The sequence below is a fragment of the Pyxicephalus adspersus genome, chromosome 2 (genome assembly GCF_032062135.1).
Source record: "Pyxicephalus adspersus chromosome 2, UCB_Pads_2.0, whole genome shotgun sequence".
Classification (NCBI taxonomy): Eukaryota; Metazoa; Chordata; class Amphibia; order Anura; family Pyxicephalidae; genus Pyxicephalus; species Pyxicephalus adspersus.
The window spans coordinates 79,617,624-79,689,712 of NC_092859.1; the positions used below are offsets into that span (position 1 = coordinate 79,617,624).

A 72,089-nucleotide genomic window follows, 5' to 3' on the forward strand; every position below is an offset into this window, starting at 1 on the left:
CTGGAAACTATTTCATTTCATTATTTTTGCTTCCAATTTTGTTTTAATTGATTCTTATGTGTGGTAAAAATGTATGGAATTTTTGAAGATTGCCTAATTAATAGCTCCTAATTCAAAATTGTATTGAGGTCAAAGTCTGGGCATGTTATAAGTGGTATAATATATACCCAAATAGGAAAACTACATTTTTTGGTAAAGGTGGACTTGAGATATAAGGCATACAACCAGGTGTTCAGATGTTGATCATCCTTATAGCAAAGACAAATAGCCCTGAGAGCTTTTTCTTTCCATCTCTGGGGGACCGGCTCCCTTAAAGTTAGTTCTTGACTTATGGTCAGCTATGCCATAAAATTAGTCTGCCAATGAAACTTGGGAATCCATCAATCCATTATTGCCCATATAATTGTTCTACTTGCCTTTTTTAAAAGTGATAACAAATGTGTAAAAAGCACATTGTCCCCCTATTTATATATATTTATATACAGTATATAGTCGTTGTAGCAGCTAATATTCATGGATGGATCACATCCTATTCAGATGGTGAGTTGTACATGTGGGGAAAAAAGCATTTAGCTGGTTGTGGTAAGTTTTTCTGTCCTGTGACTTTATTTACTAAACAATTAGAAGCTGATCTCCTGCTCTCTGTACATCAAAGCAAACATTTTTACAGTGGGAGATGAGAGTGGCACACTTCCAGTCAGTTGCTGTTGATGATAGTAAAACTAAATCAGATAAATCATTTTTTAGGTAGTTATTTTTAAGCAGTATTTTCTTCCAAGATGTAATAATGATGTGACAAATCTATTAGAGCAAATCAGCTCTATTCTATTTGCTCATTTTTGCATGCAAACAAAGGAAAGAGTGTTGTAAATTGGTCCTTTAATGTCTGAACAAAAAGTTTAATGGAGAATTAGGCTAGGTACACACATGCAATAATTGTTAGAAAACAAACGAACGTCAGATTAACAATTATTCACAATTATTTTGAACGATCGTGCACGATTCTGTACATGCTCTAACGATACGATTGCTCAAATATGATCCACTAATGATGTACACACACTAGATAGCTCCTAGCAAGCGCTTAGAAGGATATCCAGGTGGGTCATACTACAAGGCTAGTGCAATAAACCAGAGGGAAATGCTACAGTTGGAGAAAGCGTTGCATATGACCGTCATTTCACAAAAAGCGATCCACTTGTCGTTAATGTCTAATAGAGAAACTTCCTGTGGTTATTGTATACTTGATAAATGGGAGTGCAGAAAAGCTGCTACCTTGCCAAGCTCTAGTGGAAATCATAGTGCTGTGCACCATGTGCAACTGAATGAGGGCCCAGCCACAAATGGGGGTATATCTCTGGGGCCCAGCAAAAATTTTACATTTATTGTATCCCATACTAGCCAGTTTTACCCTGTGGCTATTGTACACTTGTATTTTCTCCTGGCCTGCCCATAGTCTTATAACCCCATGGTGCAATCACAATGCTCCTACAGCATACTGATGGCCTACAGTGGTCATATAAGTTAAGCGTCACATGCACAGGCCTGCGTCCAGGCAACAATGTGTGGGCAAGGCCCTTTGTTATTTTTAGGTCCTTTGTTACAAAATAGTAAATGTCTTTGCCCATAAGTCATCACGCTGCAGTCACAGTATGGGGGACCGGGGTAATTGCAGGAAATGTGGGCAGTTTCTTCTGACTGGCTTTGAGTTGCCTTGCTAGCTATGGCTCCAAGCCTCCCAAAGTGTTCATCTTTGGGACCCAAGTGGGCTTTTCACTGAATAGTTTCTGCACACAGTTTACATGGCTGAGGGCGTTAGAGGATCCTCATATCATTCCCCATTCCACCCCCAATAGATGTACATACCCATGAACCCCAATACCTCGTCCTACCGCCACTACCATGTGCTTCATGGGTCCTGCATTGCCCTCGTTCCTCACACTACCTTCCTACCACCATCTATTGCCATGCCCGGTAATGACCGCCCCCTCGTCCTGCAGATGTACGTCCATCTCTGTGTCCGGGTAACACATTCCCCTACAGGTTGCCATAACAAGGGCCCCCCAGGAATATAAATGTATTGGTGTGTGTGACTATCAGAGCCTGGACTGGGTCTGAAGAACTAGCAATCTCTGAGGATTGGCAGAGGATACAGAGGGAGCGGGCCAATGGAAAAAGAACAATATATAGATAAAATGTGCATTTCCATGGCTATATCATATATATTCAGTATATGTAAGTGATATCCTATGAGTACAGGTCCAGCTGACCCCCTCAGGTTGTACTGAGCTTGGATATGACTAGAGCCGGCTGTAATGAGGAGTGCCGGTGTCATTCCCCAGCAGTAGCCCGTCTCCTCTCCCCGTGCCCCGCTGACTGACCCCTCCGCACTCTGCCTGGAATGTGAGGGCGGGAAGAGGAGGAGTCGGCGCCCCGCCCCCCGGGCTTTCCACACACAGCGCACACGGCAATGAAAAGGGCCCCTCACATGAGTGTGCATAGCCGGGGCATAAAGGAAGCCGGGGATGATGGCAGCGGGGAATTACCCTCCAGGAAGCAGACAGCGGACACCTCTCCTCAGCACCTCCCCACACCCCGGGCATTGCCACCTATAAGGCGGTGAATGGAGACAGCTGCAAGTGTCGGAGCATCGCTCTCCGCTCAGCACTGACATTGTGGAGGCGGACATCCATAGACGACATATCAGTATCCGGGGATGGACGGCCGTGCCGGCTGTGAGAGGTGACCGTCCTGTGTGAGCAGACATGGATGGTGCGGAGAGGCTGGAGGACAGCTGCCTCCATGGGGGGTCAGACAGGGGGGCTGCAGGCATGGTGCAGCAGATGAACCTTTCCTCCCCATCACAGCCCCTCTCTGAGGAAGAATCCGGGCCCAATAGCCCAGAACATGGCCTGAAGCAGCAGGGGGTAAAGAGGCATAACCACAAGCACAACCTGAAGCACAGGTATGAGCTGCTGGAGACCCTGGGCAAAGGCACCTATGGCAAAGTCAAGAGGGCCATCGAGAGGTTCTCGGGCCGAGTGGTAAGTTCTACGACCCCATCTCCTCATTATTGTACAGGGATAAAGGGGGCCACACACACCCACCCCAATATGATTGTTCAGTCCACCATCGTATCCAATATATACAGCACTGCTACCGCTAATCTTATGGCTGGGTACCGGTGGTACAAAATATGCCATGGCACTGTCACACTCCTTAGAATCACCTGTGTCACGGTGTGAATATGGCCCTGGGTGAATGTGACAGACCGCTGACAGTTCTGTGTGAATATTCTCTGATCATATAGAATATTGATTTACTGAGCTTTAATGAAAGTATTGATCATGGCAGAAGCTCATTCAATTAGAAAATGTGAGACCATCCCATATGCATTTCAAGGTGGAATGTTTGTGATCGCTTGCACCCATATTCACCACTATTTGCCCCGTTTATGGGCCACCTTGAGGTTCCATAGACAAAGGTACAATCCGAGCAGAACCAATAATGGGCAGGCTGTGATGTCTAATAAGGAATCTTGCAGAATGAACTGCTTGGTTGGAAAAGGGTTTACTTGGCCTATCATTCCATTTCAGGGCTGTTAATTCCATAGTCATAAAATTCCATAGTCATAAAATGGTCAGATCTTCCAATAACATTCTTATATGTATGGCTAGCTTTAGCCAAAAGTGTCCATGCAATCAAATCTCATATATATGCTGCACGTCTTACAGCTTGATTTTACAATGTTCTGTTGAGTAGTTCTTCTGTATATCTGCTAAGGGGAACAAAACAACCCAATACCTAATGGGGTATCCTTGCTTCATTGGCCACCCTGCATAATATAGGATCTCACTTGCTACCAATGGATCAACTCCATAGGCAGATGTAAATGATCTCTTACAAATCTTGTCCCAAGAGGTTTTCCTGCATGTTAATGTCTAACTCCTGTGATGTGGTCTGTGCTAACAGCTGTATGGTGTGTATGCCTTCCTGACTTGTCTAGGTAGGTCCTCTGATTACTGTGTTATCGGTAAGTCCACCATTATCAACTGTTATTTAAAGATGATAAGTCAAGAAGGAAAATCCAACGATTGCCAAGTACAAGTGTTGTATTTCTGATATGATCATAGCTACAGCGTGCAGAGGTTCTTCCCCGATGGTATTTGGTTCCCATATACCCCTTAGGTGTATGACCGCCAAATGATGAGGTTCAGGGTTTGGATCTTTGAAGAATTTTCTACAAAGGATTGGAACAATATGAATAAAACCAAAGTGGAGAATACAGATCATTGTGTCCAATGGCAAGTACCATTCTAACAGTAGATTGATTTCATGTTTCCATGCAAAATACATAACACTTTAGCTATTCATATGTAAAGTAAAACTAACCCACTGACCTCTTTATAAAAGTCATATTGGTACCTAAGCAGACTGGTAGAGTGATGGGGATGGAGTTCTGAGGACATTCTATTGGTGGTGTGTCATAGTATAAAAGAACCTTTTCTTTCCTGTGTAACCTTTTATTTAAGGTATAGAGGAATGTGCAAAGTGCAGCCACATAACAGACCCAAAGGGTAAACATATTTTGTTGTTCCCATTACTCTAAACCGATGAAAGGTAAACTGTGGTTACTACATTGCATTTTGCACACATTCATTGTGCAATTTCACCTTTGCCAATCATGCTTTTCTGATCTGTTGGCAATGTTGCATTTCTCTTTGCGAGGCCTTAAAGCATTTTATTTGACCTTTGGCTACCTAAAGCTTTTCAATCGGAGCCCTGTAAACCCTCTGTAGCTTGTATCCTGAGTGGATGCAAAACGGGGACAAGCCAGCCGGTGTCAGGTGTAAGCATCTCGTCCAAACAGGGTTATTTGCATTGACGTTCTGCAATCGGCTTCTCACATGCCTGAAGCAATGACTGAAGCCGAAGGGCATGTTGAGTGTATTTTGAGATAATCTTTATTCTTGGCCGTATCGCAAGAAAACAACGTGTCGTGAAAAGTTTTGACCTATTAAATCATTTTGATGTAACAAAAGTTCTATTCTTAGCAGTCATACTAGTTGTCTTGATTTGTGGTGTTACAATAAAGTGCAGTGACTTTGATGTACTGTATGCAGTTATGAGTTTCTGGGATTTCTTTCTGCCAGGAGCACTATGTGTCCAGATTCTATCGGTGATGTCACCAGTTCATACACCGATAGCTATAATTTGCTAGTAAAGGAATGACCCACAGCAGTCAGATTTTGGTGCTTACAGAGTCTGTGATCTTTGTATCACTACCACTTTTATGAGAAAGGAAAGTTCTCTCCATTGTATATTAGACTAGATACACACATTACTAAGGTAATTTTATAAAGCTTTGAGATATCAGTACAGCTATTGATAGGTGCACTAGTGTTGTAATAGCAATGAGTATACCAGGATACTACTTATATTGCATTGCAGTATGACTGCTACATTTATCTAGACATGGAAAATGCTACGGAATAGTTTATTAGCCTCCAGATATTCAAGTCAACTGGTAATGGATCAGTTTAAGTCTACAAAGATCAGGCATAGGCAGCCATATATCAAGAAATTACTCTGGGTAAAGCTACAATTTAAACAGCATTTAAAAGATCATATTGATTCATTCCAAAGTGCTAGCATACAAAAGACTACAGCTGACTGCTGACTGCGCCACCATGAATTACCTAAGCTAACTTTATGTCCATGATCGTATCGGAGGGGCTTACAATCCAATGTCCCTACCATAGTACTTTGCCATTATTACGATCTTAAGGCCAACTATTTAGCTGCATATGTTTGGGATGTGGAAGAAAACCCATGCAAACACTGGATATTCAGATGCAGATATTGTCCTGGCCAAGATTTGAAATGAACCTGGCACCAAAGTGCTGCAAAGGCAACAGTACTAGCCATTAAGACAGCCATGCTACTACTACCCTACTCCCTGCAGAAGCAAGGCTTTCAGGTTATTTTATTATAATAGGGACATCGCCTGTCTTTTTTGCAATGCAAAAAATCTACTTGTTCCCGCTGAAGGTTTAGTTCAGCTTTAGTTTTCCTGCAATGTTCTGTTTGCTTGTTAAAAACTTATGACATGAATGCTTGTTCTATGCATTTTAAACACTGCTCACTCTCTTCTTTATTCTTAGAATGATTGTCACCCAATCCGGGTGATACAAGTACCCTCTGATCTAATTTTTATGTATGTGAACACATTGTTACTACCACAAACACCTCATAGGTCACCATCATCAAAAAGTCATTCTGACTATATATTCTCTATTATTTTCTTAAGGATAAGGCTGAAACCATTTATGTCTTGATTGGTTCAATACTAATTAGTTTTGGCTAGAATGTTTTTTGGTGGCATGTAAAAAAGAAATTTTGATGGGATGATGTTGATGTAGCTATATAGAATATATATAATATTATAGTGCAATAAAATGCTTTTGAAATTGGAGCATGGCATTTAGTCCTAATGTTGCTTTGTGAACACTCATGAGTGAATTATATGTTGGGTCTATCCATGCTTTGGACATTCTGTGAAGGATGCCAGATACCTTTCTTTACATCTTAAATAGATAATAGATATTATTTAAACTTAAATAGATTTTCTGGATTCGGGTAAATGTAAATCCTTTCAGGGAGCTCTGCCCCTCTCCCTGTTTCACCACAGGAAGCCATTGCTGTCATCACTCTTGTAGGTAAATGAATCTTGGGACCCAATTATAAAGCAGCAGTAAGGCCTAAACACGACTATAAACCCGTTTTCTATTGAAAGCACATTCTGCACATTTATTAAGACGATGCTGTGTGATCCATAAATGTGGTTTGCTCTTACCTTGTTTCAAAGTCCCTAAACCAATTATGGAATTAATCATACGAAAAAGTGCCAGGGGAGGAACTCCATTCTTTCTTTTATATTTAAAAAAAACCATCTGCAGCAACATACTGTGGTGTACAAACTTGTGTGTGAACAGGCCAACCACAAGTCACAATAATCACACAAGAATAACTTGCATCCTTAACCAAATACTTATCCATGAGGATAAGAGAATGTGGCTGGTTTGCCACTGGGGTTTACAAGCAATGCATTGATTGAATTGGTGATGGTGCATTTTATGCAAATCTTTGCTTGCACCTAGAACATTTTCTGCATTTTTTACTGTGGTCATTTAATTGCAAAACTGGCCACAAAACTTTGTGGATGGCTGTAAGTTCAGACACCAGCTTACTTCTTACTGTTTCCACACTGTTCCCTAATCATACATGCTAAACTTGCCAGGTTTCTGTCTATGCAAGTTGGAGGGGGAAAGTGGCCAATACCTTTAGAAGCAGTATTCTTAGGGAAAACAATGTTGATGGACAGAAATTATGCAACTTGGCTAAGCCCTCTTAATATTGAGAAAGGCCAGCTGAGAGTATATGGTACACTCTGCTCTCCATAGACATGAGCATCGCTTGAAGATCTGGTTGAAAGCAGCTAAATAGTTAATGGACATCTAATGAATGGTTTATTGTCCCTCACAGAACTGAAATGTGGTCATTTATAGAGGAGAATTAAGAAATTAATACATAAATCACATTCCAACACTTCACCATTATTGTTACATTTTAATACCAAGGCTGCTTAGACATTTTTGCTGTCCTAGATTTTTATGAAAATATGTGGTTTCAGTTTTTTTCTAGGTGAAATGCTAGTGTTTAGTGTATAAACATTTCTGTAGCATTTATTACATTATGTGGTTCACTGACCATGTGTAACACTAAAACAAATTTTGTGTGATGAAAGTTTAGGGCCCACTTCCAGCACACTTGGTGGAACTGCAAGAATAAGTCAGTGTTATGAATTGTATAAGCAGAAACTCTATTCTTCTTTCTCTAGTGTTCAGAAAGTTGCCCCAGGCAAAAGGGACAGAGGCACACAATAAAAGTACCAGCATGGGTTTTTGTCTAGAAGTCCAGGAGTTATCCAACTGGCAATCTGCTCAGTAATGTTCTTTTTTTTCAGTTACTTGTTTTTCTTTTGGCACTGAAAATACGTTTCTTGGTATGCAAAGATAAAATATCCACAATAGATATCAATCTAAGAGAAGTCTGCACTTTCAGATTATCTTTTGTCACAGATGGCTTTTTTGTTGCCACCGCATAGACGCACTCCTGTCATAGCTCTTGAAACATGTTAGCTTGTCCAGGCTTTCTGTAAATGCTATAAAATGCCTGTCTATGAACCCTGATTGTTCCAAAAGGACTAATTGACATAGGGTTTGGTGGGAGGAACCATGGAGTGCTGTGGCAGACACAGGAGATTGGGGCTCTTGTAAGTGACGATAGCCGAGAAGACTTTAGGTGACCCCCTTTACCTTTTAGCGCTGTGTGGTGACATGGGCAGCCATTTTACTGTTGACAATCTTTTCTGTATAGGTTGGGAGCCACCCTAACTCAAAATTAGAATAAAAAAAAAATTTCATTACGTACTATATTTAGACTAATTTTCTCTTTTTTTTCTGTGCTTTTGTTTGCAAAAAAGGCCAATATTGGCTTTCAGAAGGGGCTGGCATGGGTGCTTTAGGTAGATTCCTCAAAAAAATCACCTCTCCCTTCCTTATGCAGATAGCCTAAGGAAAATATCATGTGTAATGCTTAGCTTCCATGATTGAAAGGAGAAAGATCCAATGAATAAAAGTTGTGAACCATAAGCAAGGCTGTGTGTGGGGATGGGGGAGTTAGAGGAGTCTGTACAACTGTTCAAGACTGAGGGGAAGATTGGAAATCAGTTTTACCCTTAAATGCAGGAGGCTGTCATATGTTGTATGTGTACGTCAAACTACATACCTGAATTATTTTATATTTTTTGCAGGGTTTTTGTTAATGTATATAATCCTTTTTAGTTTAAATTACGTTGACCTGGCTAAAAACAGCTCATTACATATGAAAGTAAAACAGAAGGGAGGTTTTAAATAATGTAATAGCACCCTGTGAATTATTTAGGTTTGCCCAGCAGAGCCACCAAAGACAAGCTGTCTCAGTAAATTGTGTGGTGTTTGTAACGCCATATCCTTCCCAGTTCAGCCTCTGAGCCTAGTTACATTCATGGCAGTATAGGACTTAAATGTTAATAGTCTAAACATGTTGCAAAAATGGCTGCGTTTTTGTTTTACTTTTACAGACCGATTTCTTTATTATTTTTTTGCTGATTATATTTGGAAAGTTTGGAATATTTAAAATTCAGCAAAGGGTATATGTGTCCCATACCTGGTCCCCTGTTGGCTGTTGTTTTTCCAGCCTGTCCTTCCACTACTACTGTGTATGATAATGGCATGGGGGTTGCAAATGGAACCAAAATAATACGCACACCCAAAGTTCTGACTTTGCTGTATTGTTCTTCTAGGTAGGTGGCCAAGCAATGACCAGGAGAACCAGCTCTCATTGTTGTGATGTGTGTATTTAAGACTACAAAATGCATTGCATGTACATTCTTATGTGTATCAGGCCTTGTTTACTATATAGCAAGGTGGTGCTTTCCTAAACGCAGATTCATTGCTGTTCGTGTGCAGTGTAATGCGGTCACAAACATAGTGCCTACTGCATGGCATTACAGTGCATTCCTAAGGTGCTTTTTTAGCCATTAATGAATGGAATCCCAGCACACCAACACTTCTGCTGTGTGTTACTTAAATGCATGAGAACTTGCCTCATTTTCCTCCCAGAATGATCTTTGCCCGTCTTGATTGGCCATTCCCTCATGATGCAATTCCCATGCAGCTGTGCGGGAGTTTGCTCATCCCTGGCACACACAGAAGACCAGCTTTACCAGGCAATAAAAGATTAAACTGGTGTATTCCGAGTGCCGCTTTTTCACATTTCCCTGGCTTGATCAGGCAGGTAAGACGGAATATTGCAAAAGGGGCATCACCTATTCTTTTCTGCAATAACCACCTGCCTGGTCCTTTTATAAATTTTATATGTATAATATGTATTTTCGCACATAATAACGTGTTATATTAGGCAGCCTATTCATTTAAATGGGTTTCTTACCTCCCCAGAACTCCCCAAAGCAGTGAACCCCTTATAAAAGTGCATGCCATCACTTGCTAGACGTTCCGTTCTAGTTGTTTTGCTTGCAATGTAAATGACCCCTTTTATTTCAGTTTCCATAAACCAGTTCCAGAATCTTGTATGGCGTTTTAAGGCTGGTTAGTATTTTCTAAGTTTGTGTAATATATTGGAGACTATCACACTGCACATACATTCAACCTTACCAAGTATGTAACTCAATAAACCTGATTGTGATTGTGTTACTGTAATCACTCTGAATATTTTAAGGCTAATCTTAGATAGCAAAGCTGAAAGTTTTTGGGGTTATTTCATTGTATCATTTTCTATTTGTGAAGGTGCTGGGTTATTCAGCTAATTTAAAGCTGAAATAAGTTTGTTGGAAGGGGGGTTGAGCTTTTGCTATTATGCAGAGTTGCATTCTTCTCTGGGTCTACCATAACTCTCTTAGGCCATTGTGATGATGTTACTCCTTTTACATGCACAAGAGTTGGGTTGTCTCCGGCATCTAGGTCTATTCTTTGCAATGATGAGAATAGAGCCAGGCACTACTGCAGTGTAAGTTCACTGTGCAGGGTAAACAGCACAAAAAGTCATCACGTGTCAGAGAGAAAAAAGCGATTTTGCAAGTCTCCTCTCCCCTGCCTCTCCTCTGAGTTTACTTCTGCTTCAAAATCAGTAGTAGAAAAAATGATTGTGCAATAATTCTTGTTTGTAACAAGATAAACTGGGTATTTGCTGTATGTTCCTTTTTCCTTACATACTCTTACCACACTGTCTTTATATTTTTCTAAAGGAATTAACTGAGATCTGACATGATTTTTATTGTACTTGGTTGTTACAGTATGGTTATAAGATTCCAAATTTGCAGCATATGCAGTACAGCAATAGCATATTCGTGCAGAACTGTGTAACAGAGTTATTATTAGAACAAGTTCCACTAGTGTCTGCTGTAGTTTCAGCATATATCATTGAAGATTACCTTCAGTGAGAGTACATTATACTGTAGTTTTGTTAAGAATTGCTGTTAGATTGCTTAGGAACCCTATCAAGACTCCCACATAGAATAAACATTTGTATATTTCTGACATTCAGGGCTGAGTTCTCAAACAAACCTACATGTCTGGGTAATAGTTTCATCAATGGTCCTATTTGCTGTCTGTTACTGTTAATTTTGTTATTTCTTCCTAGCCTTGAAGAGTTTGTCATTGATTACAAATGTCAAGAGGTATCTTTTATTGTGCTCAGGATGAAAAAACAAGTGGCTGACAATGTGATAGTCTGGAAGTCAAAAATAAACATATACTAAACAAATCACTATTACAGTTTGCTATACATTTAAGATCTGCACAGATGTTACGTTTTAATGTCAGGTCTTAAAAGACAGTAGAAGGGCTACTGGTCACCCCAGAATAATGTTGTTGGGAAATATATCAAATGTGGCACAAGCAATTTTTAAGATGGATTTTGGGAATACAAATGTCAAAGCATTCCTGAATGCTTTGAGGCTGAAATAACAGTGGTCTCTTGTCAGTCTCATGTAATATGTCTGCAATCCATGACTGGTGTCTCCTGAAGCATGTCCCTAGTCTTCAAATATTCTGACAGCATGTTTTTTATTACGACCATCTCTGATAGCATTTCTGTAGCCTTTGACCAACTCCTGAAGTATATCTGCAATCCCTGGAAGCTTTATGTAGCTTTTTAGTCCATGAAAATGTTTATGAAACACCTTGGTGACCTCAGAGGCTCTACATAAGGTTGACATATAAAGTTAAACATCAGTGCTTTTGAGAATATGTAGCCGGTATTTGAATAATTTCTTTTTAAATGCTTATATCATTCATATAGAATCCTTGTTTGGAAGAGTTGATCTTCATGGACACATGTTAGTACAGAGATCCATTCACGTATTTGCTTGAATGCAGATGTCCATAGCCATTGTCACTTGGTAAAATCAAGACTTCTCTGCTGAATACTATTGTAAGCATCCATCTGTTACATTGCAGTATAAGCAGTACTGGTCAGCCATGAGACTAAGGCATTTTTTTTTGGCAGACAAACCAACTGTGACATAATTCACACTCCTATCAACCGTTCTTCTGTCACTGCAAATTCAGTCATTCCAAGCCATTCAGCCATTCCTTGCTGACAGAGCTTCATATTGTCCTCGTCAATCTGCCTCAGGGAAAGGGCTGAACATTACATGGGTTACTTTCTAATCATGCTTGCTTGTCTTATTTGACTTGACTACATCCGACAGGAGATCATGCACATTATTGTGCCTGTTGGATTTTATAACCTGAAAATGTGCTTGTGTTTAGTGTTTAAACAATGGCACAGTCATGTGTTGTAAATATATAGAATATGTAAATCTTTTAGCTGTCTCTATGTACTTACCAGTATGTTAATTCTAAAAAAACAGGTGGCAGTCATTATACTGATCTAGCCTTTTTGCCCTAGATATGAGAACAGACCAATACATGCAAAAACAAATGTATGTTTAGTTAATAAAATTTTTAATGATGAAATCCTGCAGGTAAGTAATATACATATCAGTGTGTATAGAAGGACATGCTGATCGCTTCAGTATATTTGAACAAGCAAACCTCCTATCCTCAGGATTTAAAATACTACTCATAATAGGCCCTCAGAATTATTGCTGCAGATGGCTGTGTGCCTGGAATTTGAATTCTATGCCACTTGCAAATTATTTTCATTATAGTGGAATGATGAAATCATTTTGGATTTTTGTTTAAAACATTTGTCTAAGCCAGTTATATTCCAAGAGCAGACTGCTTGATGTTAAAAGAAGTCTCCAGTAGTCTCAAAATGTTATGAAGAATATTCAGGGAACTTTTTTCAGTTGGTGTGAGAAGTGTGTGCATATACAAACAGAAAGAAATGCATTAGTTGGGAGGTGTGGCACAAAAATGCGCCCCAAAAAGAGCATTGGTATTGATATTGCTTGGCAAATTTCCTTCCATCAAAGGCATATCCCATGATCAGGTGAGGTAGAGAAAAATCACAGAATCCAATTACCATGTAATGGTATCCAAGCTATGAAATGCCATGCATTGTTCATAATAAGAGAAAGTATGCAGACTACAATAGCAGTTTTGTTTCCAGTTAAATTCTTTTTGACAATTGGCAGTGTAATGTATGCATAGTTCTAGGGAGTATTTGCTAAACACACAAACAATGCCACTTAATATTTGTCTGGCACAAAGAAACCCTGTGCACATGACTAGCAATATTTGTTGTGCACATACAACCCTCTAATCTAGATGGAAAACGTAATTTCATTGGTTAGGTATTTGCAGCCCCAGCAGTAACCCCAGCTTGTTTTTATCAAGGTACTTGTAGTTGTCCATCCTAGTTTGATCCTACAGAAAGGAAAAATTAAAATAAAAATTGAATGACTGTCAAATTTTAAAGGGGTTTCTTTAAAAGATTTTCCTCTATGATACAAGTACATGTGCCAGGTACCTCAATGGCGACTTTTTGTGACCTTTGTGATATTGTGTTTAGCATGGTAAGGATCATTTTAACATCCTACAGAAATCAAAATGGTTGAGGATCAGTAGGAACAGATTTTTGATCGGTAACCCAGGCCTTGCATCCATGAGCCCCTATTGTGTGCATTACATGTTTGGAGAAGACATTTCTGCATGTATTACATCTTGCTGAAACCAAATAACGATACAATATCCTCTAGCAACAAAACTTGTTTTGAATTTTTTTAATGTGTTTGTCCCATTATTTTGGTTCCTTTAAAAGGAGCATGGTCTAATAATTAGGCACTCTGACCACTTTGAGGTGTACATAATAAATATCTGGCATTCTTTTTGGTACCTTACCTAAAAAGGTAATAAACGTGTCTCAGCTTTTGATTAAATGCAGACTAATTCTGGACAACAAAACCCCCAGTAACTTCCGGTACCATCATTTTTTGTCTTTTGTACATTTCTATCTGCAGGAAGGCAGACCATCATACTAAAAGGCCATTTCATGTGTTAGTGAGTTAGGAAGGAGCAGCTGCGCTTTGACAAAGTTGGGAAGCATTGGAGCTTTGTCCACCAAAACCGCTTGAGATTTGGCATTGATATTGGGATTTTGGGCAAAATATATCTGACAACAGTTTTATTTTTACCTTTATTAGCTTTGTAATAGTTGTTTTTTTCCCCCCTGTTATGGTGTGAGTAGCTGGGATTTGATGCCTCTTTATCACCCATCCCAATAGTTTTAGGCTGTCTTTGGGCAATTTTGCTTTATTTTCCAAAATCGGCACCACTCTTAGTAGGTTTTTGGTACAATAATGAGCGGTAGAAAGGACAGAGGTTTTCAGGGTTTCAGGGTCATACAGAATGGCCATCAGTAGACTTAAATACAGTCATGTAAATGTGTAAAACACTCCTTATTTGCAGTATGACTGAATGACTTTGCATCTGCTATGGTTCTTACAGTAGTGGAAACACTTCTGTGTCTTTCCGGAGCACCCAAGATAAGCAAATAAGAATTGTTCTGTTCCTTAAAATGTCATCCCACACAGATCTTACAGTTGGCTTGTCAACAGACCTGAACTGATTCATCTGCCTGGTAATGGTGCCAAGTGACAGGCCCTAGCACTCAGCAGGAACTAATTAAAGACATATTTAGTCTTCCTTTAATGCTCTTCTGAAATATAGCTCACATGTTAGTAACTTTGAAATAAAAACACAGACTTTTCAGCTTTCTCCAAACAATTGTTTTCCGTGTTTCTAGTTTGTATATTTAAATTTGGGTGGAAACATCATGATGTTACTAGCACAGAGCATCTTTAATTGGTTATTTCATTGTCTCTTGTTGAAACTATGTAGCCAAATAATGAAGTTGCGCAACATCTGTTTTCAGGAATAATCCACTCAGCATTTATATCAAGCAATTAAATCTTCATACACAGGAGACAAGAGAGGTGTGTCTTCCCATATATATTGATCCAGTATTATCCTGAATTCTTCCCACAAATAAATTAACAGATGGTATATGTGTATGGATGACGAGCGTTATGTTCTTAAACCTGTGTGCTAGTATGCATTCTATTTGTTTAAAGATAAATTATGTAATAATTGTATAACTTTGTGCAAAAATTAAAATGTGGACTTTGCTATTTACAATGTTAGTAATCTCTTTAGTTTCTGACAGATTTCAAATAATTGTACATTGACATTCATATTTTACTATGTTCAGTTAAAGAATACTGCTAGCACAGATAGATAGATATATCTGTTTGGCCTGGTAAGTGTAGCATGCTAGTATTAATGATACAAGATTATTGCAAGACAGAGCTGCTACCTCTGGAGTGACATTGCTATGATTTATAGCAAGGCAGTGCTGCGTACCCAGTTATTATTGACACTAGAATTTTCAAGCCAGATTCATCTTGATTTCATCTATTGAATAAATGAGTCTCTGTGCCTCCATGCTTACAGAGACAGACATGATATACATAGCACATATGCTATAGTTTGCTTTTATCCTTTGACAATACCAAGGTACAGGGTGGCAGTATTAATATTGTTTGCGTGCTACTAGGAGTCATATTTAGAAATGGCACTGCTCAATGTGATCATTCATTGTAAACTAAGTAAGTTATTCTGGGGCCTACATAATCTTGCTTTAACATTCTTAAGCTACGTACACACGTCCAACGGTTCTCGCCCGATAATCGGCTCAGGGCCTAAATCGGGCAAGAATCTGGTGTGTGTACAGCGCTAGTCGTCCATCGTCCCAACAACTGTCCTGGCGGCTCCATGGACGACTAACGATCCTATTGCAAGAGAAGGGGGAGAGCGCGCAGCAGGGTGCTGCTCCGTCATTCTCCCCCTCCTCTCTCCATAGAGCAGAACGGTGCTGTATGTACAGCACTCGTCCATGCATCGTGCAGTGCTAGTCATCAGTGCTAGCAGATGGGGCATATGTGTGGAAATTGCTAGTAACGACTATTATTGCATGTGTGTATGCGGCTTTAGCTTCTTGGTTTAACCAGTTGGCAGACAGGCACAGTAAAGGTAACCATGAACAATTTCCAATGAAGCTGTCCGCAGTGATAATTAAGTAATGTGTCTAGCACCGTGATTCCATGATCTTCATTTTGCCTCTTAAACTGTAATGGATAATGTTTTTGGATTTAAATACATTTTATCAGTCTTTATATGTGTAGACTGCATTTGTCTTTTATTTTTAAGAAAGTTTTTTTCCCTTCAAATTGATGATGTTGCCAATAACATCCTTCATCCAAATGGAACAAGGTAGGGTCATCAATATATTTTATTTATTTTATTCACCAATTATGTGAATTTCCCAGGGGGGACACATAAACATCCTTCAGAAGGGAATAATGGATAAGAGTAGTACCAGATTTTGGTTAATTCTACCAAAATAGAGGATCTTGCATAAAATTCATAAAGTTGTAGCTAGAATTAAGATTTAGAGTTTGTTTCATTTGACCTCATTTGCAGAACATGACCGGCTTGGCAAAAATAGCTTGTTATATTTTACAGTGTGACAGTTAAGTCTACATTTTTTAATATTGGACAAAAGAAGGTGTATTTGCCCAGTCTGAGGTTGTAGTCAGTTCAGCCTGACCTAGGACCATTTTAACATTTTCATTGGATATTATAAAAGTAATTTTGGATCTCATGATTTACATTGTATACTCCTCATTGAGTCATATTTCAATGTTTCATTGCCTGTTAGGGTATGCCATGAGATAGCTATTGATTGCCTGACATATATTTAATGGCTAAAGCAACTAGTTGTAAAATAATGGAAAAATACTACATTTGAGTTTTTTGTATTTTTCAAGATCTTGTTATCCTGTGAAAACTATGCTCCAAGCTAAGTCTCCAGGTAGTCAAACATGCTACCTCTTATTTACCCAACATTTCCATGCTCTGTTTAAAGTATTGTAGATGGTGTCTCCTGCTCACTGTGGATGGGGTAGCTTTGTGTTCCACTAAACAAAGACCATTAGTTTGATAAAGACTTTTTCTAAGTTGAGGGGACCCTTCAGAATTGGACAGTGGGCTGCTGTGCCTATGTACACTTTGATGGTTACTCAAATTCATCAAATCATTTGCCTTGTGTGAATTCTGTTGTAAACTTTTCCCTGCTATTTTATATATGTCATGAACATATAAAAAATGTACAACTGGTTCTGGGCGCAGAAGATCAGTAATTTAGTGATCCTATGTGTCTGTGGCTGCTGGTCTCCGTAAGTCTCCTTTTGTTAACTTCACCACTGACAATTTTCTTCTAAGTTCTGAGAGGACCCAGCCACTGGACAGTTAATGGAATGTGCCAACAAACACGTGGGTTCATGAATGCCTGAAGACGCACCCTTGCCACCTCTATATGGAAAAAGTGATCACATTTATCAGACCAAAATCATTAGGACTTTTAAACTGATAAAGATGTACTGTATATGCTATGCACACAACCATAGAAACTTATCAGATCTGGCCTGTCATCAGCTTATGAATGTTACAGTAATGAAAGATGTTAATAAACTGGTAGATGGTATTTAGCACGCCATTACAAGTAAGAAAAAAAATGCGCAAATTATTTATCACAACAATGAAGAACAATTCCATTACTACATGTGCTGACACAATGTTTTTTTCTCTCTTTTTCTGTGTGTTATCTTATTTCTTTCCAAATTCTTAGCTGGAACAAATAATAGCGTTAAGACTTTTTTTCCACATTACTAGCTTGATAGACAACAGGTAAGCATTTGCTTAACTGTTAGAATATTGTTATACAATAGAGAAGTCTATAGATAAGTAGCTTTCATGTCTCAGGGAACCCCTGCCAGTAAATTATTTTGGTGTCTATGAGATGAATGCCTCCTACATTGTTGGCCAGTGGAGAGATTACCAAATCGATAATAACTGACCTGAGAGGCACAAATTGCTCATTGCTCAAGGAACCCCAAGCAACCTTTCCATTTGGAGTTACTTGACCAAATAAAAGATGTACCGGGTAAATTCTCCATTAAGTACTAGGTTTATGCCAACTCTAGTCTTATTTGGATTGTCTTTGAACAGTTCAAATTGGATTTTCCAAGAATTATCGATATGTCAACTGTTACCTTGTCACCGAGACCTTGTTAGAGGAACTTTTCACCCCGTCTTACAGCATTGATAAGATGATATCTCTTTGTGAAGTTTAATTGCCCAAATTGTCGATCAAAAATCACTACTTCTTACCATAACGAAGCACATGTCATTATATTGAGTGTCTCCTGTTTCTGAAATAAAAGTAAACCCAAACCTTTCTAGAGTTGTTAGGATTGGGAGATCAGATACTTTATGACCTGACATATTGTAAAAGGTTGTAAAACCTAAAGACATTATAAATCAAGAAATGCCTTTTCATTTATGCTAGATGTTTTATCTTTGAGCAGATGGGGCATATGTGAGGAAATTGCAGTCAAATGTTTAAAATCTTTGCAGATGAGCAGAATGAGTTCATGGATTATTAGTGTTTTTCTTTTTTTATGTCTGGAAAGAAAATATTGTTTCCCTTGACTAAATGTGTGCAACTAACATCTGGCTAGCGTTTGCTTTTGGTATGTATGAATAGAGAGAGGAAATCTCATCTTCAATTTAGCTGGGATGTGGTCAGAAGTATGACAATGTTTAAGAGATCTGTCTTATGATGTTCTGCCACAAGCAAGCCCATTCTGACTTGGAACATCTTTTGTTGAAGTCTCTAGTTCATCTCCTCCCTACGTCTGGCCGGGCATCTCTCATTAAAATACTCTTATGGCTTTGAAGCCCACTTTGGTGTTGGCATGCAGTGCGGAATTCAACACAAAAGCTAAACACGCGCTTGTTTTCTTTATTGAAAGTAAGAGTGCTGGTGCAGTTTAGTTCACTACAGTGATGAAAAAGAGACTAAAGGCAAATCTGTCCCTTTTTTTTTTTTTTTTTTTGTTCATGTCATGCTCAAATTCCCTATACGTACAAAAGTTTCTGTATACCTGTGATAATTGTTTTGCACCTACATGTATGACTAACATTCCCTGCAGTAATATGATGGTATTGGCCTCACATGAGGTGGCATTCTGCCCCTTTCTGATGCTATTGGGCAGTGATGCTTACAAGACCAGTTGGAAGTGTGCTGACCAAATGAAATTGCTTTATCCGCTTTATCAAGTTGTCAATGTAGGGGGTAGAAGGGTTACATCCACATATTCTCCGGAACCTTCTTGTGTTATTATTACCTCCTCCCCCATACAGACTAAACACGACCCACCTAGGTAGCTAGTCCTTTTTGGCAACCTGTGCTTACTCAGTACATCTCTATAAATCTGGTGAATAGATCTAAAGTGACAACATGTTACCAAATTTTCTTGAATTGGGGAAAATTGAATGCTAATTAAAACCGGTGTGTAATTTTTTTAATTTTTTTTACTGTAGTTTCCCAACTGATTTTTGTGAATGAACATTTTTATGCATGAATCATACCTTTCTCAATTGAATTAAAGCTGAACCCCTGCCTTACCTTCAGCCTCCATCAGTTGTAGGGTTACTGTCCTGTTCTGAAATGGTTTGCGCTGATAAAACTTCTCCTCACAGGGTGCATTAGAAACTGTAGTGTGTTAGATATAGGGCCCACATTTTTTCTAGTCGATTGACATCCAGCTTCATCTAGCCCTTTCTTCCCCAGCCAAACTTTCCCTGGTCTACCTATTTTATTCATTTCAGTCTTTTTCATTCCATGGAAATACAACAGCACACATAGGCATTGTTAGAAACCCAGAATTTTTGATTTATTTTAATATCATATCATGGACATGTAAGTAACTGAACGTGAAGTGAGGGGCAGAACATATGTCATACATGTATCTTACTTTACAGAGTTGATTTTATTTTGGAGTACAAGACTGCCCAGAAGGCTGGAGCAAATATTCATAAGCTGTCAGACACATACACATATTTACACTCATGTATTCTTATTGAACTGTTCCTGTAACTTTCTATGAAGATGTTTGAATGAATACACAAGCTTTTTATGATACAGAGGAAGACAATCCTGTTCTATATGTGCCCAAACAATAATTTATTATAATAATTCCTTTTTTACAGGCATTACCATACCCTCTTGTTTTATGTAACGCACCGTCTTCTCTACCAGCCTTAATCTGCCTGCAATGCAAAAAGTGCGTCAACATGCGGATAATCAATCAGAGGATAATAAATCGGTGTTCTCCCCAGCCCCTTTTAGCTGGGCGCACCACCCCGCAAATTTCAGCAATCACCTGGCTGTTTTAGGGTGGTTACTAAAGAGTTGGGTCACAAATCGGGGGCTTCCACCCGCCTACAATTTCTCTCCACCCAGCTTAAAAAAAATTCTGGGTTGAGCACTGTAAATAATCAAAAGTCTATGTATAATAGGGAATATAAAATTTAAAGAGATTGTTGGAACACACAGGGTTCTATTTGAATAGGGTGGTTGGTATTTCTGTTTAGCTAATCTTTACATGTTAAATATAAAACTTTAAAAGGAGTTAGGTTTTCTTGAGTAGGTGTGGGTTTTGTTGCTGATAATATAATTAATGGCTGTGCAATCTTTGACGTGTGTGTTCATGCCCAAGCTTGCATGTTAGTGCAGCTGCAGGTTTGGTAACAATACCATTAGCTTTGTAAAACATTATAGTATTGACTCAAGTAAACAAATATTATAAATAAAAAACCCAATGTAGCCTACTTTATACTGGCAAAGCCCCAGCAGGGAATGAATGATACACTAGGCTATAATTTTACTTGGCTTCATTGGTTTTCCTTTTCAATTCGCCCTTACTGATCCAAACCATTCCATCCATTTATGGCTTTCTAATTAGAATTTTTCAACATCCCCTTGGTAGCATCTCCATGGGGATGACCTTTTGCACAGCAATTGAAATCCACTTAAATTCATGTTCACCTTACATTGACTACTCCTAAATATTCTGATGCTATCTTTACAAGCCCAAATGTCAGACAGCTATAGCGATAATGATTTGTAACAATACAAATGCTTACTTTTCCTTTCTGCTATCACTATTGCCTCTACTTAACTGTAACATCACACCAGAACAGATGGATTACAAAATGAAAATGTTTAAAATATACAGTGTTACCACACTGTCCTAACCTGACTGTCACCTTTTCTTTTAGTTCCTAACAAATGTGTTGGTATCCATTTTTTTCTGGTGCTTTTGCCTTTGCCTTTTGCCTTTCTGGGGGGCAAAAAATTATAGAGTGAGAATTCTCCTATACCTTCCCTTTTGATCTATATGAACTTACCTGAATTGGTCAGATTCCTTGGCACTTCTGATTTCAGGTCACATACCCTAAAGCTGCAGCAGCAATGTACTGGGGCATGGATGTATTTATGGTGAGTGATGACTTGCTATCCTAGAGCCACTGTAGGACAACATGACCTAATACTAGGTTTAGATGTGTGACCTTGTCGGATATCTGTTGTGAAAATGAGTCGCAGATTGTCTGGGAGGGAATTTTATCTACATTCTTAGTTCTGAAGTTAGGTCAGTTTTAGGATTTCATAACAAACACATGCAATGCATGCACCTTAACCTTTTTTAAAAAATTCAAATACTGATTCATATGTCAAAATGTTTTAATATTGATCTCCAGCAGCATTTTCAAATCTTTGTCATAAAATTCAGGTTAAGATTATTCTGCTTGTATTTTTTTGACTTTTAAGGTTCCATATTATGTTTCTTTTGTGTTTTATCATCATTACTGAAGTCAGATGTGTAATTTAAAACATAAATCTTATAAAAACTGTTTGGGGTTAGTGGGACAAAATAATAATCTAACTATGGTAGGTGTATGCAGTTTGAGCAGCGTTAGTATATGCGTCAAAGTTAAGAGAGCAGTTTTGCGGCAAGTAATTTGCTAAAAAAGAAGTACAATGAATTCTTACAGTTAGGAAAAAAAGTATTTGATCCCCTGCTGATTTTGTACCTTTGCCCTCTGACAAAGAAATGACCAGTCTATATTTGTAATGGTAGGTTTATTGTAGGTGCGAGAGACAGAATAACAACAAATGAACCCTCAAAAACCCAGTGCTCAAAAGTCAGAGCATGATGTGAATTGTAATGAGTGAAATAAGTATTTGATCCCCTATCAATCAGTCTGGAGACTGGCTAGGCCACTCCAGGACTTTCATGTGGCTTCTTCTTGAGCCACTCCTTTGTTGCCTTGTTGTTTTGGGTCATTGTCATGCTGGAATACCCATCCACGACCCATTTTCAATGCCCTGGCTGAGGGAAGGAGGTGCTCACACAAGATTGAGTTGAAGCCAAAGAGCTCAAATTTGGTCTCATCTGATTAAAACACTTTAACCCAGTTCTCCTCTGGATCATTCAGATGTTCATTGGCAAACTGCACACGGGCCTGTACATGTGCTGTTTTGAGCAGGGGGACCTTGCGGGCTCTGCAAGATTTCAGGCCTACACGGCGCAGTGTGTTACCAATTGTTTTCTTGGCGACTATGGTCCCAGCTGCCCTGAGATCATTGACAAGTTCCCCCCGTGTAGTTCTGGGCTGCTTCGTCACAGTTCTCATGATAATTGCAACTGCACGAGGGGAGATCCTGCATGGAGCCCCAGACCCAGGGAGATTGACATTTATTTTGCGTTTCTTCCATTTGCAAATTATCACGCCAACCTTCTCACCAAGCTGCTTGGCGATAGTCTTGTAGCCCAGTCCAGCCTTGTGTAGGTCTACAATCTTGGCCATGGTGGCTAGTTTGGAATCTGATTGAATCTTTTATACAGGTACTGTAACAAGCTTGGTTTAGGAGCACTCCCTTACAGAGGGTGCGCCTAATCTCAGCTCCTTACCTGCATACAGCGAAGACACCTGGGAGCCTGAAATCTTGGTGGATGATAGGCGATCAAATACTTATTTCACTCATTAAAATGCTCATCAAGCTCTGACTTTTGAGCACTGGGTTTTTGAGGGTTCTTTTGTTGTTATTCTGTCTCTCACAGCTACAATAATACACATACAAGAATGTTTGTTCCATTGTTCATTTTATATATTTTATTTATTTACTGGGCCGCTAGTTAGCACACTGAAAAAACAGTAGTGCATGTGTTTTAGTGTATTGTAATCCGACGCTCAGGTGAATAAATATTTAAGGCAAATATGAATAAATGTATGTTAGACATGTTTGATAGATTATTTTTCCACCTTATTGTTCCATAGCCTAGAATCTCCAACACCTAACGGTGAGAATATGCACCTCCCTGTTAACTTTAAAGTGCTAGTACTGAAAAGAATTCTCAGGGATGTTTCGTTTGCCAGTGCTGTCAATGGAAGCTTGATTGTCGCCAGGTGTTTTCAAAGAAACGTGAAGTGCAAACTAGACAGCTTGGAAAATAAATTATAAAAAGGGCTCTAGTTCAATTCCAACAGACCAAATATTTTTTTGTTATCTTGCTGACGTCAAAGCGTTGCATCTTACCTCATCTCACCTTTATTTTCATTGTTTATTTTCATTGTTTCTTTATGTATGTAATATTTGTGTATGTAAGGGAGGACTAAACACTGACGGATATTTACACCCAGGGCTTATTTCACACATCAATTGTGCATCAAATGCTATCAGAATTGGCTTTACATTTTTAATAGTATATGTAAACCCAGTCACTGAAATCTTGGTTAGAGCAGGGGGGTGCAGACTTTCTTACTTCCTTTGTAACATTGTCACTGTAAGCGTATTTGAGGGCCATTTACTTTTACAGAGACCCCAGTAGTAATAACCTGACAGCATAAATATTACCTAAGCAAAAAATTTTGTAAAGACATTTTTTTTTTTATTAAAAAAAGATGACAATTCTTCCATGGAGATCCATGTTCAGGCATTTCATGATTTAGGGTGAAAACACTGTCCCAGTCTACAATTGCTGAATGTCTGGGGAATGTTTTAGGCAACTGACAAGGGTATATCCGAACTTGAATTATGAATATCTGTACATTTTTTAAAGCAACATTTTTAAATAAAAATCTGCTCTGCCCCACATAAGATGTTATTTGTGCCTATAGGTTTTAAATGAAAGGGAGTAGCAGATCTACTTGGCCATTTTGCATACTTTGGCACTGGCAGAGTTGTACCACCTGCAGCGTAGCCATTTAAGATCTAGCTTGTGATTTCTACTTAGTTGAACTTTACTTAGTACATGGAATACAAACATCTGCAACAAATATCTTTGGGGAAGTAAAGCAAAGGGTCATTTTTTTTTCACTGAGGCGCTCATGTTTTCTAGGAAAAGCCTCACAATGAGAACTAATTAATGGTGTACCATCTATGAACATATAAATTTAGGGGTGCATTTTATTGTTCATACTGTAGTATCAAGTATTCTAATCGCTATCTTTCAATAATAATGTGCAAAAGGACAGGAGTCTTCCCTTTCAAATGTATACATTTACTACCTGCTAATGCATATTTGTAGACCTGTGTATGGGTACCTGCAGAAATATTTTATAACTAGATAAATATCACCAAGGCGTCTTAAATTTACTATCTAGTGGTAATGATGCCTTTTTGTCTACTTACAACTGTAAAATAGTGGTAAAAGTATTAGTCATTGTGTTTCTACTATTGCCAGAGTTGGATCTGTAGTAATTGAACAGCCATCAAGTATTAGGAACATTGAATAGTGTTTTAACATTATACCGAGTAATAACTCTAAAAAAGGATTATTATTTTTTATTTCTGTAGAGCCCACACACTTTGAAACATATTAAATGCATTCTGATCTGCTCAAGATAATAGTTTGATCTGTGTTTGCCTCCAAATGACTCCTCTGTTGCCTTTGTATGGTTAGCCAGTATGCACCAAAATGATAAATGTATTATTCACAGAGCACACCCTTTGTTTAAGTCCTGTCTACATATATTAATTGCCAGCAAACAGCATCTGTGTTGATTTTTGTTCTGTTCTAATTGTTGCCTAACATCTGTTTTTGTTCCCAGTGTAATGCTTTTTTTTTTTTTTATAAATATTCCAGGTTGCAATAAAATCAATCCGTAAGGACAAAATAAGAGATGAGCAAGATATGGTTCACATTAGACGAGAGATTGAAATCATGTCATCACTCAGTCACCCGCACATCATAAGTATATATGAAGGTAAGGCTCTGTCAGTGGCTGGAATCACCTGATTTGAATGTATGTGGGCATTTTTTCTTTTATCTATTTGATTGCTTGCCAGCCTTCAAGTGTTTGTATATTATACAACCTTGCACATTATTCTGAATAAATAAATGTGCGTACAGCTATCTAATGCGATTGGGTATAATACATAAAAATAGAAGACGTTTATACTCCGTCTACAGGAGTTACTTTTTTCTTTACGCGTTGTAAGTCAATCTTGATGATTAGGGCAATTTGCAATATTTTTCCCATTGGGGACATCTCACTTTCTGTACCATCTCCAGGTCAGGAAGTTAAGTCAGAAGCACAAAATAAGGAAAATTTTCCCCTCTAGTACCAGTGCACATAAAATGGATCCTCCCAGCAGGGACACTGAGGGCTTTAAGAATTACACAGGGTTTCCAATCCATCCCACTATTCTTAAAGCTATATAAAGTCACTATAGTTTATCATTTTAATATTTAAAGTAAATTTTGTGTAGCATGATGGCTCTGTGTAAATAAATGATAATATTGGGTGGTTATGAAAAAGTTTGTTATCTGTAGCAGATTTGAGCAGCATTTGCAGTAATCTGGCGGCGGAGAGATTAACGGCAAACCACCTGCATTTGCTGGAGGTGCACATTAGTATATGGAAATGAAGAAGATATTTACATCTTGGCCATACAATAGAGGAGGAACCTTTTATCATATATGCTCCACTGAAGTTGAGTTAGCTTTCACACAGGCATGTGAATAGAGTGTAAAGAGATGGCCTTAAAATGATCCAGACATGTCAAAGGTCAGAGGCCACACATTGGACTTAGATTACTGTCTAATGGATGAAGCCACAACCTCTACTACTTTGTTGTTGTAAATATAAAAACTTGAGTGTGTAATAGATGCATTGACACCACACATTTGAATGACAAGGGAAACTTTTTTGTTGGAGTAGACCAAACCTTATTTTGACTTGGACAGAAGTTGAGGTCTCACGTATAGCCTCTGACTTCAAGTCCTTTCTGACTTTATGTAGACCCATGGTTTCCATTGCAATGCAAGGATGCTGGGAAATGTAACCATGCAACACCTAAGGTAGAAGGAATAAAAGATGCTTTGCTACATCTGATTGACCTTCACACTTGATAAATTGAAAGATGAGTAAACATAATAGGCTGCAAGCACATTTGGCCCATGAAACAGATACTCTGCCCACCAATTTGTTTCAATGCACTTTTTGTATTCACTCATTAACCTGATTGCTATTAGAATTTGCCCATTACAATGTTGACTTTAATTAGGCTTTTAGGAAGTCATAGGGAGCATGCCATTTGCTTTGTGAAATTTACTGTTGGTTCCTGGAACACCAAATTATTTTTTATTTTGTCTATTACAAAAGACATTTTGCAGTATTATTGGTTTCCAAGTCCATAAAGAAATCCTCAGAAGGTTGGTTAGCCCACTTCACTATTGTAAATCTGGTACTGGTATTGTAATATAAATGTTAGCAAATTATGCAGTCACCTCAAAATGATAAATTATGTAAAAAAAAAAATGATAAAATTGTTACATGAAGCAGATACTTTACCATTGTATTAACTGAAGCATGCACTCCAGAAAATAGATCTGACTGTCCCAAAGTAACCTAAAGTTTTCCTGCCAAAAAAAGTTGTTTCTCCAGATGGGAAAGTGAAAGAAGTTAGACTTATCACACAAGTTATCATCCAGAGGGTCTTGTTTAGTTTACACGAGGCTACCTCCTACCCACTGAGGAAAACATCAGCCAAGATGAGGCGACGGGTGTGATAGTGTGATGTGTTGTGCGTTGTGTCACAGCAGGCCAAGTTTATGTTTTAAAGAATCAGGGAGGGAGATTAGTTCTGTAAGCCAAATTGCAGAGGAATGTCATGGATTAAAATGAAAGGGACTATAGGAACAAGGGATGCACACCATGATTTCTTGAAAAATGATGATGGAAGTATACACTTCACAAGGGAAATACTTGCCAAGTGTAACTTGCCAAGCAGAAACGCCTAAATGGGGATTTCCTTTCACTCTGGAGAAAAAGCAAAATTAGTTGTATATTGTATGGAAATACATATTGGGCAAAAGCTTCATGAAATATAGAAAATCAGATCATTATTGTGACAAATTCCTGGGAGATTTACTGAAGCATTGCCAGACATTTGTATGCGTGTCTGACGTTGTCTGAGAATAAGAAACACATGGTTTATTCACAAACTCTTGTCAATTTTGTATGTGTGCAATATATTTGTATTAGATTATAAACTCGACACATTTAAAGAGTAATTCAAGGTGAGGAATAAAAAGAGGAAGTGCTTGTGTTACCCATGGAACATTGCTGAACTGAAATCAGAAAATTCAGTCTGTTAAGAAAGGTGTAAACTTGGCTTACCCATCTGGGTAGTCACTGATATTTTAACAGCTGTGAGATGCCTTATTGCTATAAACTGGAAATTGTCCCCCCTCTTCTGGACAGGGTTCTCTCCTCCTCCTATTTAAGGTAGAGAGCTGCGTAATTTGTCGGTGCTATATAAATACTGCATAATAATACTCTTCCTTTGGTTGATATATGCAATCTTTACACTGTTTTGTTTTTTTCCTGTCTCTTTTGTGTGTGTGTGTGTGTGTGTGTGTGTGTGTGTGTGTATATATATATATATATATATATATATATATATATATATATATATATATATAAATTATATTTAAAAAAAGAAAAATGTAAACCGGTTATGGGGACCCACCTGCATGCTAATCCTCTTCCCCCCAATGGTTTCACACACCTGTATTTCCTCTGCTTTCCAAAGCATTCAGGCTCAGCTGTAACCTTCCCTGTGCCTAATATTGGCTATATTAGCTATTTGCTACCAGATTTAGGTGAACTAGATGTAGATTGTGGGGCCAGGGGTACATTTTTACCCGTATGTTAAAGCTGACAATTAGGAAAAAGTTTGTTTTTGTCATGCTGGTCGTTTTAGCCTCTGTGTTCCTAATCAGCTTAAACAGCTACTGACATCTCTAGCTGCGTCGTGCATTTAAATCGGTGGCATTTTCAGCTAACATTTTCAGAATTATATTTTTATTGGTAGCCTGCTTTTTTTTATTGTGTTTACGTCAAGATCATTGTGAGTCGATTAAAGACATACTACATTGATGCCAGCCTGCATCATTGCAACGTAACACATGATGTATGATAAAAATCCTTCTGTCTCATGAAAGGAATTTGTTCCCTTCTCTTTTCTATGTGTTTCAGTTCAGACCTGCTCATTAATGGAATGCTAAGGAGGTGAAGTAGACAGGCAATATTCTTACTTTTTTCTCCCACATGTGTAAAATTCCTAGAATGGGATACTGTAAATGATGTTCTTTCCTTGAAGGCTTTGGTTTATTTGTGTTATTTTGTGTTGTCAGTTTAGATTTAGAAAATGATTAGTGACATTTGTTAATGTATCTGTTTTTATAATTCATAAGACCACAGGTTAACTCATTTCTAACAATTGTTTATAAACCAGCATAACTAAGTGATTGCAGCAATGGCAGGATACTGGCATACTTTGTCTGGCTGCCTAACTTGTCTTCATAATGCATGCACAATGCTTTACAGCTGCAGGGTGTCCTGATATTGGGTTATTGAGACACTCCCAAAGCATTGTTATTGCTAAATGTTGGAGATATGACTGAGCTGGGACAGAATTATAACACGACATTGACAATAATGTAACCGCTCTTACTGTATAATGTCAGCTCTATTATAACTGGTTCCCTTTTAAAAAAAAATGTATACACAGATCTGTGAAAAACCTGAAATCAAAATATTTCTTTTCAGTTACTCATTTGAAGCACTTTTCATTTCAGAAGTAAGTGGAAGAGATAGGCCCAATTCTCCAACAGAAGAAATTCCATCCGCTCAGCAGGATAGAATTTGGCAGTCTGCTTGGTACAGCTGGGAGGAAAATACTGTTGAAGTGACTTAAAACATCTTGAATAGTAGTGAGCAGCTAGTCCTGACTTTGCCAGGATCGTTACTTTTGAGAGTATAAATTTAGTCTATGAAGGAAAGTGCTTCTTTCATGAAAATCCTTAACACTGTATGTCAAGAGAAATCCGAAAGTTTAATAAGTGTAAGACAACAAGCATTTATATTTAAACTAACCGAGTAACTTGCTGATTTATGCTGTACTTTAGTTATGTTGCCTCTTTCTAAATTCTTTCCAATGTTTATGCAGTAGTCGTGTTTACCTGTAATGTCTCTAGGGCATCTGTCAAAAGTTTAACAGCAAGTTTTGTAAACAAATTCACTTTCTATTTATTTTGGATTGATGGAATGCATTCTACTCTTTGATTTCAGTGTTAAGCTCCATCTAAGCCCCATTGGTGACCAACATTTCTTCATGACCTCCAACATGTTTTTGCGGGCGATGTGGAATTTTAGCAAAAGCTTACAAGGGCACATTTGGTGGTTTTTGGAACAAGATGTTCCATTCTGCATCTAGGCTGAGATTGATCATACAATTTATCCATTTTAGGCCTAATCCTACTCAGATTGAGTATTTCTTATAGTCTTGGCAAGATTTCACATTTTTTTTCAAAAAAATTGAGAATATTTTACACTAAAATATGATAATATTAATTGTATTTTAGACATGTCATTTTGTATTTAAAAATTTTAGTATATTCTTTCCTCTTATTTAGGAAAAGGACTATAATGTGCATGTTGAATTTAGCTTTTAGGTGGCTTTTGACTGGTTTTGTTGTCCCATGGCATATACAGGAATGAAGTGACCTTATGTAGGAAATTAAATGAGTTGAAAAACAAATATTGAAACGATAGGCAGACTTTCAACATAGTAGAAGGATAATAAATCTGGCATCATTTTACCTCTCAATTAGATCTTCTAATTAATTTCCTGTCTGGCTGGGCAGTGACGTCAGACCGTGCCTGACTTCTCATTGTTTTCCTTTGATAGCACCATGAACTAAAACCTTGTCATCTCATGACCGGCAACTGGCAGAAAGTCAAGAACTAACTGATCTTTCTGCTGTAACATTCCACTGTGCTTGGATTTCCGCACATATATTTTATGCCTATATAGCTGGTTAACCGGAAATCTAAGGAAGCATTACATGGACAACGATAACAAACTTTACTGTTTATTTAGATATTAGAAATATATATATATATTGCTGGTTTACAAGCCAATAAGAATAGGTTAGTAATGTTTTTAATCCACCAATCCAAGAATTTTTGCTTTGTTTTAGCTTTAGGGCCTGTTTCCACCAGAAAAGTTGTGTTAATGCATGTGTCTTTTGTGCAGCAATGCACAAGACATGCGTCAGTGCAGAGTTACTAAATGTTCATAATGGCATTCCATATGCCCCTTACCATCGGACTGCAGCACAAATGCCATACGTAGCTGAATGAATTTAAAAGCGCAACATGTACATTTTTTGCCCCAAAAAATTAAAGAAAAAGTGTTTACAACAGTATACCCAAGGAAGAAAAACTTCAAGAAAAGCAGGGAGTTGTATGACACAATAAAATTCTTAAAATATCCAAAACATTTATTTTGTAATACGTAATAAAATCAAGGCCTAATATTGCAGTAATATAATACATGTGAAATCACAATGTTATTTCATGATGTGATATTTCTCCTGAAGAAGAAGGCTTGTCCTGCGAAATGTGTTGGGTTTTATAAATCACACCTGAATATTATCACCTACATGCTGACCCCATCTTAGTTTATTCTGTTATGGTGCCTAATATATTGTTTTGATATTGTGTTGTATTTGTTATTTTATTACAAAATAAACTTTTTGGACATTTTATAATTATTATTGTGTCTCTGTACAGAGAAACCAGGCACCAAGCAAAAGGCCTTATCTTGAACTGGCTTTCTAAACGCTTTCCAAGTACCTAAAAGGGCTTTCGCTTTAGATATTTATTTTTTTTTCTGTTGCAATGTAATTTTAACATTCAGATAGTTCCCATATTGCAGATATGCCTGAAAAATAACTAAATTGTTAAATGGAAGATATAGGCCTGAAAGAATACATTATTTTTTATCTTTGTTGAACTCTAAAAAAGTACAATTGTGGTTATCTCCACAAAGTTGGTAAATATTTAGGGCAATTGCTGTGGACCAATGTTTTAGTTTGTGCTTAGTCTTCTAGAACATGCAAATAGGTGAATAAAGATAGATAACTAAAAATAAATACAATGTTTACAAGAAGTACAGGCCTTTATTTAAAAAACAGCAAAAACTGCCTGCTAGCTTCTGTCTTTAAAAACAACTCTGCAGTTCATAGCAACGTTTGGTAGTGTGCTGCCATATGTTGAGCTGCAGTGGGTTAAAAATATACATCCAATGCATGGCATTTGTGCTGCAGTGCAATGGCAGGGTGCATTTGGAATGCCATTAGGAACTATTAGTAACCTAGTGCATTGTTGTACATAAAAACGTATTTAACACAGGCTCTGGAAGACAACGGGCACAATATTCTTGCTTGCTACTTTAAGTGGCAAAAAAAGTAGCAAGGCAGGAATTGTATCTAGCATAGAGAAGAAAAAACGTTTCACGAAGAGTAACTTCTACTAGCATGAACTAACCCCTCCAGAACTACTACCTGAACTTCATAGGTCTCCTAGATTGTAAGCTCTAAAAGACAGGGTCCTCTCCTCCACCTGTGTCACGGTCTGTATCTGTCTGCCACCTGCAACCTCTATTTAATATGCAGTGCAGCATAATATGTTGGTGGTATATAAATCCTGTTTAATAATAATTAGGAGAGGATAGCTATCCGTCAGCAGAAGAAATGGCAAAAAATTCACATACCTCACTCCAAACCAGTTATTGGCTAAAACATTGTGCAAGTAAAAGGAAAAAAATAATGTTTATTGGCTTTCCAGGAGAATTTCCAAGCACTGAGTATTAAATAGTTTTGTACAGTAAAGCACTTTCCTATTATATAGTAAATCCAATTTTCACTTTCTTCCTTGATGCCTTTTTTGCTGTTTAACTTTTGTTTGAACATGGATAAAGAAAGTCACTGTAAAAAAAAAACAAGGAATATTGAATCTTACTCAATTTTCAGTGACTGCCAGACAAATTTTATGGTAAATCCTTGATAAATACATCAGTACATACTAAACCACTGAATATCATATTTTATGTAGCTGACCAAACCAATATAACCTTTTTTACAATATGGATACAATTGTACACACATCCTAGTGCTAAATATGATACTCAGTTTGTTAAAATGCTTGGTAGAAAGTAGAGCAGCGGCAGGAGCAGTTTATCGTCTGTTACGTTAACAGAGTAATGGAGCATTAAATGGTTTGTTGGCCTTGCAGATATTATAGCTTCATACACCTTAAATTAAACACATGCTGGTCTGTGCTTTTTGATTGGCCTAACCTTCAATAAAGAAACACTTTGTAACAGTAGAAAGGTACTTCTGTCTGCGGTTGCTAGAGGAGTAATAAAAATACCATTGCATGGAAAGACACCAGATGGAAGGAATGTCAACATACTGGAACTAATTTAGGTAGATTACTCAGATTGAAAGCAAAAACACAAGGAGAATTCCCACTGATCCTCTGCAAGGTCTGGGCTGTCCCTTTAAACTTACAAACTGCTCTTTTCCCCCCCTCAAAGCAAACAAATCAGGATATGGTATCTTCTTTCAAATATATTGAAGCTGTTTTTTGTAGCCTTATTTGGCCCTGTTCAGCAGCCTGTTAATAACTTTCTAGTGAAGTAAATAAAACCTTTTCTTACCTTATGCCACTCCTACAGTGTTTTGTAACTAGTCTGTATGTCTGCTGGCCTAAATCTGTATAAAGGGAAAGACTGAATTCTTTGTATATATCTTTAGTTATTTTTACATAGATAATTTTAAAGCGATCTTAATCCTATTGTTGTAGTGCTATTACTCCTTCTGTTTACAGCAAATATAAAGAACACAAATAAATGCAGCTCTTTAATCATTAACATTTTTTATTTTGTGCAAGCTGTGTAAGACTGCGTACACATGTTAGAGTTTTGTAGTTGGAAAGGATCTTTCCCGAACCTTTACAACGACAAAAGACTGAAAGATGCATGAACGAGCGATGTGCTGTTCTGCGCTATTGAAATGGGAGAACAACTGAGCGGCACCGGGTTGCGCTCTCACCTTCACTTGTATTGCAGTCATTTGTCATTCGCCAGGACGGATCCATGAATGATGTCAGACAAGTGCTGTACACACGTCAGATTCTCATCTGATACCAGCCCTGAAGCGATAATCAGACGAAAATCATCTGACGTGTGTACTTGGCCTAAGTATCTAATTTTGACTTAGTACCTTGCCTTGCCTATTCTAGTCTCTATACAGCATAGATGGTAAGTTAAATACAGAAGTAGTACAAGGAACCAGTCAGTTCATGTGCTAGGAAGCAGCATGCTGTTAGGAAGAGCTAACAGGGTGACTGGGAGATAAGCTTATTAGTGTGCTGCTTTTTTTTTTCACTGTTCAGTCACAGGCCGGGATGGGCCCAGGGTGAGGAATTGAGTTGAATAATTGTGGACATCAGACAAATGACCATCTCCTGTTTAAGAAGAATTTTACAAAATTACGTTTATGCATATTTTTAGTAATGTAAGTGTATCATGCTTGCAAGCTTCTGCAGCTTTTGCAAAGTTTTATAGTACTTGCATGTTTTGAAGTAGTTCATCTTCAAGATTCAAGATTAGGTCTCCAAAAACCTAATCTTCAGACATTTTAGAACATTAATACATTTTCTCTCCCCTTTTTTAAGCTACAGAATTTTATGTTAAACATATTTAGATGAACACAGTTATTAACCCCTTAAATGTGATAATATTTTAATAACACTCCCAGTAAGAGCCTAGTATAGTCAGAACATATCCTAGGCAGAGTCCTTTCTCTGTGACGGTTCTGAGCCAATTGCCAAGCACAAACACACCAGGGAGAGAGTCACATGCTTCTCTGTACTTGCATGTATTTTTTCTCTGGCTGTACAAAACAGGAAAGGGAATAAAGAAAAGGTTATTAGGTGCTTCTAAAGGGGGCCTTTAAAACAAACATGTTGCTTTGACCTACAGGGTAAAAACACTGGTTTGCTTTAAAGTAACAATTTCTGATTGAGAATATGCTATGCAAATCAATTTCTCTGTAAGATCACATGTTTTCCCATAATTAAAACATTTGGAATATGATACATAAAACATCATTTTTATTTCATAATCTGTTATCTACAAAGCCACATTGTCATCTGCAATAAAAAGCATGGAAAGAAATAAAATTCAGCATTGTATTACAAAAGTTTCCATTTGGAAACATAAACCAGAGAGGAAATCACATGTGCACCTTTATAAACCTTTTAGCATTGACCTTAAATTGTAAACTTCTGAAAGAAAACTGGCTAACATTTCTTCCGACCATAATTTTATAATTGCTACTATAGAGCATCTAGTCTTTCCTGACACCACAATTAATATTTTGTTGGAAGGATAATGCACTCGGGTAATATTGTTCTAAATATAGCAATGTAATTTCATATATTATGGGATTTATTGGTTACCTCCTTGCAGAGGAAAACCATGCTTTGTGTTGGCATGACACCAGTAATACGATCAGAAAACATTAGCCTGGTAAACTCATTATCTTAGAGAGAGAAAAAAAATTAAATAATTCGTTCATTTTTGGAGAGAGTTAAGATCAGGTAATCTGTCCAGAGACAGCTTCTTCTGGTTTCAGAAGTCAGCGTTTAAATAAAAAAAAAAAAAAGCATTACATAAATGAGAGCCAATGACGGGAAAGGACAGAATGGCTTCCTTGCTTTCTTTGTCAGATCTTCTTGGCTGGTAGCTACAGGGTGGGTGCATGAAGTAAATTTTGGCATGCCATCTAAAGCAAATAATGGGGAGACCAGAAATGATAACCTGCAATGCACATATTTACAGCTTAGAATTTTAAGTGATTCCAGGTTTTCACTTTTCTTTGAAAAGAACATTGCAGTATGTATGTCTTTTACGTATAATACATATTTAAATATAAAAGTCCCAACAGTCTTTGTAAGTGTTAAGACTGCTTTGAGCAGTTCTAGAGGCCGTTCTATGGCTTGCTAGCTAAGATGCTGCTAATGGGAGAAAAGTGATGGATCTTTTGACAACACACCAGCGTAACACATAAAATCATATTGCATGGGTTACGAGATATAATCATACTGGTGTATTGTATTCAATTTAAAGACCGCCTCTTGTCATCACCGCCTTGTGATTGCTTTTAGGAAACTCAAGTCAATATTTGGATGTTGTATCAGACAAAAAAAAAAAACTAGCATCTGTACAGCATCCTTCAGCTGTTGTTTAGCAATCCAAGATACCAGACAGTAAACAACTGACTTCAGATACCTCCTTGGCTTTTTTGATAATTTTTTTTACACTTTTAAGATGAATGCTGCTTTCCATTTAGCAGGGATTGTGAAAAAACAAATACTGGGTAGCAAAAACTTTGGCACAATGTGTATGGCTATCACTAAAGGCATATATGACATATTTTTCATTTACAATGGAACACACAAGTGTAACATAACCTACTCAGACATCATTTATGTCTTTACACAAATCCTAGACATCTCAAGAAGAGACAAGTGATTGTTAAGGTTTTGTGCACATGTAAGTGAGACATCCTCAACAGCACTACTAGTTACACACTTACATGTACTTGTCATATTTTGTTTGCAGTGCTTACTTCTATTTACATTACATCACTTTCTCCATCTGCACCTGTAAAAGTTTATTATAGCATTCCATACATCATCATTATCACTTCTTGAAAAAAGGAAGCTAAAGAAGCTATCAATATGTTTCATATGTCTGCTGAAAATTTACCATTTTCTTTCTGTAGTAGTTTGAGACTACACAACGTTGCTGGACTGAATTATATAGGAGAGTACCTATGAGAGAAGACTAAAGCCAAACTCCAGCCCAGCAGCTTTTTTACTTTTACATATATATGCTTACATTATCCTGGAATACCTGGTATTCAAGCCAAAATAAAAAATGGTTGCCTTTTCAGTGTATGGAAAATCAAGTTAAAACTATTGATAAATCTAAATTCAGACAGTTGTAACTAGAGGTAAGCTCTTCTTATATAGCATCAAATCTTTACATTTGCAACTTGTTTTTACTTTTTTTCTGTTCCCATATTTTTTTTTTTTTTTTTTTTTTACAAACCGGAGCATTTGTATGATTAATCCATTGACTAACCTGACCTCATACAAAGCAGAATGGTTCCACCTGTGTATTCTGATGTAATTAGAGGGGGGAAGAGGGGGAAAAAAAAAGGATTATCATAAACAATTTTTACAAAGGGTAGCATGAAGTCTTCCAGATTATAAGGTAAAAGATCATAGTGATGATTCTAAACCTGTGACCTCTCCATTAAACAAGTGAATGAGAAACACAAGTGCAAAAGCTTGTTTTTCTTCTGTATTCAACAAGCATATCCAGATACACATGCAATGCCTCTATACTTTGTTTAATCTACCTATATGCATGCAAACATTACTGTAAGGTGCACATCACTAATATTTGTACGTCTGTTGTGAGGGCACCCTTAAGATATGGACAATGCTCAGTATAGGTCTGGGGCCCCCAGAACTTCCTTTGATAAAATGTTCGTTGCTAAAATGCACTGGGTCTCAACTAAAGGCTAAAATGCCTTTGATAAAATGCATTGGGTCTCAACTGTACCTATGTCCTGAAATAAAAAAGTGGTTTTTTTTAATTTAAGTAATTGCATCTTACCAGTCTTTAAATGTTGTAGCTGCATACATTTTATTAGGCTTTCTTTACCTGGTAATCTTGTATTTGACACACATTTTCTGAGACTGAAGAGACTGAAGCCAAGGCTGGAGTTTCGCTTTAAGTACAAAGTACATTTTGTTACAGGTACATCACCTTATTTTTTCTGCTAACATGTTTGTGCATTGCAGAGGCTTGTATGATGACCTTATACTTTGATGTATCTTTCTTTCAGTTTTTGAAAATAAAGATAAGATTGTGATTATCATGGAATATGCCAGCAAAGGGGAACTTTATGATTACATCAGTGAGAGGAGAAGACTGAGCGAAAGGGAAACAAGACATTTCTTTCGTCAGATTGTCTCTGCAGTACACTACTGCCATAAGGTGAGCAGAGTAGATGCTGTGAATATCTGTGCCTTTTCTCTAGCTTCAGGCATGGTGATTTGGATGAAAATCGGCACTGCTTTTAATGATGATTTAACCCAAATCTTCCAGCATGAGGTTATGCGGCTATTTGACACATATCATATTGCCCCACATGTGCACTGTATTATTTTCTCTCTGGTTTCAGCTTTTCTGCCAAGGCAGTCAGTGGAGCATTGTTTGTTGCACACCACTGTGACACTAAAAGTCTTTGCATAATACGTATGCTCTGTTTCCATAAAGTGAATTGAGCAAAGCAGGATCTGTCTCAGATAAGTAGACGGTACATTTTTAGTGCTTTGCCAGGGAGTGCAAACATTTTTAAAATGTTATACACGCACAAAATTCATGGATGCTTTCACTGAGCAAATATTTGCACAGATAAGAAGCCTTAGATCCTGCTGACCTTTAAAAAAGGAGTGGTGAGAAAAAAATGGTACACAGTGGTTATTAAGAATTATGATAACTGTCTATTCAAAACAAAACTTAGGAGGATTTAAAGGATCATTTCTCTGAAAATTTACTTTTAAGTTTTGTTTGTAATATAGTGACACCGACCCTTTTTTTGATCTCTTTAAAGGTCTTGGTGAGAGTTCCTATTTCCTTGTTTTGATGTGGAGCAGTGATACTCTTCCTCCAACTAGACAGAAATGCAGTTAGATAATAAAAAATACCAGTGCCCACTCAGTCTACTATATTAACCACCTAGCCGGTATGCCCGTACGAAGGTCGGGCAAAAAAAAAATGGCTAGGATGGTTAAGCTCAGGTGGTTAAAACATTTGACAGGGACATCCCTTTTTATGTGAATAGATCCTTTAAGTGGTTGTCTCCATAAATTGTTTTATTATGTATAACTGACAGATGACAGATATGCATGCACCAACCTTCCGAATATTAAGCCATCCACACTTTTAAAGCTGAACTCCAGCAAGATGTAAGCGACACAGAATAATGAAACTCTGTATTCATTCAGTAATAATAAAATATATATATTTATATGCAAACAGTATTTATTGAAACATGGTTTGTTATAAACCTATTACTGTAAAAACAAAACTTCAGAAAGATCAGCTCACCTCCCGGTAGACAGATCTTTGCTGAATGGAAAAACTGCGACTTTCAGGACCTGGACGAGCAAAATTACTAATAATTTGGCAGATAAAAGCAGCTTAATTTTTTGTTAATAAATCTGTATGTATCTCTTTGCCTAGAGTTCAGCTTTATTACACTTAATGTTTTCATCAATCTAGAATGACAATTTATAAGATTTATTTCTAAAACTAAAATATTTTTATTTTACAAATCTAGATATTTAAAATAGGAATGTGAGACCTAATTGTTGTTGTATTTGTTTGTTTTTTTTTTTTTTTTTTTTTAACATGTTGCCTATAGCTCTTAGATGACAATATTGTGCTCCCTTTCTCCATATTATATATTATTGTACTCCTATGTTCTGGATAGTGGTATGTTTGTTTTGTCACACACATTGCCTGTGTCAGTCTTTATCCACTCTTCTTTTTTGTAGATGACGCTTCATACTGTTTTGCTTACAGACTAAACTCTGCAGGATGCTCTTCTCTAATCCTTCGACTTCCTTTCTATATTAAAAGCATATCTTTCTGAAATGTTTATTGCAAGGCACCCAAATGGAATTAGATTCACACTTCCAGAACTTGGCAATAAGTAGCAGATGATATTACTCCTGCAAATTACACTGAGAAGGGGAGTTGAAACAAGGTACCAAAGGAATCTCCTGTTGTTTCATATACTTTTATAGGAGGATAGATTCCAGTCATTCTTGTCTTAACCACATAGCGTATGACTAATAGATGGTTAGTAATGGCATTGAACAGGAATCAAGCTCAGTATGATTGTAAGCATGCAGTTTTCTGTTTCCTTTTTCATAGAAATACATTTTTATTGATTTTTTTTTTTTTCCCCAGAATGGTGTTGTACATAGGGATCTCAAACTGGAAAATATTCTTCTGGATGAAAATGGTAACATTAAGGTGAGGTTGCCAATATCTTTTATTAATGCAAATGTTTCGTAAATGTGTATATTTTTATGTTCCTAAAGGGCTTTTTTAATCATGCTTAAAGACTGTGAAAAAAAGCTAACAGTTTGCTTAGGACTTTTGTGACATTGACCTAGACAAGTACTGAAAATGGCAATTATTGAGACAACCTTCATACTGTCCATGTACCCACTTGGGGATATATATTTGTCTTGTACATTTATTAGAACTAATGGAAACATTGCATATTAAAATGTAACATTCTTCATTTTGGATTTTAAGCTTTAAACTCCACAATTTTCAGGTTCTCGCAGTAAAGTCTATTGGCTAGAGAGAAACTCTCAAATGCAACTCTTTTCAAAGCAACTAATCTGAATTAGGTTCTGTGGGTGAATGCCAGAAATTTCCCCTAAGCTATAAAAGATTTCTGTGGCAGATGCAATAGATTTTCTTTAAACCACACAGTGCTTGTATTTGTCAAACTGCTTGCAAATATATTGTAGCATCTAACTTTCAGGGTACAAACAATAGCGCATGACATGGTGTAGAGCAAAGCAACATGGATGGAATGTTCAAATACCCATTAACAAATTATTCCTTAATGAAAACAGAAACTAATCGTACAGTTAGTACATATTCCTAATGGGAACAACAATTATGCTTTGCTAAATATATACAGTGCCCTTTAACATCATGTTACAGTATTACTGATCTGGAGCATGGAAGGCAAACCGGAATCTAAAGGCATAGACTGCTACATTGTGCCTGGGCACCAAGGGCTTTATTGTTAAACAAGGACTGAAAATATTTTCAAGAAAGGCATTCTGTCCTATAACTATTTATTTAGTTTTGCAAAAATATTGGAAAAGAATATTGGGGGAAGGAATTACTTGAAAATTCCACCTTGTTTGGACATTAATATATACCAATAGCCTCCTTTTCATTTTCTGTAACTTTTCCAACTTCCATTGCTTTACCTAAATTAAAGATAAAGTGGTAGAAAGAAAGTGTCCTAAAGGTAATCCATAGTTCATTTTTTTCATAATCATTTGAAAGATCTTTTTGTTTCTGTGAACGCTTTGACTCTGTATGCGAACCAAGAGATATCTATATTTACGTATATAGGCTGTGCTTCCCTGCTCCTTATCGCAGTACAAGTTTGTGTTCCTGCCAACCCACTGAAACAGCCAACACCATTTCATGTGTAGTTGATGAATTATGTCCACAGTTGTTAAAGCCGACCTTGCTAAAATGCAGGGTCAGCATATCATATCAGGTCTTCTTCACTTAATCTAAAACCTATGCATGGTTAAAAAAAGGAAAAAGTTATACATTTAATACTATTATTATCATTATTATTATTAATCATAATTAACAGAATTTTTTTAGCCCCAACATATTACACAGCACTGTACATGAAATAGGGGTTGCAAATGACAGAAAAATATAGTAACACAGGAGGAGAGGACCCTGCTCCGAAGAGCTTACAATCTAGGATAAATATAAAATATAGGTTTACCCAGGTACCATACACAAGGTGCGTGTGAGGGTAACATCACTATAACATTTTTTTTTGTTCTTTTTGTTTGAAAGTGTTTTTGTATTCATTGGCTTTTAGATAATTTAGGGAGGTCTGTTGTAAATAGTGGACTTTAAAATTTAAGTCAAGAACAGTTTTAAGCAATGAGACAGTGGGCCTGATTTATTAAAGCTCCCAAGGCTGGAGAGGATACATTTTCATCAGTGAAGCTGGGTGATCAGCAAACCTGGAAATGATCTGGTAAAGAATTGGAAACATCTGCTAACAAATAGCAAATGCCTTTTAAGAAACCCATTCCAGGTTTGCTGGATCACCCAGGTTATCTGATGTTAAATGTATCTTCTCCAGCCTTGGATAGCTTTAATAAATCAGGCCTAGTTTGTTTAGTACACAAACATCACAGTAATATCAGACACAAAAAAAGCAGTAAAGCATTTACTGTCTCTAAAGTAAATGCTTGCCAGTGTTTACTACTTTACAGCTCTCCAACATGCAGATAATCCCTTGGGAACTGGGCTTCATTAAGAAGAGTTTAAGTGCTTGCAAAAAATGATTTTCTTTTGTACTAGTAGCAGTTTCTAAAAATGCAAAAAATGAAATTTGGCGAGCTGTCGGGACTGAATTATGATGTGCTAAATTCTGGGCTTTCAAGATACTTAAAAACCCCTTACGAGTTTTAAATGTATGCATTCCATGTAGCTGTTAGTGAACTCTGCAGAAATAGAAAAGGGACAGAGTCAGGTTTATCTTATGAATTGTGTCAAATGGAATGTCTACTGACCTAAAACAAAAAAAGTGCTAGAAGTGCTTATTAAACAATATTATGATATTTGAATGCTAGGTGTGAAGTATGCTTTATTTAAAGGAACTATATACGTAGGATTTATGTATAGTAATCTATACTTTGACCCTGCATCTTTATGTAAAACAAATTGTTTTTATAGAAATGCTATTCTGAAAAAATCTTCCCCTAGTTGAACTGATATAACAATTAGACTGTGCCTGTGTGTTGTAGTTGGCTGGAAAGTTTGCCAAGTAAGTTAATGGCCCACATTATTATGGCCTAACAGCACAGAGGTGTCGTCAATCTACAGAGCAAGATTTAGGTATACTTTATTGCAAAACTTTAGTGTTTTTTTTTTTTTTTTTCTTGTGCAGTATAATTGAGATACACATGAGTTTATTTTCAAAGAAATTTCATTCCTTACTGCGTAAAAAATGCTCCCTGTAATCACAGAATCAGCCCAATTTAGATGTGCAAAATTTCCACTGATGAAAATTTAGGTGGAACAGGCTAGACATTTGCCAAGAACGCCATATTCTTTTTACAGACTTCTCAAAATCTGACGTTTGAGAGCCCAAATAATAAGTAGATTAATAAAAAAAAAAAAGAAAAGGAAATTGGGATTACAAATTGAAATATATTAGATATAAGACATATATTGGACATCTTAACATAAGTTTAGAGCCCCCTGTTCCACACCTGTGAGGTCCCATGTTGTAAGTTGCACAAGTGTTCTGTTAATGAAGACTAATAATTTAAATGTGCTGCCACTTACAGATTACAATGCCCCTTACTGTGCATTGTGATCTGTCTTACCTCACAAGTGCAATAGATGTTATTCAAAATTAAAAGCATTTCAATGCTATGCAATCAATGATTTACATTTATAATACCAAGTGATATTAGGAAATGAGTAATCTTTTTTAATTTGAAGGTAGACTTACCCCGAAATTCATTGCTTCCCAGGTTGGCTGGGTTACAGCTTCAACTCTTCTAGGATTTACTAGCATTTTAAAAGTTTTGGAGTGGCTATATTCACTGAAGTACACCCAATCCTAAAAAATAATTTGTTGGCTTTTTTTTTTTATTAAAGGAGGTAATGGAATAGTTGTGTTGGCTCTGAAGCATGCTCTTTATTTGTATTTAATATTGCTTCTGTATTAAGGCAAACTGACTCATGAAAAGAAATTGTAAAATTGCTTGTGATGTTAGAAGATAAGTGTACAACTTCTGAATTATAAATGAATACAACTTCATGGGGGTGCTGCTCAGATGTTCTGGAAAGAAAGGGATCAGATGTCCTCTACTTATAAAGTAAGCAATGCACAAATCTCGACAATTCAAACTCAAGTCAAAAATACCTGTAGATGTAGAGCTCTAGGCAGGTAAAATATATGTATTCCTTGGCCCCTATTTATTTCTGCCTCCCAAAGCACTTTGGTTAATGAGGCCACACACTGTGTAAAAGGATCCGTGAAGGCCTGGAGATATCATATTTGAGGATAGAATGCTGATGGTCAACAATTCAATGAGATATTGGCATTTCTTTTAAGATTAAATAGTGTAAACTTATATCTACCTATTCTTAGGGTTGGACTGAAAGTGTAAGGGTCTAATGCATTTTTTTGTCTGCCTTGCAGATCTTCTATCCCCACACACACTGAATTGTTGAAGCTTTTCCTGGGCTTATGTGCATATATACTTATTATTGCGAATATTTATTAAATTGTTATAGCACAGTGTAATACCAGTTTTCTTTGTCACTTTTTTAATTAGTGCTCCACTCCTCTATTTTATGACTGGTTGTAGACCCTTTTAGATTAGAGTTTTAAAGTGTTAATCACCGGATATATATTGACAAGTAAAAAGCAGCATTATTCCATAGCTGTATTTATTGGTCAATTTTTTTTGCACCTTCTCACTGTGGCCTCACGGTTGTCCACACTTGTTTTAGGTCAATTCTGACTACAGGGGATCACCTAAATATATTTCCTACCACTTGCATTCCATTTCTTTGACCTCTAGCCCCTTTTCCCAGATGCTTTCTTTTTTCCACCCTTTTGCCCTCAAGCAATATTCATTAATTTTCCAACAGTTCTGTTGCAGCAAGTGTTAGATTATGCCCATATATCACTCAATACCAGGAAGCTTCTGTTGGCACCACATAAGATTAAGTCTTGTAAAAACACGCACGGTTCATTTTTGAGATTACATTTCGTTTTCAGCAGCTAAGTACAAAGATACCACCCATCCCACATTTTTAACTTAATTAACCTGTACACACATTATTGCTTTCCAAAATCCTGTTATGTTTATCTTCCCTCGCCCATCTCATCCCTTGTTCATTTTTTTGGTGCAAGGTATAATTACCTTCCATTTAACTGTCGTACCTTTATTTCAGTTAAATGAGTACACGTGGCATGATGCACACCCTCCTTGACCTGAAGAGACCTGATTACAATTTTAATAAAGTTCTCTCCAAATTGGTAATGATTGATTTTTTTTTTTCATACATATCAAATTACCGTTAGATATAAAAGTAAATAATACTTTAACAGGCAGACATTAGACCTTAATTCAAATGGTTCTTTCAGATAAAGGTGTTTTGCAAACCTGCCCACCAGTCTTTGAGTTGGTAAAATAGCTCCATTTTGCAAAATGACTTCTTTTGGAAGCTGCTTGTAGATTTCCTTTTATGAACAGCATGTTTTAGACCTCCTCCTAGCATTTTAATGGATGCTTTCTATCTATTCCTTGGTAGATTTGCTAGTTTTCTATGGAACATTATTGTAATAAAACAACCATATTTGTTTCAACCTAAACTTTGGGGCACACTGTGATCACCTAACATTTTATCAACAGCACTTTATTTGTTGACTTAATGTGTAAATGTCTGCAAGCTGTCAAGGCCATAATGTAGCTGAGCTACACCAAACCATAATATTTCCTCCACCATGCTTTACAGATAATACAAGGTTCATCTTCTAAGATATCAAACTGTAGTCTAAATCCAATGTTGTTATAAGGCAGCAGAGGCTTTTCTCTAGCACACCTGCAACAAAAGTTTAATTGGTGCAGCCTCATTCCGGTTGTTAATGCATGCGCTTTGACATCAGCTAATTCAACAATTACCTCAACACCTTCCAGGAAAATGTTGGGGGTTCTTGGATAGGTTTTTTTTAATCATTGGTCAGCTCTGGCCCTGATTTTGCAGACCAGCAATCATTTCACTTATATGTCCCTTGTAGATTATTTTCCATGGAATAGAATGATTGGTTTAAAATAATCTGCAAATATTTTTAAATCCCTAGTTGAAGGCTTCATTATGTGTCTTTTGCTGGCTGAATCAAGAGGTATTTGTAGCAGTTTGCATTTTCACTTTCACATAATTACATGATGTAGCAAAAGAAGTTTGCATATGCACTTATAATTAAATGATGTAGAAAAAGTAGAAGTTCAATGGAAGAACAAAGTTCAATGTTAATGCCCAATACATGGTCTAAAAGTTTAAAGGTTCTAAAAGTTGATTGGTATTGAGTCCAATACCCCCTTAAATAAATTACAGCAATATCAAGGTTTTCATTCAGCACTAAAAATTAAACCTGTTATTGCAGCACCATCTTTCAGATACAATACTACACTCTGATCGTAATTATTCAGCCCACCGAACAAACTATTGTTGCTGAAAGGATCAGTAAATTTAAACCCTTATAAAATATTATTATAGACTGGAAAACTTTGTTAAAATGCAGACTTTTTAAAAATCATCCCCTTTAGAGCTGAAACCGGGTCCTACCAAAAAAATTCATTTATCTTTTCAGATCGATCTAAAATGGTATTTAACATTTCACTAAACAGAAGCACGTTGGCAGGTTCTATCGTGTACTTCTCTATCCATGCCAAAGATTTTTTTTCAATTGTAAACAATACAAAAATTGCTCAAGGTCGAGCCATGTAGTGTGACAAAATTCTAAAAACAACATTGCGTATTTGTGATTGAAGGAAAACCCAGGTGTAGGCTTTGTAATAATTAATGGAAATGGCATTTTTTAAATAACTGGAATGTTCTGTTGACAGATTTTGGTAAAGGTTTGAAAATAAACAAGCTTCTTCTTTACCTAAGCAAATCTTGTATTTTGTCTGTATATACATGTAGATGAGTATTAGGAAGTCAATTTTGATGTCTTTATTTACTTTTTATTTTATTGCATCTTTTAAATTCCAAAAGTTTATGATTTGGAAAAAAAATATTTGATATAGGATTAGGATAGCTGGGTCATTACATTCTTACTAATTAATATATAAATGTGTTTATATGACTATGGTATGGACTTTAGATTGTGAGCCCCTTTGGAAAAACAGTTAGTGATATGAAAGCGCTGTGTCGGCTCTAAATAAATATTGTGTTATATTAATAATGTGTAAAAGTGTTGTTTTAATGGAAAAGCACAATAAAATAGCTGATCTAACTTTTCTCATAGTGTTCCATTTGTCTTTCCAACTCCCTGCTCTAAAAATAGCAAATTTATTTCCATAATATTTTATAGTTATGAATATCTTAATCTTAATATATGAAAATCTCACCATTTCTTAGTCTGCTGGTCATTTTGAAATGTCAACCCTCCAATGCAGTTTTTCTTAATCAGGGTGCATCCCTAAGGTTTCTCTAGAGGTTTCTATGTGTTCCTTGAAAAATGTTTGCCCTCTGGTCAGTTTACATGTCACCAATGATCTTTTTTGCTATCTGTAGGGATGACATACTTCCCATAGTCCAGCTGTGTAGGAGGCATTCTTCTCACTGACCACTGTTGCCTGTAGATTGAGTAATTATGGTAAGGGTTTGCTTAAGGACCTGAAAGTTATTTCAAGGGTTCCCCTATGTTAGAAAGTGGAGTCCTAAGTGATGCAATTTGAACCTTGGTGTCTTTTGTGTAGTTCTTCTATAATCTAGCATTAAGCCTCGTCTTTGCTATGCTTCTCATTGCACACATTTCTTGTAGTAAACCCCATACACTGCTGCTCCCTCTGTGGTAAGTGATTGGTCTTGTGTATACTTCTTCTGAAGTTTTCTTTAGGCAGTTTAAAGGGGGACCTGCTGGTTTCTGCCCTTAAACCTTTCTGTACACATCATGGTGATACCAGCATGGTATAAATGTCACTGCTACTTTTTCAGGAAAAATGTCACTATCTAAAGTATTTGGTGAAAAAAGTCTCTATATATGTATGGCTCCTAATGAAGTCTTTGCTCCTATTTAAATTATGCAACTTGTATACCATACACAGAGGGGGAGTAGAGATGAATGCATACAAAATAATACTAGAAACGTTAGTAGAGTTATCAGCTCCTGTGCTGCTATTTGCTTCAGTGTTTCCTATAATGATTTACTAAACAATATTGCTTGGGCCGAACACTTACATAAATAAATGATGGCTGGGCTTTCTGAAGAAAGGGATTACAGATTTCTTGCAAAACCTTTTCATATTTTCTTCTTAGTTCAAATAGCTAAATTGCTGCTTTTTAAGTGCCAAGACCATGAAGTAATCTGAAATCCTATTAATCTTGCTTCAAGGAGCCTGACAAGTTTAATGGGAAAATCCGATAAGCATCAGTCTGTGAGGATGGGAGTGGACTTTAATGTAAATACTTTTTTCCTGAATAGCCATAATGAAAACATGGCTGCTGAAACCGCTCCTCCATAAAAAAAACAAATACATCGGGCCTTGCAATTCAGGTTTCATACATTTCATGTCATTGAAAACTGTGTTTTGTTAAGGAAAGAATAGTACGCAGTTTTAGGAATAATATGCTTAGAATATTATAGGCACTGTTCAAGGGTCAAAGACCAGCACAGATTCATTTGCTGAGTAAGTGTTTTATTTTATAACTCTTGATTGGCAGGGCACACTTCTGAAGGATTAGGAGCAACTTCCTGCTAGCCAGCCAGGTAGAATAGATAGGAAAGAGAAATCCAGGCCATCTGAAAAAAGAACAGCAATTATTTAATACTCTAGTCCACATTTTTTCCTCTGGTTTTGTAAAAAAAAAATAAATAAAAAATAAAAAAAAGAACAATATCCTGTATTATGGTGTAGAGAACTAGGCTTCACCCTTCCAAAAATGCTGACCTCAGTTCCAACTTCGGTCTAGCACAACTTCAGTCAGGGTGGTGTTTTACTAATGTATAATTAAATTGTATAAAAAAAATAAAAATTCAAGTATATTTAACCACAACAGCAAAATAATATATATATATATTGCCACAACAGCAAAATAATATATATATATATATAATAATATATATTGCAGCCTACCAGTCTTTAGATGTTATGGCAAAACTAGTGTCTCTATAACTTCCTGTGCTCCTAATTTAAAGCTCAATCGGTTTTATTAACTTTATTTATGTGAATTACCAACACACCTCTGTGTATAAGAGTTACAACTGTTCCTCTTTGTCAGGGCTTCAGTGTGCTGTAAGAAACTGGGGAGGGCAGAGTAAATGTAAAAAAACAGGATTATTTACTAGCAAATAATTGGTGAGTGGACATAGCTTTGCCGTATAAGTCTTTGTGAATACTTTAAAAAGCAATCAGTCTCTACTTTTCTTCTATTCATCAACATGCATTTTCTCTAGATGACAATAAGTAAATGGTCTCTAAAGTATCACAACCTTTTAGAAAGTTAGACAGTGTTTGCTTTTTTACAAAATTTTACAAAACTGTATTTAATTTTCTTTTTAGATTGCTGATTTTGGACTCTCAAATCTCTATCAAAAAGACAAATTCCTGCAGACATTTTGTGGGAGTCCACTTTATGCATCACCAGAGATTGTAAATGGGAGGCCTTATCGAGGTCCTGAGGTAAAGTATCTCTTTTTTTATTCTTTTCCATAGTGGATTTAGTGTGTCAACATTGCAGACTGATGCTGTTAAAAACATGCATTTGTATTTGTTAACCACCTGTCCGTTAAGCTCGAGCATGCTCGGGGTAAAAACTTTTGCAATTTTCGTTAACCCCGAGTTTTTTTTTACCAGGTGGTTAAATGTAAACAAATGTTATATTGCAATCCGATTGTCATACATTGTATGACAATCGGATTACAACTGAAAGGAAATACTCACCCAGTGTCCGCAGCTCCCCTTGCTGGCATCTGTAGTGAGATGTACGGTATAGCACAATGCAGAAATTGCATTTCTGCAGAACTACTTTGTTCTGTGCATCTCTCCGGAGATACGAGCAGCAGCAGCTTCCAGCCTGTGCCTGTGTCTCTTGTCTGTGTGAGCTGGGCAGGGAAATCCCCCCTTCACATCACTCGGAGGATGAGTCATCTTCCAGTGATGTGATTGGTGATGTATGGGGGTGTGTCAGGGAGGGAAATTTAAAGGCAGAGTACAATGTAATCTGCTTCTAAATGGTTTTTACAGTACAAAAACACCACACAACATGAAATAAAAATAAAAGTACATTTTTAATTTTATTTTTAGATTACATTGTTGTCTATTTCATTATTGTTTTAAATTATTATTTATATTTATGTATTATATTATAATTTATGATTTTAATATAATAAATAAATATAATTATCATACCCGGGAGTTAATCCTAAGAATTACAAGCCCACAATATAAACAAAAATTTCTATGCAAAAAAAAATAGGATAGGATTTTATTAAAAGTACATTTTTTTTTTACGATTGTGTGTTTCAAACTTTTTTTTATATTCATGATATCTACTAGACCCTTGTTCGGACATATTTCTGTAACTTACAGGTCTAAAATGTAAAAAAAAAAATTTCATGAAAAACAGTGTAACGCTTTTGGTACAGAAATCTAGACATCAGTGTAAAGCCCAGGAGGTTAAATAAAACAAATGTTTTCAGCGTTTTTATGTATATGTGAGATACAAGATTTTCATATAACTAGTATCTCTCAAATAACCCTCAGTACCTATTTTTGTTATCTGTCCATCTAAATTTAATCTGTGTTAATGGACTTATGTCATATGTCGGTGCACTTTCTGCAGTTTTTATTGAAAAAAAAATAGTGTTCAGTAAATAAAAACACCTGAAAAGTAGACACTTGATGGTGGATATTGACCTGTGACAGACCATGTTGACCTCTCTCTTTGTTATGCAGTCTCCTATAGTTGGACAGAAGAGATGAATAGACTGTCATCAAGACTATACATGTTGAGCAATGTGTTAGGTGGGGTACATCCGGTGATCATTGTAGACACTGGTAAAAATTACAAAGAGTGGAAAGAAAAATATATCATTATTAACACTCAAAAGACATATAGGGGAATTTCAAATTTATTACAGCATGGGCAGTTAAATAGTATATTAAATATAAAGTTTAGACATGTAAGTGTATGCACCTAGGTTGTGTTTTAAAAGGCTTTTTGATGATTTTTTATAGGTGTTAATAGATTAGTTGTCAAAGGCAACAGGCAAAAAAAAAAAAAAGACAAGGGAATAAAATGCTGCATATTTCCAATACATGCAAATTTACCCATGTTGTGTCTCTTTAAAAACTGCAGGAACAGAAAAATACCAATTTGTTCCTGCCAGGCGTAGGGTAATTTCCTAACATCCTATAGTGAGCTCACCACGTACTGTCTCTCTTGGACTAAAAATCCCAAGTGGTACTATTGGCCTTGCCCAAGTTATTTCCTGTTGGACTATAGAACACCTGTTCATAACGTTACCAAAATGAGAAGTGGCATTCTGTGATAATATTGTAATGAATAAATGCCCAGACATACTCTTAAATGTTCATGGTAGCGTCTAGGCGATGTTCTTCATTAATTGTCCCACTTCTTCATCTCACAATGCATGTTGTCTGAGTTGACTGGCCTACAAAAGACTGGAGAATGGCATAGAAATATGATACCATTTAATACCAAAGAAATTAACATTTGTTCGGTCATTTTCTGACTTTGCAAGGCACACTAAACTGTACTGTCATCGAAGAGATACTTGAGATGTTGGTGGATCCTGGCCCTTAAAGACCAAAGTTTGACTATCTTGCCCTATGTTATTGAAAAGAGGAAAGGGAGACGCTCTGCAGTCCTTTCTTCGGGTGGGGAAGCTGCTTTTCTATACTACACTATGGGCCTGATTTAATAAAGCTCTCCAAGACTGGAAAGGATACACTTTCATCAGTGAAGCTGGGTGATCTAAAAAACCTGGAATGGATCTGGTCCAGGAACTCAAACATCTGGTAACAAATAGCAAATGAAATCCATTACAGGTTTGCTGGATCACCTAGGTTTACCATTGAAAGCGTATCCTCTACAGCCTTGGAGAGCTTTATTAAATTGGGCCCTATGTTAGACAAACATTTCTAGTTAAATAAAATCCGTCCTCTATAAGGTTGGAATTTGTTGCAGCTGCACAACTTTTTTGAAGCTGGTTGAGTGTTCCAGAAAAAGTGGCCAGTCTACTGAAACTCCATTATTACACATTATTATTTTCTGTGACCTATCCTTAGCTCAATACATGCACTGTATTCAAACTTCAGCAAGAAGCACTGAAAATGATCAGTGAATGAAATGATTGATTAGACTTGTGCTTGCAGCACATAATATGGTTGTTGTAGAGGAATTCAATTCATCTGTTATGTTGTTTGGTGCCGTACCAGAGTAATGGCACATTGTAATGGAATTTTAAGAATGAATGTATGAGGATATAACTAGAAGTATGCGTGGCTAGAATTATTAAAGTATAGATGGATACTTAGCCAGTTAGAATCCTGTTTTCCTTATTTAGGAAAAATTGGCTACAGATGCTCAATTGTTGTTTTTCAGTCGAGTAAACTAAAACTGAAGGTTTTTGAGAGGTTCAATTTTATAGACTTTTATTTCAACATCATAAGTTTGCTTTTAGACAGCATTCAGTAAACTTTCAGGAAAAAAGAAGAATTAACTTAAATAACTAGTTAAAGTTAAAGTTATTTTATGACTGGCTAAAGGTTTATAGTGTTTGCCCCCCCCCCCCCTTTTTTTTTTTAACTAAAATGTTTGCATCCAGACACTCCTAACAATTGTGATATGGAGGGGTTGACATAATAAAGGAGTGTAGAACATGATCTCAGAATAAGGTAAGGCCTTGCAAAAAAAAAAAAAAAAAATGCCCAATCAGAAAAAAATAATCTGGATTTTGTTTTTCTTTCATCCTTTTGATTGATTGGAAGTTAACATCTTCATCCTTTTCGCTGAACCAAGCAAATTTTTACTTTGCAAAGTTAGCTTGTTTTACAATTGTAGTAAACCAACTTCACCTGACCGGTTACTTTTCTCTTGCAGTATTACACTGATGAAGTGATCTCCAATTGTTAGATCACTTTACTATGTAAAACTGTAAAGCTTGGTTAGCTTATAGTGCGGCCCTTTGGCCCCCACAGACTGGGCTGTATTTTTACCAGGATTTTAGATCAAGCTGTGCTGATCTGGTAGTGGTGGAGGTTGGAGATCTGTCTTTGTTTTGGTTGACTTGCATTTCAATCTTGGCTGTACAGAAACCCCTTGAAGTCCTTTGGCAAGTAAAGCAGTACCGCCGTATGTAGTTCGATTTTGCAGCTTGTTTGAGGTTTAATTTTAGAATATCTTAAGCTAAAACAAGTTTTATGCCAATGGCAATACATAGTTTTCTTTTTCTTACATGTGTTTTTTTTTTTATTTTCTTTTACAGGTTGACAGTTGGGCACTCGGTGTACTTTTGTATACTTTGGTTTATGGAACAATGCCATTTGATGGCTTTGATCACAAAAATCTAATTAGGCAAATAAGCAGCGGTGAATACAGAGAGCCAACTCAACCTTCAGGTAATAATGTGGTGATTTTTCTGGTTTAGTCATTAACGTGGGTAATTTTCACACATAGGTATCACAGCAGATACAGTAAAAGATATATAGTACAGTGCTCAACCCAGAAATTTTTTTAAGACGGGTGGGAAGAAATTGTAGGCGGGTGGCAGCCCCTGTATTGTGACCAAATGCTTCAGTAACCACCCAAAAACAGCCGGGTGGGTGCTGAAAAGTGCCGGGTGGTGCGCCCAGCTAAAAGGCCCTGGGGAGAACCCTGTAGTAAGACGTAAAATACAAAATTAAAACAATCCCAACTTCATCCAACATAGGTGAGGTTTTCCTGGGATAATTAGCTATATACACTCTCGAAATGTATAAAGGTTGGTACGAAAGGGAATTTGTTACTTGAAAAAATGCAAATGCGATTCTTCGCCTTATTGGCTTTTTCAGGGGAACTTAAGATGGATAAACTAATAGTTCAAATATCAAACAGTTTGGCATTTATACTTTTCAGCCAATAAACAAACAATGGAGTTTACATCAATGAATACATCAAGTCTTGTAAAATTTATAGGTACATAAGAAAGATATGAGCACAAGGTATTGGAGCAAAAGAAGGTGGAAGAAGGAGCTATCCCTAATCTAATATTGTTTTACCTATAGAACAGATAAAAGATGATTATTTTTCTTAGGTTCGATGGGAAATACACTTCATTACCAGTTGTTTGTCCTCTTTTTTGCTACATCAACAGTATTTTGGGTAATACATAAATCGTCATAGAACATACAGGACAGTGTCCTATCACTTCTGTCTCTCACAGTCTGTCGGCACTACCAATACATATGTCCCCTTCATTGTTCAGCAGCACCTTGTCCTAATCAGTGCTGTCTGTCAATACTCTTTATGCATTTGAGATATCGACTGCTGACCAGCACATTGTCAGTCTGTCACTACTTGCTTTTCTTATCTGCCAGCTACTGTTCAGTGACACAATATCCCTATCATTGTTGCCAACACATTTATTATCTACTGCTCAGGAACACAATGGGTTTAAATTTCCTAAGGGATTTAGGCTGCTTATTTAGCAAAATGAATTATCAGTCTGCAAAGGATGATTTACTGCATGTGGTGAATATTCATTAGTCCAAGAATACCCACTCATGTCCAATGAAATGTATGTTAGGTATGTTTGAGTGGATTAAGTTGGCAAAGCTTTACCTCAATCACTAAGTAAAGTATTCCTTTGTAGAGTAATAAATCACCTTTTTCTAAGTGGAAAGCCTCATCTCTTTTAGTAAATCAACTCTGTTTGCCTTTTCACAGCTGTCTGTCACCACCATTCTCATACAATTCAATGCAAAGCAGCAAAATATTTCTATCACTGTTGTCACTACATTCCTAATGTATTTACTATCTGCTGTTCAGAAATGCAATGTCCCTGTCACGTTGGTTGTCCTGTTCACTACTGTCTATGTCTACATATGTACAATCTTCTATTCAGCATATGTGTCACCGCTGCCGATACACTCTATGCAAAAATATCCTTGCAGACATGTTTTAAAAAGTCAAGAGGCCAAATAAATACTTCCATCTTTTTTTGTTAGGTCATATAGCACAGCAGGTCACTACATATATAACACCACATGAAACACCAGCTTGGTCAAAATCCCTACCTGTTTTTGACTAGTGAATTGGATAAAGCCAACTACTAATAGATATCCAGCTACATTGACTGAGCATGAATGAAAAAGGAGCAGTTCTGCAGTGAAATACTTGATAAAATCACAGGTATTATCTGTCTAAAATACATTCTCCCCATATATTCATGGCCTCATTTACATCAGTGATTCATCTTTACAAGAGTTTCCTCTTGTTCTCTGCGTCTCACATTTTCTGTTAGGTCAATAAATATACATCAAAAAAGCAGTGTGTTAGAAAATCATTATGTATTAGGCAATTGATAACTTAATATAAATAAGAAGCTATTTATATTTTCCTAAAATATTGTGTTTCCAGATGCTCGTGGACTAATCAGATGGATGTTAATGGTAAATCCTGATCGTCGAGCAACCATTGAAGATATTGCAAACCATTGGTGGGTTAATTGGAGCTACAAAAGTAGTGTTTGTGATTGTGATATTTTGAAGGACTCAGAATCTCCATTGCTTGCAAGATTCATCAATTGGCATCACCGTTCTACCAACCGGCAGCTCGAATCTGAAAGCAAAAGCAAGTGCCTTTCAAAGCCATCTGAAGTATCACTCGAGAGACAAAGATCTCTTAAGAAATCCAAGAAGGGAAATGACATTACTCAATCTTTAGAAGATGGTTCTGAAGAGACCACCATATCAAAGAGACCCAAAAGCATCCTGAAAAAAAGGAGTAATAGTGAGCATCGGTGCCACAGTGCTGGTTTTATTGAGGGAGTTATTAGTCCTGTATTGTCCCCTACTTACAAAACTGAATGTGATAAAGGGATCATTGACGCCTGTTCCAATACCACCAGGGAAGTAGAAAAACCAATTATATGTGGTTCAACGCAGTCTACACCTATGCCAAAGAAAGGCATTTTAAAAAAAACTCAGCAAAGGGAGTCTGGCTACTATTCTTCACCAGAGAGAAGCGAGTCTTCAGAACTATTGGATAATGATGGAAAAGAAAGTGGGGATACATCTCAAATTATCAGTGAGCCTAAACGAATTGTTTCTCACAGCCTTTCCTATAGGAGGAAAGGCATTTTAAAGCACAACAGTAAGTATTCAGATAGCAGTGCAGATTCCCCAACGGCTAGTACTAACACAGAATCACTGGAATCAATGGAACATGGACTTGTACCTGGGGAAGGATTGTCTCGAAGCTACAGTCGGCCATCTAGTGTGATTAGTGATGACAGCATCCTCTCAAATGACTCATTTGATTTGACAGGTGGGAGACCAAACCGACAAAGAATACGTAGTTGTGTTTCAGCTGAAAATGTCCTTTATGTTAAGGATTTTGAGAGGCTTCAAAAAAGTCCTCGTCCACAGAACCTGAAACGTTTCCGTAATCGCTTTGCTGACAGCAGTTTTTCTCTGTTAACAGATATGGATGACGTTACTCAGGTTTACAAAAAGGCTTTGGAGATCTGCAACAAGCTCAATTAGAAAAGCAAAGTTCTTTATGCCATTACTTTGCTGACAGTGTAAAGTCTAGAATACAATGCACCACAGTTAAATCATGGCAACTGCACTATTGTTTCTTTCTAATTTCATTACTTGGAAAACCAAATTTTAAATACTTTTATAAAAGTCGTTTTATACTGTGGGAGCATTAAGTCCTAAGTTAGGCTTAAAAAATAAATAAAATAAACCAAAATATAATAATTATTATTTGTTTTTATATTTCAATAGGTACATTTTATTATGGTGGGAATTATAAAATTTTTTTTTTTTTTTACTTGAAATATCTTTTTTTTTTTATTTTTTTTTTTTAAAGTTTTTAAACCTTTTTGTTTGTTATATATGTTACTTTGTAGAATGCTAGACATTTTGGTAACTGGATGAATCTTATCAGGTAAAGCCACACTTGCACATATTTTATTATTAACTAATTTATAAAGTATATTAATTATCATTGTTTTCCTATGAAAACAGACTACCCTAAATGGGTAGACCTTTTTATGTATTTAATATTAGGATATCCTTATTATGTTGTCATGATCACTATTCACTTAAAGTTCAGGACTTTATTAGCTGTTAATAGAATGGATAAGGGTCCATTTGGAAGTTTTCTTGCTTCCTGTTGTGCTAATAGGAGTGAGGTAAAATGTCTTCAAGAACATACACTTCAGTAAATACATTTTTTTGTGTAGATGGAAACAGCCAGAGTCCCTTCCAGGAACAAGAAATAAGGTAAAATCACTTTAAGAAACACGCAAACAGCAATACAGAGAGTTTACACCCCCTATTCTATTCAAAACTGGCAAACAATTTGACTAGGGTTCTACTTTAGTTTTTTTTTCCCTGTTTATGTTAAACATTTAGTAGATTTTATAGCAACCCATGTGTTAAATTAAATGAACTTTTTATACAGGTTCATACATATATTTGCACATTCACAAATAAAGTTTTCCCAGGTTTACCAGAAAGATTATTATAAGTGTTAAACTGATACTGGTAATTTCTGAAGCAGCACCAAAAGGTTCTGTAGTTTTTTAACATGATGCAAGTGTATTATATTGGACATTTATGTAGTTATCTGATTTCTAGTGAAATACAATAAAGTCCTGAATTTAATGAAAAGATGGGTAGAAATTCATTGTACGTTCTTTGAGGAAGCATTTAGAGTTATATGCCAAATATATATTTGTAAACCAAGGCCATCATTAAGGTACTTTTGGTGGTCTAACAATTTAAAAGGCTTTTTCAAATTGATTTTAAAAAGAAAACCCTGCAACTTTTTGTTGATGATTGATCAGCAGAGCATACTGTTCAAGTTTCTTTACTTTCACTGTCAGCAAATTGAATATTTGAAATATTTCTGAGTGTAGCATAGTAAGTGTTATATGGTAATAGGATCAATGTGTTTGTAAAATGTTGATAGAAGTGTTTCACAGAAAGTGAAAAAGTCAAAGGTATTGAATGTTGTAAAGTGTCTTCAGGAAATGGCAAGTAGACCATTTATGAATGTAATGGAAGAACAATAGAGGTTCCAAGATGTACCATCATCTCCATGAGAAAGGCTACAAAGTGCATCTTCTATTGTCCTTGAGGGAGAGTTAGAAGGCTTTTTATAACACAGTAATGTAACAAAGGGACATAATCTCAGGCATTGCATTGTCAACGGGAGTTGCCTACGATAAGTTCTGCAGAGCACTTGGGCTCTGATCAGGCACTGTGTTGCAATAATATTGAAACTAATTTTTTTATGCCTAAATGAAATTGTGCAAGATATAAGAAAGTTGAAGATGGTCAATCAAGAATGTTACAGAGAATTTTGGATACCATACAGGCCTGGGCAAACCAACTGTTGTAACACTAGAGCAGTGTTTTTCAACCGCTGTTCCGCGGCACACTAGTGTGCCTTGAGAGATCTTCGGGTGTACCGTAGGAAATTATCCAATTTCAGTTAATTGGTCCCAAAATGATTTATTTACTGCAAAAAATTTGTCTTCATTTGTCTATACCAGCGATGTATAGTGATAGGCAAAACCAAAAAAAACTCTTCCACTAGATGGCAGCAGGTAGCTAATTTACGTGTCTGACTTTTTGGTGGTGTTCCGTGGGATTTTTCTAATTGTAAAATATGTGCCGCGACTAAGAAAGGTTGGGAAAGACTGCACTAGAGCGCCCAAGCCAATGGAGAAGGGTTGTGGGAACAGAAAGTATTAAGGATATTGTTGTTTAGATTTGATGTTCTTCCTACATTTTTCTGCATCTGCTGGACTAAATTAGTTGTACATTATCTGCATCTTTATTTCACACTTTAGAGACAATCAAAATTATATGTGTAAAAGGATGGACCCCCAAATTATCTTTTCCCCCAGTAAATAAAAAAAAATGATAGACATTTTTAAGCTAAGCGTTTGCTAAAGTCACAAACATGAAGCATGTGGTTTAATTTGAAATTTAGTGTATAAACATTAACATTTCTATAAAAGGAATACATGTTAGTTATACCTATTGGTGCCAAACTGACCCTGTTTTGCTTTCTACATAGCCTAAATTATGTGTACCATAAATTCAACAAGGTACTGTAAGTGTTCCCTATTGAGTTTGGGCCATGTTAACACACACATGTTTTTCTGTACACCACTATTATAAAGAATAATTCTTTGAGCAGTGGTGACGCTTTTGTCTGCTTGAACAAGGCTGGCCATTCTCCTCTGACCCTTCTCTAACAAGGTGTTTTCATCAACAAAACTGTTGCCCTGAATTTTTTTTCTTGTTACCATCCTTAAACTGTAGCTGTACCTAATAAAATGGCCAATAAGTCCACTGTGCAAATTTTTTAAGAAGATATCATACCACTTAAAGCTAAATAAAACATAAATGACAAGGCCAATACAGAGCAGCTAGAAAACGTGTAGTGGTTCAAACATCTACCATGCAAAACCTTTCCGCTACAATTCCAGATCTATTGCATATAGGTTACTATTCAGTGACTAACATCATTGAAGTATGATGATGTAAATAAAAGGTCCAGTAGGGCATCCAATGGCTCACTGTAAACTCTTCTTTATGCAGTATTTTCTTATGATATTATTTTGAAGATGGGGTAGTTCGTATTGTATTGCTGTTAAACCATTTGCACATTTTTACATTTGCGATTTGTGTTGTATCATGGTAAAACATTTTGAAATACTTGTGTTTGTGCCCTTTTGCTTGGTTTCATCTGCATATAAGTACGGCTTGTGTTGCAAGCTAGTTCTTTAAAGTGGGCAACCTAATGACCTGTAGCCCTTTTCACATATAACTGAATGTGTAAACTTTATTAGTTACTCTTTTCTATCTCTATATGCTATCTCCAGTCTTTAAAGTCTTACATGTTTTGTACATGCCTTTAAAATATAGAATTACCAGGAAATAAATATATTTTGTGTGCGTGTGCAGATAAAGGGGACATTTATTAGAGGCCAAGTTGCATGCTACCAAAGAACTGGTATGCTATCTAGAATGTGCTTGCCCAGGCCTTATTTTATAAGTCAATGTTAGATTTATGTGAATGAGCAACTCAATTCTTATTGCCAAACTGGAAATGTTATTTAGGGACTTACTGGCATGTTTTCATTCCTAGAAGAGAACAAAAAAACTTGACTGCACATTGTTATTAGTATAGTGAGTTTATTTAATATGTTTTGTATTGCAATTGTGATTTTTTTTTAATTGATATTGCTTTTTATTTATTGCTCTTAAATCATTTCCAAAAGTATAATATATTTGGTGTAATTTAATTGGTTTCTGCCAATGTTTTGTTCTTATGATGATCATAGGTGAGTTTGAAATCCAGCATATCATCTGGGCAAACCACCTAAATGATGGTATTTTTAATCTCATGTTTTTTACTGAATAAAATGATGTGATTAGTATACCAAGAAATGGCCTGTGTGTGTTTATTGAAATTGTTATATTCTCAATCCCATATGGAAGTCTACACGATTTGAATGATTAGTGAAGGACACGACAAATCAAAGTTTTAAGGTGTCAGAATGATACAATACAAAACTGATGTGGGTCAACAACAATGACCCTATAATGACCACATCTTCTTAATCAAGCTCAACAATAAGAAAATTCTTATCAAAAAAGGGGTTTAAGCCTTTGTCCTTCATCCTCAAATAAATAAAATCCTTTAGAACAGGCACTTTTATTTACATATTGCAGATTTTAAATTTATTGTGAATTGTAGATGTAATGCGGTTTATAATATTTATAAAACTACCACATTCTATTTTGATTGTTTTTAAATTGCAAGGAGAGAACTGGAATGCAACCTTGATCTATCTCCCTCCATCCTTCAGCTTGAGTCTTTCCAAGTAATAAAATATTTCTGGACCCTAATTTTATGATTTGTAAGATGTCTGCATCTAATATTACCAGTCAGTGATGACCAAACTCCTGTATGCCATTATTCCTTCTTATTTCTCGGTGTTGTTAACCCTAGATGAATCAATATTTAAATCAATTGTGGCGTAGAAATGTGATTTTAGGAGAAGCCAGTTGTGAACATATCCTAATTTAACTTTTCTACAACAGAAATGGCTTGTTTAAAATGAAGCAAATTGATGGATGTTACCTTTTTAAACATTTCAGAGCCAAAGTATTCCAACTAAAAAGCCACTTGCTTTCTGTTGCAGACATTTTCTCCACTTTATTAGGTCATAATTGTTGCTTCAGCTTAGGCTGAATTCACAATGAGCAGCTAGCTGGCAACTGCACCATTCCCTACTGCAACTCTTCTCCACTTGTCCTTGTTCCTTTAGGCATTGAGAGGGTCCTATAAAAAAGCTAGGGTAGGTAGGCGTTTGCCTAAGGAGGTTGGAAAACCAAGTGCAACCTGGTGCACCAACCCATATTCTGTGTTTGAGCGCAACATATTAGTCTTAATGAGCCCTCACTCTTTGGCTTCTAGTTCACATTTTTATCCTAAAATATTGGACAAATATTTTGCACTAGTGTATGTTTAATTGCTTCTGACTTGAAAGGGACCTATAAAGGTACTACTTTTGTTATCTGAACATGTTAATGCAGCCCTAATTTTTCAACATGGAGGAACCCTTAAAATAACTTGCTGGTCTTGGGGAACCCCTGCTATAAAAATACCATATCCACAGCTCACAGCACATTTGCCTGGTGATCAGTGGGAAGAATCACTTTTCCATTGCTGACCAAAGGGAAGGTTGCCACGCTTTTAGCCAGACAAAAAGATTATCGCTTTTAGTGGTAACCTGAGGGGTTCAAATTGATCAAAGATCAGGAAACCCCTCGGAACCTCTAGGGAAACCCTGATTCAGATACACTGGGTTAGCATCATCATTTCTGCTCAAAATACATTCTTATGAATAGTGTGTGTGAACAATAAATTGTTTGAAAAAACAAAAAGTAGCCTAATGTTAGTTTTTTCAATTTTTTTTAAACTCTACTGCTAATGTGTCTTTATAAAGCAGTTACAAAGTATATCTACATTTAGACATTATTTACTATGTTAGCATGATCAATAAATATTAATTAGATTTGGTTTTTTTACTCCTTTTATAGTATTAATTTTCTTATTTTATTTATTACTTTTAAGAGTTGATTTTTTGAGCCTGATGGAAAAGATACAAAAATGCTAAAAATTTTAACACGATACTTGCAAGAACCTGTTTCGTCAAGAAACATGCCACTTAAAATATAGGAAAAATTGCAGAGATGTAGAAAACAACCATTCCCATTAAAGTTTAGAGAGGTTTTTATTGGGAGGCAGAAGATAAAACCGGGTTTTTTCAGCATAATTGGTGCATCTGTGGATCTCTTACTTTTTTATTTCGGCTTCCAGTAATCATTGTATTTGATGCAAATGTTGTGTTGAACATAGAAGAGGCAGATAGATGGGCAGTGAATAAGCAGCTGGCAAACTTTTGCCTCCCCTTAATTGTGCGAGAACTTTGAGGAAAAGCAAAAACTAACAAATATAACTGATTAGATTTAGTTTGCAGTTAATTTGTAAAATGAAACACAAAAGTCAGTATGTAATGAAAAAAAAAAAAAAAATCTAAAACAAGATAGGTAAATGCATCACAAACACTTGTAAGCTTGATATGTACGTTTCAAACAAAACAAATGAAAAATAGGATGAGAAATGTTCTTCAAATATGTTAATTTGGAAAAACATTCAAAACAAAAATTTATCCAATTCAAATGTTTTAAAACCAAACATCAATTTTATTCCAATAATTAACAAAATATCTGTAGAGCAATAAAAAAAAGGTCCAATATGCACATGTAACAAGACTGAATATCATTGTTTCTAACAATAGGCCATATGAGAACAACCCATACCGGAACACCAACCATGGACCTAAAACAACAAAAGTGAACAATATTTACTGTTCTCAAAACAGCATATACCTGTCCAAAATCACATATTGATCAATAGATATCTTATCCTTTTGTAAGAACCTAAATAAGATGATTCCTAAGATGTGCTGTATTTGGCGCCAATACACCTGGCATTTAACACCAGGCCATTATTGGCTTATAATTCAAGAACAAAACAGAACATGTTAGGAGGCTTTATAAGGTAAATTCTTTCTGCGATTGGCTTTCTTATATGAGGCTTTTCTCCTCCTTTTGGATTTTTGATATTCTTCTGCAAGGACCAAAAAATCCACTCATTCATAGTCCAAACACATTTGTATAAACAAGTCCTATCGTAGGAGTGTATCTTTCCCACAGAACAAAATCTATTTCTATTGCAAGATGGATGTCTGTGTAATGGGGACAGAGGGAACAACTTAATCATATTTGGAGGAGTTAGGCTACGTACACATGTCAGATAATTCCCAGGCGATACAAGCTGTTGGACTGTCGGACGAGAATCTGAGGTGTGTACAAATATCGTCTGACCTTGTGGTGGATCCATGAACAATGAAAATGGAAGAGAAGGGAGGATAGCGCAGTGGGGTGCCCCTCTCCGTAGCACAAAATGGAGCTTTATGTACACCGCACGTTCACTTATCTTTCAGTCGTTTGTTCTATAACTAATGTTTTACCTAGTCGGATTTCCAATTCTTTGTGTGTCAGAACCCAAAAGATTGGTTTTACATCCATTCAATTGACATTCTTTACAATAAGTTCAACAATGGCAGCTTTTATCATTTTTCAGTACAGGTCAACTTTAACGGTTGGTCTTTTCATTACTAAAATTTTTTTACACTGCAACTTAAAAATAAAATTAGGCATCTGACCTTTTAAAGACTCCAGTACTATATTTATCACTGAAGAAATGTAATTAAATTCTTTCAATTTCTATTCATTGTCACAGGACTGCCTACTAGACATTCTAGATAAGATAATGAAGACTGATGATCCTAGAATCTTCTTCTGTCTCCTATGTATCTCTATATTTGTAAGATCCCCAGTCTTCAGAAGTGACCTCCAATCCTCATGGAGCATAGGGAAAAAAAGCAATTCCAAATAACAAGTGTACCACTGTTGATTTGCAGGAAAAGACTTTTAAAGTTATCTTAACCACATGTTTATTGAGTTGGGTTTATTAAAATATATATTAATTGATCCCTTGTAAATTAGCCCTCACAGGTTGATTACTATTTTCTGGATGTCAAGATTGGGTCTTCAAGTTCATGGCAAAATATTTCCAGATTTATTTAGACATTAAAGGGCTCTATTTGTAAAACAAGAAATCGGACATTTCCTCAAACATTCCCTTGTGGGAATCTTCCATGTGTTTTAATAGCAGTTATTGATTCCCACCAAGAAATGTTTGAGGGAATGTCAGATTTTTTTTTCACTAAAATTAAAGTTTATTCAATCTTTTTAGGTCTACCAACAACTAAGTATTTAAGGTCTGTGTCTAATAGAAAACAAGTTTAATTGACAGTACCTTAAATATGTAAATAACAATCTTAATACATTAAGGGCCTGTTCTCATTGGTGTCTTCCATTAAAACATTTTTTATGTGGAAATAAGCGCATTATTACATCGTACAGCATCTAACAAGACAGTCATTGATTAATTGGGTTGCCATGCATTTTTAATGGTGCCCCAACTTCACCATGCCAAGGATTGCTTAGAAAATGTTAGTCTAATTCTTATGTTAGGACTTAGTCTTATTCTGTACTGTATGAGAATGGGTATTCCCATATATGAACTCTGTCTCTCTATCTATCTTGCTCAGGAAGCTAAGAACTCTTACTTATTCCCTAAAATGGTTCTGAGGAAAGAACTGTGTTTGTCGTGCATATAACTGAGCATTAAAGTTGCTGTTTTAAAACCTTTGATGGAACGTGACCTTTTTTAAAATGGTGATGATGATATAAAATGCTAAAAAAATGAGCAGGTGTAAAAAAGACAAATGCCAAGAAATTACTGATGGTAAGAAAATGATATGCGTGAGTTCCAAAAAGGCTCATGAAAAAAAGGCAATTTTTTTTTTACTAGCTGTAAAAATGTTAAAATAAAAAGTCTTAAATTATAGAAGTTTTATTTGTATGATTTGTACTGGATATGGTTACAATGCTAAAAGCCTGTATTTTGTCATGTCCTGAAATGGCTTTGCCTTCCAAGCAGGTCATTGCTATAAATACACTGAAAGATTGAGGCAAGTGGATAGACTGAAGTTTAGTAATACTGTATGGTTCTTTGTATTTAACTCAGGGTTGTTAACCTGCCTGCTGTGTAGTCAGAACCCAAATTAAAAACAGATGCTCCTGGGGAATTTAAAAAAAATGATCTGTGTGTTAAGAGAAGTGAACACTGTAATCTGTTCTGAAAGAAGATGAGTTCAATGAGTTTGAAGGGGCAAGAATGCTTTGAAATTAGACGGTCTATGAAATTGGCTTTTGTAACTTTTTATTTTTGGTGTGCATTCATAATGGATGTGCTCAATAAGCACAATGATGTTGGTTAAAGATGAAAAGATCTCAATATGTTCTAAAAAATGGATCACCGTTCTGCATCACTCCTTTAAAGACCTTTTCCATTATTTAACATCTGGGTAAACTCGATTTATGTAAAATAAAATTATCACAAAATGTTCATGTTCAAATGTGCTTTTTTTGATACATTTGTAAGAATTTATTGAACTTGTTCCGATGGTTGCAAAATGGATACAAAAGATAACAAAATAATATAAAATACTAAAAACACTTTAACAAGACGCAAAAAAAAATTATCTTTGAATTTATATTTAAAAGCCTGCCAGCTACTCACTGTGTAGTGGGTCAGTAAAGTGTATACATGGCCAAAACATTCATAACATATTTTCCATATTGTAGGAAAAAGCTAGCCCCCTGCCACATGTTTATTAATAGAAAGATTTACCTTTCATTTTGTCCCGGTGACCACTGTCAAAAAGTCATCAAGTGATTGGAAATATACAGGTAACAAAGAAACAGGAGTAGGGGAAATTAACCAAAGGGGCGCCTGTTTCGATTACGGCTGTGCAAGTACTGTTTGATTCCTATAACTATGGACAGATTTCCTCTTATGTGCTTTTGCTTTCCTTATTATTTCTTGTTTCCTGAGTGTTTTTCCTGGCATTTAGGACACCTATCGGACTTACTGTAAACATTTACTAAACCATTACTAACCGCCCTGCTGAACATCAAGAAAATCCTGTAAGCATTTAGCGAGCAAGTGATCTAACCATCAATTATCTAGCCTTTATGTACAATGGAGAGCCAAATCTTTGCACAGGATGTGTCCTACACGTCCTCCCTCATAGTACTTCTATCAACAATGCTTCTTTCTTTTACAAAGCCCCCAGCCTACTGAGAAATAAATAAAGAAATAGCTTCTTTAGTGGCTGCATTTTTTAAAACCTATTACCGCTGTGCTGTAGTAGTTACAGTGGTGGAAGTATAGGAACATTAGATAGAGTTAAGGCTATGTTGAATCATGTTTCTTTACATTTCCTTAAACTTGATTGGATATTCTTTGTAAAACTAATTTGATCCATTACAGTGTAATAATTTGCTGAGTGAACAACCTAATAAAATGAATACCATTGTGAGTAATAGAGGTGTGATAAAATAGAACATTCACTTTGAAAGTTAACATGATCTACTCCTTTTGTAAGTATATTAACCCTCAAAACTATGTTTCTTTTTTATTGTTTTGTGTATATATTTTCACAGTTGTAAACTTGATGGTAATGTATTACAGTTACTTGATGGTAATGTATTAATATAATGTATGCAATTGGCATCTAGATTGGGTGTACTAATTGTTATTGTTTGTGGTTTATTGAAATTAAATAATTGAAAATTAAAATATATAAATAATTGGAAAATTTCAAATGAAATAAACAATATTTCTGATGTTTTAATATCTAATACTTCTTTTTTATACAGGTAGTCACAGTTCTCTATTATACACATGGACTTTAGTATACTACCCACTCAGAGCAGGAATTTTGCCTTGATATGACTGGATCACTGAAATACAAGCATAACATTTCCTTTTGCAAAACAGAAATTGACTTGGTAATAAAGTAAATTCCCACCTACCTTAGTGCTTAAGGTAAAGAGGTTCTGATTTCCATCATTCAATCATGTGCAAGAAAAACTCCATTCTATTTCCTTTTTATTGTACAGGAAAATAGGTATACTTTTCATATTGATTTTCAAAGTGAAATAAAGCAACCACATGAAGCATAACAAGTAACCAATTCTACTATCCTTGCTACCTAGCCACAGCAATCTCTAGATATACAGTTGTGAAAACTTAACACTACCTTCAGAAGCCTGCAACCTTTGTCCGTGTTTAGCCTGCCTGGACACAATTGCATTATCATCTTTTCCAAACTGGTTGAGGTTACTTGTTTTTATTTGCTAAAGTTCCCAACATTCATTCAGAATCCATTTTACATTTTCAAATTTTGACTGCAGAAAAGACAGATGGAAGATGGCTGCTATTGTCAACATAAATGTTTTCCTATAGCTGTCCTTTCATACATCAGTTTCATGGTAACAAACTTATGTAGAGAAGGTCTTAAACATTTACATATTCTAAACAATGCAAAATACATTCACTGCCATAAAAATTCTTTGTACTTTTTGCTTAACTTTTTTTTACTTGACTTTTTCTTCTGTAGTGTAGTATGTTAACCATATGTTGTAAATATTGAGAATATAAATTGTTTTTCACAAATAACATACATTTTTTATGCATGCTAAAATTTGTTGCATAAACAATACAGCATGGAAAAACAATAAATATTATTTTATGTTGCATGTAGATTATACATTTTGTACATTTGATCTTACTTTATGGACCTGCCAAGTACTGCTCTCTGTGAAGTGTGATAGAGGACCTAGGTAAAAGTTTCTAATGAGTAATAAATTTGCTCTTGCTATGATGAATGTTGCATGTTTGCTAATGCTTCCCTACTCATATTTAGATTTTGTACTTTTTTGCCAAATAGATTAGATATGTGTGGCTTAGGGTATTTATACACTACTTTAGTGAAATTAGATTTAGGAAAAGCCTTTCTTAATCCAATGTTATCCCATGAAGCCTAGATATCTGGCAAGAGGTTTACTAGAAACTGATAGGTGGTTCCATTAAACAAAGACAAGACAACTGTTTTCTGCCTGCAGATGTTTCTTAAACTTGACATTATATTTGACCATGTGAATGCAAGTTTACAACTTAAATTTAATTAATTAATTAAACAACTTGAAATAATTCTTTGAATGTTTTCTTTATTATATTGTCCATCTCTTATTTATCATAACTCAAACACTTTGACTACGGACCCTGAACATGTGTTAATTCTCCCTCATCATATATATGTATATATAATATGTGGATGGTCCTACTTAGTATTGTCAAATTTATAATGAGCTGTTTATGCATGGGCCAAGTATGCTAATTGTAGTTTAGTAAATTCAGAAGTGCATTACCCATTAGAAGGTTAGACTTACAGTTGATTTCAGCATAGCAGAGTCCCCACATATTTACTGGTGTTGGACCAATACCAGTTACATGCTTTAAACTGAGTTGTAATGTTTGAACTTTTTCTTTTCAGAACTGTATAAATCATATTGCTTGTGAAAGTTCTTATTTATTGTGGTCATGGCTTAGCTAGTTGTAGTCACATTCAATCTTGTATTGTTGAAGATGTTTAGTAGCTTATTTAGGACACTTCTTCAGATGTACTGACTGTCCCAAAAATTCAATAGCATTTATATCCAAGCAAGTACCACAAACTCTTTTATCAAGACAGATAATAATTGTCCTGGAACAGTAATATAGGTATATATATAGGATATGAAATCACCCTGTTTTAGGTCTACCCTGTTCCAACCTTGGTGGCAGGAAGTCTGCATGGGTGTACATGGATTAATGTACATGGCTGAAAGTATGAACTGTTGTCCAAATTGATGGAGTAGAGACTCAGCAGGAAAGGAAACAGGACATTCTGTCTTGGTAGTGAGTGTGGCGCACAGTTTGGACCATCGCTGCGCAGGGGTAGGGTTTTTTGACACCATTTGTCATCTACATATAATGGCACTTTAACATTTTTACCCCCCTCATTATCACAACAATTCATATATTTAGCCATGCACATAGGAGTAACCCCTATGCAGATTTATTGACGCCAATGATGGGGATATGGAATAAGAACAGAGTGGTTCTCATTTTGTTCTAGGACAGGGGTGTCAAACTCAAATACACAGAGGGACAAAATTAAAAACTTAGACCAAGTCGGGGGCCTATCTATCTATACAGGCTGTGTGTTGTTCACCCTCTCACATCACAAGTTTGTCTGACACTAAATATTACACTATGCAGTCTCTAATGGATTGAAACAAACACAATGCCCCTGGTAGTCAGGCACCATGTGATCATTGCCTAGGCTTTGTGTCATATGATGGGTGAACAGGAATAATGTCTATGTATTGCATGTATTAAAAATGATGATGTGAGTCGGTAACGTGGACGGGCTGGCCAGAAGAAGTTCATTTTTGGAAATTTTTGAGGGGGGCCAAAAAAAAGACTCTGGGGGCAAGGTTTGGCCCGCGGGCCAGAGTTTGACACTGCTTGTTCTAGGACAATCAGTATTTGCCCTGTCACATTCTATGATGATTGTATTAAGGTGCCTCTACTATCTGTGTTGCTATACATGCTGGGCTATTTTCCTAATGTATCATTAAAACTTAAAAAGTGGTTTGGACAAGCTATGAAACTCTTTCTGCATCACAAAAACAAATCCAGTAGCATGTGACTAGCTGCTACTGACTAAAAAATCGCATTGCTTTTTACTACTGCTAATACTGCTAAGTACTAATAGAATTATAGACTGGCAAAATAAAGTTTTGCATGGTGATTTGGAATCTGGAATATCATAATCATAATATTCCCCCAATTCAATTCTAATCTCTACTCATTTCCAGTCCAATGGATTATTACATTTTATAGCTGGAAGCTGAAAGTTGCATGCTGCACGTGCCTCAAGGTTTTGTGCGCTTTCTGAGATTTACTACTGTAGCAATGTATTTTGTGCAAAACAGATTCATCAGCAAATTGCAGTTTTTTTTTTTTTTTTTTGCATGCATCTGTTTATTTTCCCATCACCTGTGGTGATAGATTTTGCTTATGCACAGCCAATAAAGAAATGTAGACAGAGACAGCACAAATATATCAGCCAAGTAACCCTAGAGCAGGATGGTCTGGATCCCCATGGAGAGAATGCTTGTAAAGAAACAAATATAGAAGCTTAAAATAAAACAAGTATGCACAAGCAACATTCACCTCACTCTGATTGAATGAAGAAATGTTTAACATTGGCAGCTTTCATGTAATTTTGATATTGATTTTGTTACAATCATTATCAACCTATCTATGCCAATCTATTTTGGCAGCATTTGCCTTAGCATTGGGTACATGTAGATCTTACACATTCAGTTCTCCACTAAGCTTACTTTCCAATTTTTCAGCAAAAGAATATAAATTATGGTTTAGCTATGTTCTGCATTTTAGTCTGTACCGTTATATATTCTGTTGATCAAATACACTTAGAGCTGTATTTCAAAAACAGGGAATCTGGCATTTCCTAAAACATTACCTGGTGGAACTCTACTGCCATTGAAACATACTGACATGGAAATTGATTCCCACCAGGGAATGATTAAGGGAATGTCAGATTCCCCGATTTATAAATAGAGCTCTTAATGTCTATGTAAAAATAAACTCTAGACAATTTTCTTTTGATTAGAAAAATTAAGGTAATGTAAACATAAGTACTACTGGTCACTTTAGACACGGAAACCCTACTAGAAGATAATGGAATGGGCTCTTGCCTAGTGAATTTTTACTGGAAACTTAAAAGTTCCAACCAGACATAATATGAGATCTATAAACGGGACCAAATTCCACTTTTGGCTTAATGAAGTCTTACTCATATGCCACATACCCGCATATGTTCCAGACACTTGGGTAGCAGACACATTTGACACAGTGCAGATGGAATGGATCAAGCTGTGGTTATGGCCTCTGGTCAATTTTACCTATAAAATACATTCCGAAAAATTCTTTTTATAACACAAACTATTCTTGGTAATATATTTTTGCGGAGACACTTATAGAATAAGTATCTAAATCTTTTAGTATTTTTAAAACTTGTTTAAGAAAGGTTTGAGGAATTAAATGTGAAACAAACAATACCACTAAACATGGAATTTATAAAAGCACCTTAGTTATAGTATTGGAAAAAAGTTTAGTTTACAATACTGAGTATCTATAGCATATTAAAAATATAAACACATTATAATTAGGTCATTGTTACACTGATTTATCATTGTGTTAAAACAGACCAATGGTTTTGCTGGGATGTATAAATAAAGAGTAACAGAATGGCTGATGAAAGGCAATGTTTTCAACACTGAGAACCACACACTGATAGTCCTTTGCATGGACCTTCTAAAATAAGTGTGTTCCAGTTTTCCTGGCCACTAACATTAACCTAGCTTTTAAGAAGATCCTAACATATAACATTTATTATTTACCGTTGATTTTCTTGGAGTTTCTCCCCAGCTAAAAGCTGAGGTTTGTACTGATATTGGCTCATAAACTTTTATTACAGATGTTTTTAATCCGGGACCAGATCCATTTCAGTTTTTTGCATCACCCAGGTTCACTGATGAAAGTGTATCCTCTCCTTGGGGAGCTAAGAGTCTTAGAAAGCTTTAATAAAGCAGGCCACAAAATTCTGTTTCAATGCTTTTTTTTTTATTAAATGTTAAACAAAGTGGAGAAGAAAATGTTATTACACATTTCAGATAAACTACCATGATACAATACATTATTTCAGAACATATAATATGGAACAGGTGGTTTCTTCACAGGAACTATATGCCCACATTTTAAGTAGCAACCACGTTCATTTGTAATAGTATTTGGAGCAATTCATGTGTTTAACAACAACAACAAAAAACACTCACATTGTAGCTGTATATCTTTGCAAGTTTTTGTTTTGTCACTAAAAGTTTGAGTATAATTGTGCACCAATCAAAATAAAATTGCCTATTATTTTTTAGCTATATCATATATCAAATAATAAAATGAGTTGTACGTAGGCCAGTGTTTTGTTGTATCATAAGGTAATTGCTATAACACTATATACTTATGTGAATGAGCGTTCAAAGGAAGACCTACCTTAAATAAAACCAATTTCAACTGTATCCGGGAGTTGTTAATCACAGGATAGTACGTTCTGCTGTGGCTTGTCTAAATGCCAAGGAATAGTCAAATAATCAAACTGCAGATGTTGGTAGAAGAAAAAAAAGCTGCCTAAAGTTTAACAGTGGCATGAATCCAAACAACAAGAGAAAATGTTCTCTGAACATTGGAAGAATGTAATACCCTCCCTGTTTTTCTTAACGAGTAGTATATAATAACCAGACATTTTTATTGATCAAAGAACTGTGCTCTAGATGAATATGTCTAACGTGCTTTTGAACGGCAACAATTCATTTTTTCATTCATGTTTGAACATTGGATCTTTCATGGCTAATGATGGAACATATAGACTTTGGAAAATGTCATTCAGTCAAATTTTAGACAGCTGCTTAGAGTATGGGTGTTTCAGTGTGTAAATATGTCTGATTGTAGTCACCAAGGGCCACATATAGGCATATGAATATATAAAAGACTTCTTTGTGAATTCATTAGATAAATTATTTTTAATAGAAAAGATATGGCTCGCT

General features: G+C 36.2%; 1 protein-coding gene across 1 annotated transcript; it reads left to right on the forward strand.

Annotated features, from left to right (window-relative positions):
* The first annotated feature begins 2,447 nt into the window (after positions 1–2,447).
* NUAK1 (NUAK family kinase 1) lies at positions 2,448–59,753 on the forward strand. The gene is made up of 7 exons (XM_072401202.1): positions 2,448–3,044; positions 25,145–25,265; positions 37,343–37,494; positions 39,478–39,543; positions 48,612–48,731; positions 52,562–52,694; positions 54,694–59,753. Exons 1-7 carry the CDS (start codon positions 2,766–2,768, stop codon positions 55,818–55,820), a joined length of 1,998 nt encoding a protein of 665 aa, XP_072257303.1. The 5' UTR covers positions 2,448–2,765; the 3' UTR covers positions 55,821–59,753.
* Positions 59,754–72,089: the final 12,336 nt, after the last annotated feature.

Coding starts and splice junctions, on each gene's coding strand:
- NUAK1 (XM_072401202.1), top strand. CDS start 2,766: ATGGATGGTGCGGAGAGGCTGGAGGACAGCTGCCTCCATGGGGGGTCA. Junction 25,266..37,342: donor CATCATAAGTATATATGAAG/GTAAGGCTCTGT, acceptor TCTTTCTTTCAG/TTTTTGAAAATAAAGATAAG. Junction 39,544..48,611: donor ATGAAAATGGTAACATTAAG/GTGAGGTTGCCA, acceptor TTTTCTTTTTAG/ATTGCTGATTTTGGACTCTC.